The sequence below is a fragment of the Lissotriton helveticus genome, chromosome 2_1 (assembly GCF_964261635.1).
Source record: "Lissotriton helveticus chromosome 2_1, aLisHel1.1, whole genome shotgun sequence".
NCBI classification, from domain to species: Eukaryota; Metazoa; Chordata; class Amphibia; order Caudata; family Salamandridae; genus Lissotriton; species Lissotriton helveticus.
In genome coordinates this window covers 227,961,492-228,033,580 of record NC_136059.1, presented here as the reverse complement: position 1 = coordinate 228,033,580, position 72,089 = coordinate 227,961,492, and positions in this window count along the sequence as shown.

The following is a 72,089-nucleotide window of genomic DNA, read 5'->3' as shown; positions in this document are numbered from 1 at the left end:
TTATTCATACATACGTTATGAAAAAAAGGCAAACATCCGAAAACACCCCAAAGAGTCTTTCTCACAAAGGGTGTCGTGCAATTCTAAGGGATTAATGTGACATAGTGACAGGTTATCTAAGATAGGAAACACTCACCTGCAGTAGTCAGGCAAAGTGCCCCATCTATCCTTGAAAATATTGCCTATGGTGCAAACCCAACTCCAACCTGTCTAATAAAGGTTGTTACATTAGAAACAATTCTAGGATCATGGTTATAGCAACAAGCATAAAAAAGGCAAAGACCTATTCAACTTTATGTAAGGTAGAGACTTTATAAATGAGTGTGTCTGGATTTCACATACAATAACTTTATATTGAAGGGCAGTGAGGTATGCAACAGTTGTGTTATGATTCCAGTTATTAGAGAGAATCATATTGATTTATGTCAAATGAAAACAGAGGATTGAGTATATTACTTGCCCCCTATGTAGGAACATTTCCTCATAGCTGAAGGCTCCCTCAGTGTGCATAGCTGCTCAAGTCGTGTTAAAGAAATACTATGCAGGGGATGCTCTGAATGACAGAAAAGTGCTGATGCCTATAGAGAGCCACTGGCCACCATAAGTTAGAACTGGAATTCCATCCAACATGATTAGTAACATTGTAACCTTCCTCCAATTCAGTAAGGAGACGACCATATGACCTCGATGCGGAAGCATGTTCTGCATAGTTAAAATCACTGGAAATTTGTTGGAGGTGAACCATTAATACTCCACAAGCCCCTGTGTTTCCTTAGTTTCTCTGAACAGTTTACATATTAACATCTACAATTATCTGTAATTATCTCATTCGTGATTTATGTTAAATACTCTCTCCTGTGGCACACAATTTTGTTTTAAAGTGCTTGTAGAACATTGGGTGAAGCATTGGTTTAAAAATTATAATAGTAACGATGAACTTAATGTCAGAAAGGACCTTCTATTCTAAAAATACATACAGTAGCAGTATTCTGAGAGTGAAGAAGTTAGGGTTTTGACTCTTACATAATGACTAGAATGGGCCATAATCAGGACAACGTGGCCAAAAGATTGCTGCTATACAGAGACAAGATAAAAATACAATTTCTCAGTGGGATTACGAACCAGTGTTTTTTAATTCCGTTTCGCTGCATAATGACAATATAAATCCTCTATATACCCTAGTTTAATTTTGTAATAGAGGTTGCCTGGTTTGGACATAAACCATATTAACGGCAGGCATTTCCACCCTCTACTTTTAATTTTCAAAGACAGGCAAATAGTCCATTCTTAAAGGCCGACTGGATAGAATCTCTTCTTAAAAATTGTATCATCCCTCCCTTGCTAAAAGAAACACCAGACGATGACCCCTATAACATGTGTCATTATTACCCCTTCTCCAATATTCATTAACTAGATAAGTTGCGTGAGAGAGTCTTGATGGAACAGGTACAGATATATAAAAAATGTTCATCTAATTCAGGATGTGTTTTTGATCCCTTAGTGGAACCTATTAATGGTGATCTCACACTCAAACTGAACATGGGTTACATTGGGCTTTAAATCTCCTGGGTCTAAGTATTCTATTCAGTGCAGTGGACTGCTCAGCCTTGCTACCAGGATTGGACCAGCCTGCCATTTGTCACACATCATTAAAATGAGCAAGCCTTAGCAACAGTCTGCTTTATTCACCAATTGTTTTTAATACATATCTTTTTTCAATTTTCCGGCCTATTAAGTATATAAGACATATAGGGCCAGATGTACGACCATTCACTTTAGCGAATCCCAAATTGCGCCGAATTATGACTCGCAATTTGCCACACGCTAAAGTGAATGCACAACAGTGTCTCAGACACCATTTGCGATTCCCAATGGGGTCGCAAATTGCATGCCTCTTCAATATTCATGAGGCAAGCACAATTTGCGACTCCTTTGGGAATGGCTAGCACTCACAGGGATGGTGGCTTGCTGGGGTCAGCAGACCACCATGTCTGTGACTGCTATTTCAATAAAGCAGTTTTAAAACAAAAATGCACCTCCGTTTTCCTTCCTTAAAGGAAAATGGGAAGCATTTAAAAAAGAAAAATTAAACTTTTGAGTTTCGTTTTTTAAGGGCAGGATGTGGTCCCTGGGATCTCTGTCTGCTCTTAAAAAATATTTTTGCACTCACTCACAAAGCAGAAGGGGTCCCCTGGGGACCCCTCTCCGTTTGCAAGTGGTTTACCACCTACTTGAAGTAGGTGGTAAACTGCGTATGTATCGCGACCGCAAATCTTGTTGCAAAACAATAGTACATTGGGGTTAGAGTCGCTATTAGGAAAGGGATGCCCTCGGAGTGCCCCTTCCTAACAGCGAGTCGCAAACGGTATTTTGTGAGTCAGTGACTCTTAAAATACCATTTGTACATACCACCACCGATTTTTTGCAGTCGCAAATGGGTTGATTTCCCTTTTACGACCGCAAAAAACTATTGTACATCTGGGGCTTAATTGCTACTTGGAAGATACTCAGCTATTATTTAGGAATTGTCCAGCATCTGCTGATTTTAGGTCACATTCCCTCGATTATTTACCTGTTAAACAGAGTATTGGTACTCAATAGGCTGATAAACAAAAATGATGGTTGTAGCTGCAGACTGGGCTGTTAAAATCAGTCTCTTTTAATTTTTGGCCCAGGAGGAGTCCCTGTGCGCTTGGTTAAGAATTTATGGTCTGTACATAGACTCTGGAATCCTCTTGCTGACTCAAGATAATATTGTCACCATGGTGGACTTTGGCTATATCAGCGTGTTTCAGAAAATATTCTCTTTCTAACCATTGCTAACAAAATGTATGCAAAAATTACTCCTATGATCTTCAGATTATCAATGACAGCGTTTAAAAAGGCTACGAGTCGCTCTTGTATGTTTGAATCTACAACTTAACCAAGAAGTCTGTATTGTTTCAACATTAATGTTTCTTCATTGCCTGCAATAAAGCAGCAATCCATCTGTAAAGCTGTAGTTCAGAGATTGGTTAACATCGCGCAATTGCCTTTCATCTGCACTATGTTCCATCTCTGTATCCTACTTTATCTGCTTAAACCCATGATTTCTTTGATTTTCACTACTTCAGGATATTACAAACCAGGAACAGGTGTACTTTCTTTACCAGCTTTATCAGTTCATGCAGAGAAACATCAGAAATCAGACAGAGAAATGCAACAGACCACGTGAAATTTTCAGCATTCATTAAAATGGAGGAGCTGTTTCACAAATACATTTTTGAGAACAGGTAGTAACAGTACAGGAGAACTCATTTACATGCTAAATCATGCCTTTGTGATTTGACTACACAATGTTCAACTCCGCGATCATAAAAAGTGTAAAGTGGGCACTGTAGTGTCCCTCTGGACATGTTCTAGTGTTCAGCCTTGTGCTGTAACCCCACTCTACACCCACCCATCACCGGCGTCACAGGTCATGTGACCCTGCAAATAAAAGGGTCCGGGTGCATGTGCCCTGCGCCAGTTAACCACCCAAACATATGGTGTCTGTGTCATGACTCAACTGGCATGTGGGCCCAGGGCCCACAACACCACATTGGCAACAAGGGGGTCTGATCCAGTGTGTATAATGGCAGCAGGCTGGCTGTTTCCTGTGGGAAGAGGAGTAGCCCATGTCTAGGGCAACCCCTGCTGCCTGCGCAAAGACTACAGAGGCAAGGCTGGGCAAGAAGATGGTCTTCAAAAAACACACTCAACTCCCGAGGGGGAGAAACAGGGGGGTCACAGGGAAAATGTTTAAAGACCTAACCAGATTCAATCCCCAATTAAGAAGATGGACGCCCAATGAGTGCACCAGCACCCACAGGTAGGAATACTGAAGCTGCCCGCATACCAATACTTCTGCAGCCTTAGAGCGGTAACAAAGAGGTAAAGCGTCGCATTCAGTGCTGTGCATGAGGTGCTTTGATGCTGACGACCCAGATCACAAGTAGTGGATCTTCCCTCCTACACCTGCAACACAAGCGATGGACAAGAAGACTGCGCCCGTCCTCTGACATCCCAAGTACCCACAGGTGAGAGGAGCGGAGATCGCTGACTATTGGTTCCCCACAGGTAAGGGAAGTGGGGATCTGCCCACGGCCATGTCCCATGGGAGTGTCACTCCCCCTACAGCAACAAGAACAGTGCGAACATGATAAGGCATGGTCTACAGCTCTAAAGAGACTGCCAAGAGAATCCCCCGTAGCACCACAGGGTGGCCATCTACTGCACCACGCTGTGCCATTGTAAGTGACTCGAATGAAAGTTGACTGCTGCAGTCAACTGCAGAAATGAGCATGTAAGGGCCCACACAGTACAGTCAAGCACACCAACATGCATGAGTGCATTACCTCACCCGATATGAGTTAGCACTCCGCTAACCTTAGGACTTGGCCAATATCTGGATGAATGTAAGATGAACAAGCCAAATGCCCAGAGCGAAAGAGTGGAAAGGGTCCACAGCCTCAGGAATGCTGCTGCAGCCTGAGTGAAATGGTGGCTGTAGTGCCCAGCAAACCGTCAACTAGGTGATCTGCATGAGGCTTGTGTGGTGAGAAAGCATAAGCCCTGCTGCACAGAAATTGGAACCTCCCCCACACAGTACCTGTAGCACATTAGCGTGAGTGACATGACTACACTTACCCACCGAAGCAGCCCCAGCGCTTCATCAGATCGAGAGTAGTGTAGCTGGCCGGCTGCCAGGATTGAAACAGGGCACCTCGACCGAAGCTGAAAGGAGACATGTCCCGCCATGTGACCCTACTCCCTGCGAGACTGCCTCTGTCTCCTGCAGTGCCTGTGGGGTTGTGAGGAGTGGGCCCATTGTGCGGTGGCCAAGGAGACTGCAGGGAAGAAGGGCGCCGGCCTTCCCTGCTGGTTAAACACAGAGTAAGCTGCTGCGGTGCCCATACACGTGGCCACAGTGCCACATACTGATCATCGGGCGTACCGTGACTAGGTAGCAGCCCCAATATGCACATGCTGCTATAATGGCGCCAGCCCCAACATAAGAATGCCTGCTGGAGAGAAGTGTTCACAGCACCACCTAGCAACCGCACCAGCGCCGCTCCCAGAGCTGCAATCATCCGACATGTATCGCAATGGCAGTGTCTGTATTGGAGACATGTCCCGCAGAGACATTGAAACTGCGGTGGCACCAAGAAGCCATTGCAGCACCACCTAGAGGTCAACTACCCATGAACCGTGTCCAGGCCTTGAAGATTATAGTGGGACCGTGGATATTAAAAAGGACCCCTGGATGACTGGAGCAGCCTTTTGCTGCTACGTGCGTGTCAGAGTGTGGCAAACCCCTGATGAAGCATAACAGAGGATGCCACCTCTTTGAGTAGCAGAATCAGAGAGAAAAAGACTGAGAGGAAGCTGAGAGCATCACATGTGACTTCCTTGGGGCCACCTGCTGCCAATACAAAGAGAAACAGACACTGCTACTCTCCCTGGGCACTGTCCTATCTCCCCAAAGGCCCTGCTAAGAATCCAGCAGAGGCGAGAGTTAATACCCGGCCAACTTGAACTCCATTGACTGGCTAAGTGAGCACCATATGCCCCATGTTGGCTGCCCATCGATTAATGCAAGATAGGGAGAGACTGACAAACCCTGCAAAGAGTCCCATGAAGTACAAAGATACCTCAGCCAAGAAAAGCATCAAGTGGCCAAACAGGGTCCAGCAAAAGTAAGTAGAACAAAGGCAGCCAAACATGCCCCACGAAAGGTGCACAGAGAAAGTGCATTGTGCTCGCACCCCCGAGTAGATGTCTGGTGCCACTGCAAGCGATGCAAACACCCAGTGGTAAATGGCCACCACGATAACCAACGAACAGACATGCAAAGCTCCGGAAGGAAAGCACCAGTGAAGGCGAATCAAGAGCACAAACTCATAGGTGCGCAGAAGACCACACTAGTGAACTCAACAGCATGGATAGGAGCCCAGGAGACAGAGACCTCTCTGAAGAGAAGAAGCAATGCTGAAGACAGCAGCGAGAACCTTTACATCTCCACTGCACCAGCGAAGCCCCGCAGTTGGCCAAAGACAGCGCAGAGTATCCTCCCTCACACTGCCCCAAGATGGAGTCACCAGTGGCCCAAGACAGGCAGGAGGAGAGTTGCACACTCCATGTGGCAAGCTGCCACCACATCAGATACTCCAAAGACATGCAACATGTGGCAGGTCACCACATTGCACTGCAAGCAAGGAGCATGTCACACAAAAAGACAAACCCGGCCAAGCATGCCTGAACAGAGGCAGGAGCAAGTGCCAGGACGGCACCATGAAAGTGCAGGCTCGGGGCACAAGCACAACACCCTCAAGTGAAGAGGTAACCTGCCATCCTGGCAGAGGAGCACCGTGAATATCTCTGAGGAGGGGATTGGGCCATGGAAAGGTTCACTAGGAGAAAAAGCATGTCCTAGCTAGAGAACAGATGTGCAACAGATCCGCAGCACAGAGAGGATACAGTCCTAAGATCTAGACACAAGAAGTGAGATGTCCATGTGGCACAAACATGAGACATGTGGCCGGACACCACATCTGAGTGAGGAACCTGGTCGGAAGTAAGGAAGAACTGGGCAGGACGCCACATCAAGACAGAGGAGAAGAACGTAGCAGGTTGCCACTCCGCCACTCCACGAAGGAGTAGAAGAGAGTGGCACAATGCTACAGGGCTAACAACCACCACAGGTGTGCAAAAAAAAAAGGAGAAGAGCGATAGGACAGAGGATATGTGCCAGCACTAGCACAGGGGTTCATCAACACAAGCCAGCCACTGGGGTGCATAGACGTCATCAGACAGAGCTTCATGGAAGGACCAACCGTAAACTGCTAGCAAGCAGATCTGCACCCAGGCCCTACGCTTCACAGTGCGATCATCCAGTTACCTTGGCATCGATGGCATCCCAGCCGGCAACACCACCTACATCAAGAGAACCGCAACTGGTCACAAAGTTCCTCTAGTCCTCCTCACTACAAGATATCTACTCTTGCAAAAGATTGCCTCCTGTCTCCCAAGCGTAATAAGATAATCTTACTCATTACCCAGGTGCACCACCAAGAACATCTAAGGAGCATTGTACCACGAGAGTGGATCCAAACGCTCAAGACATCTGTAGTTCAATGAGACACTCCTGGTGCTGGAAACCTGAGGCCTAACGACAAAGTGCATACTCGACCATTAGACTATCCACCCTTGGGGTTGCAGGAGGCTTGGCCATGGCCCTGTTGCGAGTTCTGCAGCGACCAGTCAGCATGGCCTACGATAGGCCTGCAAAGCCATGCAGTCACATGGCAATTGAGGGGCAATGGCCTCAACGGAGTTCCAGTGATAGTGGAATCCCAACCTGAGAAATGCGTCTGCAGCAGCTCCACGACAGTCACCGGGAAGCATGGAGTTCGCAGATGGAGACTTGTCACCCAACGGCTATCTGAGGAAGGTCCTCACCCACCAAGGTCATCCTCAATCTTTGCTGGTTTGCAGTCCAATGGGGCCTGAGCGCTCTCAAGAAGATCTCCGAAATGGACTCCACCACCCCTCCAGGTGCACCCCTTTTGAACGGTGTAAATAGTCTTTAACACCGTAACACCAGGCTGGTCTGAACTACATTACCAAGGTGGACTAAAACCTTCTGCTGGCTGTACGGTCCAGAGATCCAGCACTACTAGGCAGATCGCCTGAAGAGGCTCAATGGTGCTGTGCATTTGGTGTTTGTTTCCCAAAAGTTGGACTTTTGTTTGTTTCATTTCCAATAAAGTTTGGGAGGGATGTAGTGCCTTGCTGGACACGGTCTAGTGTTCAGCCTTGTGTTGTAACCCCACTCTGCACCCATCCATCACCAGCATCACCATTCAGGTGACCATGCAAATAAAAGGGGCCAGGCGCACGTACCATGGGCCAGTTAACCACCCATACATATTGTGTTTCTGTCGTGACTCAACTAGCATGTGGGCCCAGGGCCCACAACACCACAGACACAGTCAATTCTATCTGCAGTAACTGTATGTGATTTTCCTATTTTATTTTCGATTTATTCTCATTTTAAATTCAGAAAGACCCCTATATTCTTTAAAACATTTAAAAAATATAATTTGCTCTCAGACTCCTATTGTGATGGCAAGCAATGTCTGGTGATTGAAAGCTTCTGTAGTACATGACAACATTGCTTTTCCAATAGTTTAATAGGATACCTTTGTTTGTGTTTCCATACTGAGAAGTTAATATCTGCCCTTACCTGCTGTTAAACTGTTAACAATTATGCCGATATTACTACATGCCTCTAGACAAGACCGTAATAAGTTAGCAATTACATGATTACAACATATTTATTGTATTTTTCAGGCACTCTAACAAGGCCCTTGTGGTGGTAGTAAACGTTGCTGAAGATTTAGGAGTGCAATGTGTAATGTTTGTTTGATTACTAGGATGCATATCTTAATGTTATTGCTATTGAGTGGGATTTTAATAAAATAATTTGCGCCAAAACGCATATAATAACTATATCCTTGAATTGGCCGGTAGCCGCGCACTTTCGTTTTTTTATCTCCTCTTCTATCAAAGTATGGCACCTGCCTTTGATGTTGGTTGTTGACTTTATTCTTAAGCCAAGCGGAGCTTTTTTGAACAGCATTCAAGCTGGCTGGGGACATCATTCATAACCAGCAGGAAGTTCACTCAGAAAGTCTACATAACTCATGGCGTTTAATTAGTGTCACAGGGACCAAGCATCCTTCACAGGCATGGCTGTCGGGAACTTCAACAAAAAGCTTAGCTTACAGGATTTCAGATGTACCTGCACACTTTGCTCTTTCCAGAATGTCGACAGGTGCTAAAAAAATAAGTGGCAAATAAATTAGTTTAGGCAGTGAACTTTGTTGTAAGGTAAGTGGATCTATTATATAAAGCAGAACTATACAAAGCCCTGTAAAACAATGAGTTATACTTTCTATCGTGCTTTGTTGTGCTTTTATTTCATGCTGGTATTTACCTAACTCCAGTTCAATACAAGTTGATTTCTCAACTCAATTAATAGCTACCCAGGAAATGCCACTGGTCTCTAATGTGGGTTACCACAGAGACATGCTCTGTGGTAACCCAAGACACAAGAGGAGCACAGTAAAGTGGCATAAGTGTGTCAGCCCGCAAACCCATTAATATATTTTTAACCTGGGCACACTGGTCTAGCGGTGTAGTCCCTTGACAGACTTTGGTGCTCCTGGATGGGCCAGTCTCCTAATCACCTATAGAGTCCTTAAAAACATCAGACCAGTGCTTGATTTGAGCTGGTGGTTTCCGGTGCTCGGCACTCCCACTTTATTGCTAACACGAGCACCTATGACAGCTGCCACATGGTGGCGCTGTTTGTGTTATTTAACCCCTTGCATGCTCCCATCGGCCATTGGGCGACGGGAGCACTACCTCCCTATTGCTGCCCTCTGCCAACGGCCGATGGAGCCCCGCCCACCCTTTAGAACACCCGCACCGCGGCGGAAAAAACCCCGCGGTTAAAGGCGTTAAAGACGAGCAGAACAACTCTTGTTTATTATTCAATATGCATTAAAAACAACTAATACCTGTCACCCAAACCATCCTTCTAGCTTTGAGGGCCTTGAACAGTCTGAATTATCATACATGTATGAGTGTGATGGGTAGTAGTTGTGTAAGCACTTGAAGTGCTGGCTGGGGCAATGCGTGTTGCAAGTTGCAGTGACCTCCTGACGAGGGCCCTGGTACTTATTGTTTTACACATTAAGAACTGCAACAGACACACATGTCTTACATTTTCAGTTTTACTTCAAAAGCATTTAAGGTACAAAGACACAAATTGTAGTTAATCAAATTGAAAGTCAGTCAATGTGCTATACCCAAAATACAGAGGGCCTCCTTTATGAAAAGTGATGCACCGCTGCGTGAAAACAGCGATGCGTCACTTTTTATTGCGTCCTCATTGCGACATGTTGAATGCGTCATATTCACAGTATGACACATCAAGTCACAAGGAGTTACAGATAACGCATGACGCATTGCTGGAGTGTGTCACGAAAGTGACGCAACTCCATCAATGGGTCATTTCACATGGGCAAGTCCCATTTCATATGTGCCTGCGTCAGTCTTACGCCTGCTGTGAGGCAGTCATAATATATTGACACATTTGAATCCTAGAAGAGACGCAGTGAAATCTCATAGATTTCACTGCGTCACTTCGGCGAGGTTTACTTGCATCACAACGCCCACCCTGCATACATTATACCTGGTGCAGGTTTTTGGTTTTTTTTCCCTCTTTTTTGTGTTCAATAAGTTTATTAGAATTTTAAAATGGTAAAAATAATTAAATACAATATAAAATGATACAACAGCTGGAGAAAAAGACAAATAAAGAAGTTCATTACAGTCCAATGTCATTAAAATATCTCATATAATACATAGATGAATGAATCAGAAAAGAAAATTGGAGGGGTCGCGTTCATGAACCATAAAAACCATTATCCAGGGTATCATTATTCAGAAAAGAAAGAGATACAAATGAAAAAGAAAGAAAAAGAGAGAGAGATAGAAAAAGAATAGAGGGTGAAACGAAACAGATTGACAGGAAAAAAGAAAAGGAAAGGAAGAGAAAAGGAAGGATCTACTGTAGTGCTACAAAGACACAACAAAAACAAAAAACAATTAGTCCGACAACCCAAAGGGATACTGGTCAACCAACCCCCTTGAGGCCAAATCCATATACGTGTCCAAACTTTCCAAACATTACTAGAAATAGCAGGGGTAAGATGAGCCACATCAACAGAAGTGTGTGCACTTTTTAAAAAAGAAACCCATGCCCACCATGTATGATACGATACGGAAGAAAAAGACTTCCATTACATGAGAATCACCTTAACAGCAACTGTTAATAAAAGATCCAACAATTGCATATCCACGGCGTCTAACGGCACAGGCTCTCGAGAAGCCAACGGCCCCAGCAAAATCATAGGAAAGGAAAGCTGGAACTTAATTTGAAAGATTAACATAAGATGTTTATGTATAAGATCCCAAAAGGGTTGCAAAAGTGAACAATGAAAAAACATGTGTGGATAATCACCAGCAGCCAGGCCACAACTCCAACAATGATCATCATCCTTTAAGGTTAGAGAATGCAGCCGCACCGGAGTCCAATGAAGAAGATTGAAAGAAAAAAATGTTCACACATCTAACCTGGGCATCGATTGAAATTCGAATCGCATATTATCAAGGCCATTATCGCAGCTCTATCGGCAGTTTCCTGCCGGTAAAGCGGCGATAAACTACCGCAGCTTCCTTGATAATATGGCCCATTATCCCTAGCAAGTCTACCTTTGACAAAACCTGTTTGAGAAGGATGAACCAGAGAAGGAATATAAGACTCCAGTCGCTTAGCAAGAATCTTGGCGAAGATTTTCGCCTCCATGTTAAGGAGGGAAATAGGACGAAAGTTCTTAGGATCAGAAATATCTTTCCCCTCCTTTGGGATTACCACAATAGTAGTATCCGCCGCTGTACCCGAAACCGCACGCTGTTGAATAAATATATCAAAAAGAGCCTTAAGGCGGGGAACCATAAAAGAGAGAAAAGTTTTATAAAACATAATGGGGAATCCATCAGGACCAGGAGCCTTGCCAGATCGAGTGGACTTAATTGCATGTATAATCACCTCAGTTGTAATCAGAGCACCTAACTTCTCCCCATCTGCCACTGACACAGAATGAAGAGGGATAGTTTTAAAAAATTCCTGACAGTCCTCAAAAGACGACTGATTAGTGGGGGTATATAGATTGCTGTAAAAACCGCGAAAAACCTCGAGAATCTTTTTAGTTTGAAATTTTTTAATACCAGAACTATCAGTGATAGAGGAAATTTGAGAGGATTTAAAACTAGATTCCTGAAATTTTAGTGTGGCCTCTAGAATTTTACCAGCACGATTCTTCAAGAGTAACCGTTTAGACTTCTGGGCCTGAACTCCAATATGAGCCCTTTTAGTGACGATAGTGTTGTATGAATATTTCAAAGCTTTAATGGATTGCAACAATTGTGTAACTCTATTCTGCCGAAAAAGAAGTTCCTTATGTTTAATACTATTTGATACATCAGCAAATTCCCTCTTAATGTCAGCATTTCTCTTCGCCATTACTTTAATAATATGACCACGAAGCGTACATTTAAATGCATCCCATAAGACTACTGGAGAGCAAACAGAATCTTCATTATCAGAAAAAAACTGCTCAATTTCAGTTTGCAAAGCTTGGACTTGAGAGTCATCATGCAGAATCTCCGTATTCAGTTTCCAAGAGGAAGGCTTTTTCTTAGGAGCAAGGTTTAAAAGAGAAAAAGAAACCGCTGCGTGATCTGAGACAAGAATAGGATGAATGTATGGAGAAGACGAGGATTGTACTAGAGACGAATGAACTAAAAGATAATCAATACGAGAAAAGCTAGAATGAGGAGAGGAGAAGAAAGAAAACTCACAACCTGTGGGATTATGAAGGCACCAGATATCTTGAAGATGAGCAGAGGAGCACATATTTAATAACTGCTTGTGAGCTCTAGGAGGACGGAAGGAAAAAGCAGAGTTCATATCCAGCAAAGGATCCAAGGGCAAATTAAAATCACCACCAACTATTAAATTGCCACTATGAGGCGTATGAGCAAGTAGTTTAATGATCTTTTGCCAAAAAGAAGGATCATCAAAATTTGGAGCATAAATATTTAACACATAAAGATCAGTAACCCCATCAGACAATTTAGATAGCAACCAACGACCCTCACAATCATGCTCAGTAGAAATCACTGATAGTCCAGACTTCTTAGATACAAGCGTTAGCACGCCATTATTTTTACCAAGAGCATCCGAACATACCACATCCAAAACCCACTCTTTCCTCAACCACAAAGCCTCCTTACGGGATATTTTTATCTCCTGTAAAAGGACCAGATCCGAAGATAAAGATTTACAGTAGTCCAGAATTTTATCCCTCTTGACCGGATGATTTAGTCCCTTAACAATAAGGGAGACCACATTCAAACCAGGCATAGTCTTACAACAACAACAATAAATCTGAGAAACAGCAATGATCGAGGAAACAAGACACAAACAGCCAACAACACAAAATAAGAGCACCACCAGTAGATCCCAGAAGAAAAAGAGAGAAAAATACAAGAGAAAGAAGAAGAAAAGGAAAGTAAAGGAGAAAGAAGCAGAGAGAGGAATACAAGGCGAGAGGAAAACAGACCCGCCAAAGGAGGTCTATATGAGACCAAATTCATACTAGAGGGGGCATGAAGGGGGAAACAGGGGGCCATCAAGGACAAAACAATTGATAAAACTATAAACCCCAAACTAGATGAAATATAACAACATAGAAATAAGAGCTCTAAAATTGATATAAATATGAGCCAATATATACTATACTTCATAGGGAAAAAGTAGAAAAACAAACCTAAGGAAAAAGGCAGATATCAAGCAAACCAGACCACAGGCTAAAAACAGCATTGTATAAATATGTATGTATGTATGTATGTATGTATGTATGTATGTATGTATGTATGTATGTATTTTAATGCTTGTTAAGCGCAACTGTCACCCCAAGGGTATCCTGGCGCTGAGATCAGTTCAGCCATCTGGTGTAAACTTATTCTGCTCTTGGGAAAAGATAAGTTTTGAGATCCCTTTTAAACGAAGTCAGGTCTTGTCTGCTCCTCAGTGTCAGAGGAAGAGTGTGCCACATTGTGGCAGCAGTGAAACTAAAAGCACGGCCGCCCATTCTCACTCTATTTATCCTCAGGATTCTCACTAAGAACGCCGAGGCGGATCTCAAAGGTCTGGCAGCCTGGTACCATAGAAAAAGATTTTGCAGAGGTATTGGTCCTTGACCATGCAAAGCTCCAAAGGTCAGGCATAAAGCCTTATAGGAGATCCTTTGCTGGACCGGCAGCCAGTGTAGAACTGCCAGAGCTCCGGAGGAAGAGGCCGATCGAGGAAGGGACAGAGCTAGTTTAGCCGCCATATTTTGGATCTTTTGTAGCTTAAGGATCAGGGTCTTTGGGGCTCCCAGAAGTAGTGCGTTGCAGTAGTCTAACCTACTGAGAATGGTACTACGCACTACTTCTGTTCTAGCTTTCCGAGGGAGAAGCGGCAGTATCTTCCGGAGGACATGGAGCAGACCCATACACGTCCCAACAGTCCTATTCACCGAGACATCCAGTTGTAAATTGGATTCGAATATGACTCCCAAGTTACGGGCCGATTCTGCCGCCTCCACCGAGCCTGGTATGGAAATAGGCCAAAAGTCTTCCGGCTTATAAAAAGGGGAAGAAAACATAGCATAGAATGGGATAACAGGAACTTGGATACAAACGACCAAAAAATAGCAATACATACAAATTCAGTACAGAATGCTTGAGAAAGGATGCACAAAGGTCTGAAGCATAAGAGAACCAAGACCTATCTAATATAGTAGTTAAAGGTAATGAATTCATAATATACACCTAAAATGAAGGTAAACATAGTCATTGGCTATCCAAATTGAAAGTAACAGGAATAAAAATGAACGAGCAATACAATTCATCAACAAGAGTAAAACCTGCAATTATATAAATAATACAAAAATACTAACAGTACATTCATTACCAACAGAAGACAAAAAAAAACGCCAGGAAGCGATAAGTAAGAACAGAAATATTACAAAATCTACAAGAAGAAACCTAAAGCAGCGAATACAAAGATAAAGATAAAGCATGACGGTAGCCGGAAAGAAAACCAAAAAGAAAACCAACAAATACGCAACAACAATCAGGAGAAGACCAAGCAACATCATTACATCAAACAGAACAGTGAGAATAATTTGGCCGACAAATAAGCTGAATAAACCGCACAATATGCACCGAAATAACGAGTAACAATAGAAACAAGACATGAACAGATACCGGAGACAATGATAACGAATAACCGTGAACCATATATACCAACATAGGGAAAAACAATTAAGAGAGCCGAAATAACAGACAAAAGTAGATGAAATACCATACCAATAACATAGAACAACCAAAAGGAAGAGGAAACAAAGAGACCACCAGGATAAACAACCACAGCAGACCAACAAAACAGTTGGAAAATTAGAGCTAAAACACTTGAAAAGGTGGTAGGAACCAGAGTCTAACATATGAAGCAGAACCAGTGACGCATGTCAGACAGAAATACGCAAAACTCCACATAGAAAACAGATATAAAATCAAGATCCAGAAGGACCAGGAGCAGGGGAAGAGTCCATCTGGGATTCGGATTGATTATCCAAAAAGGAAGAAAGATCAGAAGGTTCGTCAAAAATACGGGAACGACCCTTGAAGGTAATACGAAATTTGGAAGGACCAGCAAAGGAAAAGGGGACGTTCATGTCCTAAAGACGTTTCCGCAAATTGAGAAACCCTTTCCTTCGAATCACAGTGTCCCTGGCAAAATCCTGTGAAATAGAAATCCTATGACCTTCCCAAGTCACTGATTTAACCTTCCTCATATGAGCCAAAATTTGCTCCGAATGTTGATGACGCCGCGGCTTAAAAAAAATTACCGCCCTTGGATATGTGGCAGATTTGGGTCTGAACGTAGGAACTCGATGAGCCCTCTCAATTTCGAAGTCTCTCTGAAAGGAAATTTGCATAGTAGAAGGGAGCCATTGGGAAAGAAAATCAATCATCGAGGAAGCTGATTTCTCCGCATCTTCCAGGAGACCGAAAATACGTAGATTACTCCTCCAATTGCGATCCTCTTGCTCCGTGAGGTCTCTCCGCAAAGCTGCCATTGAATGTTCCATCTGCTGAAAAGTCCTTGAGTGCTGGTGTGCCTTATCTTCCACCACACTAATACGAGACTCCGCATTTGTAACCCTGACAGATAGAGCTTTAAAATCACTCCTGATAGCCGCCACCTCAACTTGCAGTAAGTCTGTATTAGTCTTAGTGGATTGTGCAATATCGTGTAAAGCATTGAGGTGCGCCAAAATAGTGTCCAAAGTGGAAGTAGTATCCTTCTGAGAGGACTCAGGAGTGGGAGATTGCTGTTTAGACCTTTTTAGAGTACCCTTAGAGTCTTTGTTATTGGAAGCAGTACCCATTTTGTCCGCCATAAGAGCAAACCCTAATGAAGGTACCAAAAATGCACTAGAACAGGTATGTGAAAAGGATAGAAGAAAAAGAGGTCAAAGATGACAAAAATGAGACCTCACCAGAACAGACTGATATTAGAAACTGCGTGGACCACGAGCTAAGGCTATGACCATGGCAGCATAACCCAAAATGGCAGACAAAAACAAGTGAGGAAAAAAGAACACCATGGAAGCTTCCATCAAAACGTCAAAAACAGGACGGCCCAATCGTAAAGCAACCTCTAGAGCAGGATACACAATGCGCCTAACTCCGGTTAAGAACAGTATTAGGAAAGAGACAGCAAAGGGAAATCCAAAATGTCAGTCATGAGTCCACATGGAGCCAAAAAAGCTCATAAACGTGCTTGTAAATAGTGAGCCACTGTCATGGAGCTAATAATGTAAAAGAAGTATGTTAAATGTTACCTCATGCCATCCTCAGAAGTAAATTGCGATACTCCTCCACTGCTCCCGACATAGAAAACGCGAGCGCCGCCACCACAGAAACAAAATGGCGGCCGCTCCCGAAAATGCAAGGAACGGAGCTTCCAGACCAGTTAAAGTAATGTTCCTGCCGTTTTCACAAGAAGTAGCGCACTCCAATTCACTCACGGCATATTCCGATTCAATATGCCAATTGTAGGGACTTCTAGCGGAGTCAAACGGGATCCCAAAATCGTCCCGACAGCCTCCGTCTCGCCAGAGCTCAAGCGCGGACCACCTTCACGAAGCGGCGCGCAAGCCACGCCCTCTACCTGGTGCAGGTTTAATGTGGCACAGGGCTTTACAAAGTGACACATTTACCTAGTTGTGTCACTTTGTATATATGACACAACATGGCAAATTTTTTACCCTGCTAGTGCGTCACAAAAAGTGTCGCACTGGCGGCGCAAAAGTGACGCAAGGGCTCATAAATAAGCCCCAGAGACTCATGAACTCAGGAGAGTTCAGAGGCAAAGCTGAAAGAGATACGCCTTCTAGAATGAAAGAACTTCTAGCATCTTAAAATCGCATACTTGTGTGGGATTTTAAACAAAAGGTTCATACATTTACTACATTAGTACAAGGTTCTCAAGTTTATACTTAATGGAAATCAAGCAAAGAGAATCATTTGCAACAGATTACTGAAAATTTGAAATGCGCAATCCCAAATAGAGAACCCTGCAAACATGCATGCAAATAAACTTAAACCATGGAGTAATAGAACTATCACATGCATGTCCATTGATATAATTGATGAATTGAAAGTATGCAAGTACATTGATAAATAAAATACATTGAGAATGTAGAGTAATTGAAATCTTGAGAGCATGTAATTTGAGTAATATGGTATTTGACAATTGAGAAGAACTTGAAATTTGATAGGACCTGAAGATGGCATGACTTCCAAAAGTACCTTTCAAGACAGCAAAACGTGGTCTTTGTAGTTGATTTCGAGTCAAGTCGTCCCTTTACTGAAAAAAATTTAAAAAACACCAAGAACTCCAACAAGGAGCATGTACATGAATTTAAAATGGAGTTCACAGTCTACCATACATTGAGAATATAATTCTAAAATGCGATTGGATTTGCTGCTATCCATTTAACCACCATCAGACGGATGAACTCCCTTTGGTGTTTCATTAATGTATCAGCCTGTTCAGATATACTTTTTCCGACATTTTGACAGTTACTAGAGGTGCGACAGAAGGTTTCATTATCCTCAATTAATTATTTCAAGACATTCGTTCTGCTTGCCTTTGGAAAGAAATCCATATTGAGAAATGGAAGCACTCAAAATACTACCAATATCCACCAAGTGTCGCTGTTAACAATAAATTAAGAGACTTTGTTTTGACTTGACTGTGCTTTCCTGTGAAGCTTTGACAACTGACAAGTCTCTGTGCTCAAAGATAATTATTTTCCTCAGCGTTTTGCAGAACGTCATTTATATAGCACTAGAAACAGTCTCAATAGAAAACACAAGAGGAGATCTTGAAGGGTCCCTAAGATAACTTAGCGTGTGGAAATTGAAAAGTACCTTTGAAATATTGAAGTAACGTTCGGGTAGATACGTGTCTTCACTGGGGAGCATCTACACTGGGGAATGACAGGTGATTCCCACACTACAATAATTGAAAGTGCGTACTTTGCATGTGATTGGTAAATAGAATGAAAACGGCAGAGGCACAAGAGGAGCACGTTGCCAATCACAAAGTGGCGAACGCATTGTACGTTGTGCCGGATGGCTCCTGGTGAAGGCGTGCTGCAATGCGTCCATTACAGAGCTCCGGGTTCCGTAGCAACGGAGCCTCGAGAACAGTGATTAGACTGGAATAGCTGAGCTTGAAAAAAGAATGCCGGTGAGTGTGCACATGCTGGGTGAGACTCGTGCTTGAATTCAAAAATATGCACAGCGGTTGACATGTACAATATTTCAAGTGCCTGAGACCGTAAAAGACAAAAATATGTCTCAACAAATCCGGATGCTACCGTAGATCAAATGTACTAGGTAGTTTGTAGAGACATCTTGAAGGTTGGGACTTTTACAAAAAAGATATTGCCATTTCTTCAGACTGTTTGAACTGCCCAAAAGTCGAGGAGAGGACTGGGCCACAATTGAGAAAAATAGACTTACCCCATAAGTTCATAACTGGATAACTGCATACCTGTTTGATTTGTAGTATCAACGTTGTAAATGTGCACAGCTCTGCTTCGTGCGATGTGTACTTCGTCGAATATGTTTACAGTTGACAGTATTTTGATAGGTCCTTTTATTGCAGGATCTTATGTAGAAATTTCTGTTCCTACTTTAGACGCAAGGAGCACTTGAAAATGTCATGTAGGCACTCCTTTGTAGCGCACACAGCTAGACGCCGTGGAAGCAGGAGCTGGTGATGGAGCGAGATAGAAAACAAAATTTTGTTTAAACTCGTGAAGTCACATTTCCATAACATGAATAATAATATTAATGATTTGTGATTTGTCGTGCTAATACAACTTAGATTAAACTTTACACATGGGGGGACTAACATGTGTGGTCATAAACGTGCATAATTGTTGCATCTTTTTGTTCGTGCAAAATAATAAAATAATTTATTGTTTTCGTTTTTTGTCATTACTAACTGCTGCAAACTTAAAAGAAGCATTTGCTTGTTTTGCTTTTCCTTGTCTGTGTGATGTCATTTCTACTATTCTAGGTGCATATAAGTCTCATGGAATAACGGAGACTGGTAGATATAAACGCTGCTTTATTTGTTTGCATTGGCTAGGTAACATTTTGATTAATCGGGTGGGTTAATTAATTAGTAAATCTTGGGGTGGATACAGAATCTACATTATTTCTTACATTAATACTTTTCTTGTGTTTGTTTTATACTAGAAAACATAAGTTGTCTACTTTTGGGCCTAGTCTGCCCGAGCTACAAAATACTAAATTTTACTTCTGCAAAAGTGCTGAGACGCCCATTCTGAAATAAATTGTTCGTCAAAAGCTGCGTTCACAAAGCAAAAACTGACGTGCTATCATCATTCTGTCGGACATGGCCAAGGTCGAAAAAGAACATTTTGTCAGTCCTTAACTTGGCATCCGCGGAAGTCAATTGGAAGTCAATGGACGCTGCGAGAATGACTTTATACAAATGTTGCAATCCTAGGAAGCTCCTGGTTGCACTCGGAAGGGACAATGGTCTCTAAGAAAAGTGACTTAATGGAAGTTTTGAAAAGTGGGTGACATGTCACTTGTCACTCTCAGCCAATGGGACGTCGAAGATTTCTGAAAACTTTCCTTTGCGTAGTTTAGTTAGCGTAGAAAGGTATAAAAAGTCATGCCTCTAGGGATGGGCTGGCTGCTGCTTTCTGACTTTCCGATGAGGGTGAAGTACTGTCGGACTTTGCGTGGAGCACGTAAGAATCCTCAAAGAACTTTACTTTAATTTCTATCTATTTAGCTCAGTTAGGGAATTAGGTTTTAGAAATGCTAAACTTTATATATTTACTTTAATTTTGATTCACTTGCTTAAATTGTATTTTACTTGCGTTTCTTTACAATCATGCTTGCTTTATTACAAATAAAATTCATTTATAAAACTATCAACTTATATACCATAATTTAGTAAATAAAATCTTACTTTTGACAAACAAGCTGGTCTTGATTATTCAGGAGTGTAGGTTACTATTAGCTAGATCACGTCGCCAATGGTGGTCGTTTAAATGGTTAGGTTTTATTCTAATGACAATATTCTTTCCGCAGATGTATAAAATTGTATATAGTTTGTAAATAATGTATATATAGATTTAATCTGACCACCTGATTCAGTAGGCCCAAAATATGTCAGGTTTATAAATGGGTCCAAATTTTAGTATAGAATTTTGATTATAAGTTATGAAGTTGGGTAGCGTTGTTTATGATATATTTTCTATAGGCCGCTGGATCAATTCTCTGGTAGCAGAAATTGATGGTTGCTAAGGGTAACCAAGGTAATATGTTGGTTGCTAAGGGTTACTAAAACGTTATGGTATGGAAATAGGATCGATGTTTTAACACATGTTAAGTTCGTTTTTCGTGCTATCTGTAAGCTATACCGGTATAGATTGTGTGGCGAGAAATTAGTCACGCAAGCCATCTGTTCTGTTTGTAGTGATATCGCCGAGTATCACAAGAGGTATTGCCGTGTACCATAGTGTTGTCGCCGAGCAACACAGTTTTAGGGCTAGGTGTGAATCTTGTATAGTGAGGGTTTTCTAAGAAATTAAAGCAGCATGAGAATAGGGACAAAGCGCCTTCCATAAAACTCACTGTGATAATAGTATTAGTTATATCCGAGCTTGAGTGAAGGGTAAATTAGCGTCGATACATGATTATCTATAAACAGGTTAGAGTCCTGTACGGGTACATGTTTCATATCTATAAACAGGTGAGAGCCCTGTACGGATAACGTCGTTATTTTGCTAACGGTGCATGATCTCTATAAACAGGTGAGAGTCCTGTACGGATTTCATGTATGTTTGAAATTAGGGAATTTTCAGTGTGAAAGTGCGAGTTTGAATTGTATTTTATGTTCAAGTGGAACTCTTAGAACTTTCACTTCGCGGTGGGTTCAGAGCAAAGCGAGTTCATAATTATACGTGTTAGAAGGGTGGGGTAAAGGTTACTCTACTGACAATTGGATATTATCCTTAGTGTGAATAGCGCCGTCTATTCCGAAGTGTGGATACTTGAATGTATGTAAACTATCCTAAATAGTGAAACGAACAGATGTTGTCCTTATAGTCATTGTTAAGAATTAATTTACACTGAAAAGTGTTCTTAAAATGGCGCTGTGAAAAGATTTTGTGAAGGAGGGGTAAGCGCCAGGAGTGAGAAACGAGAAACCGCAGCTGCTGTGTACGTCACAGAGCCGCGCTGGGATTGGGTGACCTACGTCACAAGCTATATTCTGATTGGCTCTTGAGTCTCTGACGACCTGTGAGCTGATTGGTCCTTCAGAAAAACTCCAAAATTATTGGTTGAGCAGAAAAGTGACGTAGCTCAACTGTCATTGGCTTGTTGGTGTGTTTCGCGCACGGATTGGTTGTTTTACGGAACATCCCGGAAATATTTTACGAACGATTTTGTGAATTAGATTTAACTCTTAAAAATGAGTTATCATTTTAAACATGTTGAGAAAAAGCCAACATTATTTCAGAAGTTTAAGAATTTATTTTCACCTGACAAGAAAATCGAAACGCGAGGTGGTAAACTACTTCATAAGTATAAAACACCCGCAGCGTATATGGAAGGTGAATATGGATATCATACTGTCTTATGGTTCGATAGTTGGAAACGCTATACTAAGAACGACGGTGTTTTAACTTGGCCTGATGATGGTTCATTTAATGTAAAAGTCTTGAGAAATTTACGAGAGAAAATGAATGCTCTTGTTCCGAAACCGAGACCAACTCAATTTGAAGCTTTAGTTGAGTGGGAAGACGAGATGTATCAGTTACAAAGAGAAGCTAGTGGAATTAAAAGACCTTCTAAAAATCCACCTTGGAGAAGAGAAACTCATGAAGATAGATTGCGAATGTGGAGACAGGGAAACATGAGTGAAGGATTGTATTTAATTCATGAAATGGTAATGGGTACTCCTACAGGGAAATCTATGGAAAGCGAATCTGAGGATGCAGTTATGGAAGAAATATATACAACTGCTAGAAAGAATCAGCCTTTGAGACCTCCTAGATCATGGTCTACTCCGGTGGTTTCTACTGAAACTTCACCGAGTGCACCTCCAATTAATGAAGCTCCTAAACTTTATCCAAATAATTGTGAAATCATTGAAACTCCTAGAAGACCAGAATTCGAGAATGCTCGAAATGAAGGTAGACATTTTACAATGGCTCCAAGAGCAAGAGAAGCTCCAAAAGATTATACAAGAGAGGCAAGAAATGTTGAAGATGTTGATTATAATGAATATTTAAGATCTAAAGAAGAACTAATAAAAAGAATGACAAAAGGCATGGAAGCTGTGACAGTTCCAGTAACGATTGGTCCTGTTCAGCCTGTATTTGACCAAAAGGAAACAAACAAAACTGGATTAACTATTCCTTTAAATACAGAAATTCAAAAGGCTGCTGAAAAATTTTATTCAGACTTATCTGAAATAAACTCTTCTAAATCGAGAATGCCTGATTTAACCTTTAATGAGGATTTATCTCCAAAAACACCAATGGGTGCTATATCAGATATAGGGAGTCCTGAAGTCAGGGTAACCACACCAAAACTTGATGTGGCCAAATTAAAAGCGAATATCGAAGAATTAATAATTGGAACAATTGGTCCAGATAGTTTAAATTACTATCGAGATGATGAACTACTGTTCATTTGCAAAAGCATACAATGGAAAACAAAAAATAAATATGATCAACTAGAGGATCTAGCAGCTGAACTTGAAATTGATGTGAGCAAACAAAAGAATTTTGCAAAGCATTACAGATTAGACTTTTCAGAAAGTGACATTGAGAGTTTGAACTCAATGGGAAGAATAGTTCATATTAAAGATTTGATTGTCTATATCAAAAAGCTAGGAGAACTGAATAAATGGAGAGTAAAATGGACGAAAAAGAAGGAAGATGAAAGATTGGAAAAATTGTCAAAACAATTTCCAATGAGAGAAATTGCAGGTGGAGGATATGTTCATGTCCCTTGGTCGAGACAAGACATCCTGTTATTTACAAATGACTTTCCGAAATTGAGGGAGAAACCAGTTGAGTGGTACAGGCAAGTTGATAGATTTATCAAAGTGTCAAAAGTTCTGTGGATTGATTTGGATGGATTTTTTGATATTGTCGTTCCATCTGATCTTTGGACAGAATGTAAAATATCGATTAGTTGGCCAAAAACAGAACCTGAGCGAATTAAAGAAACAGGTGCTCCAAATCCACTTGTAATGGATTTTTATGAAAAAGTGATTGTTTGGATGAAAAACAAAATTCCACCCAAAGAAGTCGATTGGGTTAAAATAGAAAGGACAGAACAGGAAACAAAAGAATCAGTTCATTCTTTTTATGAAAGACTACTGTTAATCTTTAAACAATACAGTGGTTATGAAAAACTAGACGAAAAAGACATGAGCCATTTTGTCTATAGATTTGTTTATGGATTAAAACCTGAAATTGGAGAAATGATCAGAAATAGTATTGTCGGATGGCAATCACTATCTGTAGATGATATTCTAAGAAAAGCTAAGTATTGCAGTGATGAAATAGAAGTAAAACAGAAGAAGCTCAAGGAGAAAGCCATGTGGGCTCAGGTAAAGGTGGCTGAGCAACAGATTGCCAGCATGGGTAATAAGAACACTAATTTTGTTCAAACTGGAAATACAAACCAGATACAAGGAAAGTTTAAAAATAATAATTTCCCAAAGAAATTTAGCCCAAAGATTGAGGAGTTGAAACAAAGATTACCTTGTTTTAATTGTGGCGAAATTGGACATTGGAGAGACGAGTGTCCTCATCCTCCTAAAAACTTAAAGAATCCCTTATTAAATCCACAGATGCAGAATGGTGTTGACCTGCAGCGACAGCTACAGATGCAACAGGGGTTAAACGAATTTAATATTCAGCGACAGTTACAGCAACATCAACAACAACAGGTGAATAATCGTCAAGACCAATTGCCACAACCACCTTTTCCGAATTGTGGGGGAGTTCAAAAATATAATCCAAACGTGGGATTTCAGGGAAGTGAACAGGTAATAAAACCACAAAAACAGCAAAAGCAACAAAGGGTTCAAATGCAAAATGCTTCACAACAATTTTTATTAGCAGAAAGTCAAGACAGCGATTCTGATGATTATTTCTGACGGTGCCCGAGAGAGGAGGAAGAGTGTGTTGTTGGAACCACTCTTGAGGTTGACCAGTCAGGTCCTTTTGTAAACGGGAAAGTTAATGATGTAGACATCACTTTTCTAGTGGACACTGGTGCTACCCGTTCTACTGTTAGATCAGTGGAAATTGAAAACCTACCTCTCTCTGGGGATACCATCCAAGTTGTCGGAGTAAGTAATCAACAAATTAAAACTGACTTAACTGATCCAGTACCAGTTGAAATTGGAAATTACAGAGACAAACACAGATTTGTGGTTTGTAATAGTAGTCCAGTGAATCTATTGGGCAGAGACATCCTATGTAAAATGAATTGTAGAATATATTGTTCTCCTGATGGAGTTGAGTTACAAACAATGGAGGAAGATGGTTTGTACAGAATGACAATGATGATGATGGAAGCAGAAGAAACAAAATTGTTTCCTGCATTTGAAGAAAAGGATTTACCTGAAGAACTCAAGGGAACAGTGAAATCTGAAATATGGGATTTTACTGGAAATGAGATGGGTCTGATGAAAAACGTAGATCCAGTAAAAATTACATTGAAACAGGGAATAGAATTTCCAAACACTCCACAATATAAAATGAAAACAGAAACAATTGAAGGTATTACACCAATAATTGAAAAATTAATCAAGCAAGGTGTGTTGAAAGAAATGGAGAGTAGTTCTTGTAATTCACCAATTATGGGGGTTAAAAAGTCTAACGGAACATTTAGAATCGTACAAGATTTGAGAAAGGTTAATCAAATTGTCGTTCCATGTTGTCCTGTGGTTCCAAATCCAGCAGTAATTCTATTCCAGATTCCACATGATGCTGAATGGTATACAGTCATTGACCTTTGCAATGCATTCTTTACTGTTCCATTACATCCAGACAGTTATGAAATCTTTGCTTTCAGATTCCAAGGTAAGACCCTCGGATGGTCAAGAATCCCTCAGGGCTATACAGAAAGTCCTTCAATCTTTAATGAATTGTTAAAAAGATCATTAGAAGACCTAGACTTACCTGGTAGGTCTACGCTAGTGCAATATATTGATGATTTGTTAATAGCTGCAAAGACAAGAGAAAATTGTGTGACAGACACAATAATTCTGTTAAATCGCCTTGCAAAAGAAGGACATAAAGTGTCCCCAGCAAAACTACAGTTTTGCAAACAAGAAGTAAAATATCTTGGTCACAGAATTGCAAAGGGAAAAAGACAAGTAACAATAGAGAGAATTAAAATGATTCAAGCAATGTTACCACCAAGAACACAAAGACAGGTCAGAATGTTCTTGGGAATGGTTGGTTACTGTCGACAATGGATAAGTGGATTTTCAGTAATTGCAAAACCACTACAAAGACTGACAAAGTCAGATGTAAAAGATCCAATTATTCTTAATGATGCTGAGATGGATTCTTTTGAGAACCTGAAAAAGAGCTTATGCCAAGCTCCTGCTTTAGGTATGCCAAATTATGAGAAAGATTTCGAACTGTATTGCAGTGAGAGAGAAGGATGTGCATTATCTGTGTTAATTCAGAGACATGGAAATTTAAAGAAACCTATTGCATACTTCTCTGCAGTTCTTGATCCAATTGCAAAAGCATTACCAGGTTGTTTGAAAGCAGTTGCAGCTACAAGTATCAGCCTCGAACAAAGTGAGGGGATCATTATGGGATTTCCTGTGAAAGTTTTTGTGCCTCATTCAGTTGAAATATTGCTGACAAGAGGTAAGACTCAACATTTAACAAGTAGCAGATTGACAAAGTATGAGAAAATCATACTAGGAGCAGATAATGTTTCGATTTCAAGATGTTTAAATCTGAATCCTTCTACATTACTGCCTGATTCTGAAATTGTTGATGACATTGAAACAGAACATGAATGTTTAGATGTCATGGAATTCTGCACTAAACCAAGAAAAGACATCAAAGACAGACCTTTGTCTGAATCGGATTTTGTCTACTTTGTAGATGGCTCATGCTTAAGATCCGAAGGAGGTGTCTTAAAAGCTTCATATTCAGTTTGTACAGTCGTAGATGTTGAAGAAGCATCATGTCTTGAAGGAATTCGTTCAGCACAAGTGGCTGAATTGATTGCTTTAATTCGTGCATGTGAAATATCAAAGGATATAAGAGTTACCATCATTACTGATAGTCAGTATGGGTACGGAGTTGTGCATGATTATGGACAACTCTGGTCACAGAGAGGATACATGACATCAGCAGGATCACCAATTAAAAATGCAGTTTTCATTAGGAGATTAATTGAAGCAATACAATTGCCAAAAGAAATCGCCATTGTTAAGTGTGCAGCGCACACTAGAGGAACTGATTATATTTCCAAGGGAAATGCCTTCGCAGATGAAACAGCTAAATACTGCGCAAGGAAAAATTATTCTTACAATCGGGAGAGGAGTAAAGAAACTGATTCAAATTCATTAATGCTAACAACTGTTGTAGAAACATGGCATGAGATTAGAGATTTACAAAATGAAGCAGAAGATGAGGAAAAAGACTTGTGGTTAAGATCAGATTGTAGACCACGTGAAGAAGATGGAGTATGGGTTTACAAAGATGGCAGAGTAGTTTTACCAAATTGTTTGATTGCTGACATGGCCAGATTATATCATGGTCCAGCACATCTGGGAAGAGATTCTATGGTTAGACTTTTCAGAGAAACATGGTTCAATACCAAGTTTAGAACTATTGCAGAATCTTTTTGTCAAAGGTGTTTGTCATGCCAACAAATGAATCCAAACAGAAAATCAGTGGTGGGGACAGGAATAATTGGTCGAGAGGGTGGTCCCTTTACCAGGTTACAAATGGATTTCATTGAAATGCCCTTACACAATTGTTTGAAATATGTGCTTGTAATTGTATGCTTATTTTCAAGATGGGTAGAGGCTTTCCCTACACGACATTGTGATTCAATTACAGTGGCAAAACTAATGCTCAGAGAAATCATCCCAAGGTACGGTTTTCCAGTCACTATTGAGAGTGATGGAGGAAGCCATTTTGATAACAAACTGATGAAGTTAATTTGCGAAGCTTTGAGCATTGAGCAGAAAATACACTGTGCATACAGACCAGAGGCATCAGGAGTGGTTGAACAAATAAATGGAACAATTAAAAACAGAATTGGAAAAATGTGTCTTGAAACAGGTGTAAAGTGGACTGATGCTCTTCCACTTGTTTTGATGTCATTAAGAAGTACACCAGATAAAAAGACAGGTTTGAGTCCTCATGAAATTTTAATGGGAAGAGTTATGAGACAAGCTTTTGTACCTGTAGGTAAACTGTTGAGCATAAATGACAGTGCTATTTTGAATTACTGTAAAAGGTTATCTGATATGGTAACTTCTGTGTCTAATCAGGTGGGAACTGAAGCTCAATCAGATGAAAAGGTTTTGACACATGATCTGAGACCTGGCGATTGGGTCAGAACGAAAGTACATCGGAGAAGGAATTGTCTAGCTCCTAGATGGCAGAAACCTAGGCAGATAATTTTGATTACTACTAATGCTGTAAAGTGCAGAGGATTGAAACGTTGGATTCATCCTAGTCATACTATTCCAGTACCAACTCCTGAGAGTTCTGATGTTGAAAGTGATACCACAGATGATTCTGATTCTGAAGCAGAAGGCGAAACAGAAGGTGAAATAATTCCAGATTCTGAAGATCGACAAGAAAGTCGACATCTGGAAACTGTGCCAGTGAATGGAAATTTGACAAGAAAAGACTTGGAAATAATTGAAATAGATTCTGAAGGTGAAGAGAATCTGTTAAAAGGAAAGATAACTGAGGATTCGGTTGTCTCCATTGAAGACAAAGAAGCAGAACAAAAAGAAGTTTCAGACCAGGAGAGTATCGAAAGGCAGAGAACAAACTCTGAAGTAAGGAACAGAAATCCGAAATCTGGGAAGTTGGGGGTAATTGAGGAAGAGGAGGAAGACGAATTACCAAGTACCAGTGATGGAAGACTAAGTGAAGTTCCTGAAGGAGTGAAATTGCCAAATAGAGAAGTTCCTGAGTCAATTGAAATTTCAGACTACGAAACTGAAGAAAGTGACGTGGAAGGTGAAAGTGAAAACAGAAAGAAAAGAACTTGGAAGTCAGAATCAAATAATTCTGAACCAAAGAAGAAGTACGTGAGAAAAGCAGACTACTGGCCTGGTGGAAGATTGAGAGTCAGATTGATCAAGAAGCCAAAAGAACAAGTTGAAGAAATCAGTAGTCAAAAGAGTCCTGGAAAAGAAGTTGGAGTTGGAAGAAAAATTGAAGTGATATCGAGAAAAGGGAAGAGAATAATAAGACCAAACCAAAAATACAAGTCTCCTGAGTGGACTTACTTAGTAATTCCACCTGTTATTGACATATATGATAGTAGTGAAGAAGAAAACGAAATCCAAGAAATTAGTGACAATGATTGAAGTACAGAAATATTAAATTGGCAAAAGGCTGAAGAAAATTTGTTAGTTGACACAAGGTCGAAGAAAAACTGTTTAGTTGAAGAAAACTTATGTATGACATAAGGTCGAAGAAATCTTGTTTAGGGTTTTAAAAAAACCAAAAAAAAAAAAAAAAAAAAATATTTTAAAAGGGGGGTGTAAATATAAATTTAGAAGAATTTAAAAAATTTTTTTTTTTTGAGGCTAAAATTAACCAAAAATGCCTTATGTTAAGGAGAGCACTTCAAAGTGTTCTGTTTTTAAAAGATGCTGTAAGATGACTCTGGTGTGTCTGCTCATTTTAATTCTGCTCTGGTTGGTTCTAGCTGTGATTATCCCTTTGGAAATGAATAGAGAATTACACAAAGTTAACATAACAAGCAAAGCTCTGGTTAGCCAAACTAAACATAGTGCATCTGCAAAAGTTATTGATCATCAGCCTAACATTCATCAAGATAAATCAATTGGTGATTTTTCAAGTAATACATTCACAAAGCTATTGAGTGAATATGTTAAGGTAATGGATGCAAAAGACTGCTACGTCTGCGTTAAGTTACCTGCTTCTGTTTCTGAGGGAGTAACATATAATATGCTTCCTCTCACTTATGCTGTAACATGTAGTGTATTAACTAGTTTATTTTATCAAACTGGACGTTTAGAATATTACTATTCAAATTATGATGAAATTTTTGCAAATATTAAGATTGATAATGCTTTAAATAAGCATAAGAAAGCAAAACAAATGAGAGAATTTTTCCTTGTTACTAACGAACTTACTTATGAGTATGCTTATAAAAATAATTTAACTTGCAAATTAAGTGCTGAAGGAAAGAAATTTTTGAACATGGTTGAAGAGAGAAGAGCAATTTATAAGAGGAATGAATTAGTCAAGCAGACTAAGTCAAGTTTCTGGCAGAAAGAGGATGAGAAGTTAAATGGCAAAATGCTTGAAAATATTGCAATTCACATAGACAAACCAGTTAGTGGAAAGCTTTGCATTAGAAGAGATAATACACTTTTTGATAATTATTTTGTAGGTGCAAGTAACTGTGAAGATACTTATCAGATTTTGGGAGGTTGGGGATTCAAAGGTGGAAAAGATCCTATCTTTCCTGGGATTTATTTTGTTTGTGGTGACAAAGCCTACTACAACCTTCCAGACCACTGGTATGGAACTTGTTATGTGGGAATTGTTTTTCCTAAAGTGTTTCATGTTGACAGAGATTCAGAAGGATTGTTTAAAATTCATAATTATGTAAATAGAGTAAAAAGAGAAACTTTTACTGAAGTTCTGGGAGATATTTTTCAAGCTGTAATACCTTTTGTTGGTATAACCCTAAATGCAGGGAGAATCAGAAAATTGTCCACTATAGTTGATAGATTATCAACTGATACAGCTGACGGGTTTCAATTAGTAAATGTTGAAGTTATTGCAATTAGATCCATGGTAATTCCAGACCGCCTTGCTTTAGACATACTCCTAGCAAAAGAGGGAGGAGTCTGTGGCATTTTACATGTACAACATTGTTGTACATATATACCTGACGAAAGTAAGAATATTGAAATGTACATTAAGAATATTACACAAATGCATTCAGAGATAATTCCTTTAGAAGAAGATGATTTTACAGGGAAACTTTCAAAAAGGTTTCAAGCAATTAAAAACTGGTTTCATGATATCGGAAGTTCAATTCTTGGCAAGATTTTGGCACCTTTGTTTATAATAGTATTCATTTTTATTTTGACCAAAATAAGTTGTTTGTTACATAAAAGAAAGAAACAGTTGAAAGAAAAGAAAAGAATCTATAAACTTAGAAAAGAAGAAGAAAGGGAGATCGAATTACAGGAGTTACATAGAGAGCGTTATGCTAATTCCAAAGATTATGCAGAAACAGACTTTTAGGTTTACTGATACAAATGAATTTGAATCGATTTCTTAGAAATTTAAATAATCAAAATTTTGAGTGCTGGTGTGGTGATTTGTTAATCACCAGATGAGGGAGTTGATGGAGCGAGATAGAAAACAAAATTTTGTTTAAACTCGTGAAGTCACATTTCCATAACATGAATAATAATATTAATGATTTGTGATTTGTCGTGCTAATACAACTTAGATTAAACTTTACACATGGGGGGACTAACATGTGTGCTCATAAACGTGCATAATTGTTGCATCTTTTTGTTCGTGCAAAATAATAAAATAATTTATTGTTTTCGTTTTTTGTCATTACTAACTGCTGCAAACTTAAAAGAAGCATGTGCTTGTTTTGCTTTTCCTTGTCTGTGTGATGTCATTTCTACTATTCTAGGTGCATATAAGTCTCATGGAATAACGGAGACTGGTAGATATAAATGCTGCTTTATTTGTTTGCATTGGCTAGGTAACATTTTGATTAATCGGGTGGGTTAATTAATTAGTAAATCTTGGGGTGGATACAGAATCTACATTATTTCTTACATTAATACTTTTCTTGTGTTTGTTTTATACTAGAAAACATAAGTTGTCTACTTTTGGGCCTAGTCTGCCCGAGCTACAAAATACTAAATTTTACTTCTGCAAAAGTGCTGAGACGCCCATTCTGAAATAAATTGTTCGTCAAAAGCTGCGTTCACAAAGCAAAAACTGACGTGCTATCATCATTCTGTCGGACATGGCCAAGGTCGAAAAAGAACATTTTGTCAGTCCTTAACTTGGCATCCGCGGAAGTCAATTGGAAGTCAATGGACGCTGCGAGAATGACTTTATACAAATGTTGCAATCCTAGGAAGCTCCTGGTTGCACTCGGAAGGGACAATGGTCTCTAAGAAAAGTGACTTAATGGAAGTTTTGAAAAGTGGGTGACATGTCACTTGTCACTCTCAGCCAATGGGACGTCGAAGATTTCTGAAAACTTTCCTTTGCGTAGTTTAGTTAGCGTAGAAAGGTATAAAAAGTCATGCCTCTAGGGATGGGCTGGCTGCTGCTTTCTGACTTTCCGATGAGGGTGAAGTACTGTCGGACTTTGCGTGGAGCACGTAAGAATCCTCAAAGAACTTTACTTTAATTTCTATCTATTTAGCTCAGTTAGGGAATTAGGTTTTAGAAATGCTAAACTTTATATATTTACTTTAATTTTGATTCACTTGCTTAAATTGTATTTTACTTGCGTTTCTTTACAATCATGCTTGCTTTATTACAAATAAAATTCATTTATAAAACTATCAACTTATATACCATAATTTAGTAAATAAAATCTTACTTTTGACAAACAAGCTGGTCTTGATTATTCAGGAGTGTAGGTTACTATTAGCTAGATCACGTCGCCAATGGTGGTCGTTTAAATGGTTAGGTTTTATTCTAATGACAATATTCTTTCCGCAGATGTATAAAATTGTATATAGTTTGTAAATAATGTATATATAGATTTAATCTGACCACCTGATTCAGTAGGCCCAAAATATGTCAGGTTTATAAATGGGTCCAAATTTTAGTATAGAATTTTGATTATAAGTTATGAAGTTGGGTAGCGTTGTTTATGATATATTTTCTATAGGCCGCTGGATCACTGGCAACTCTTGATTCTTGAGGGAGTTTAACATCATAGTTGAGGTACTGTGAGTGCAGCAGGAGGTGGCAGGAAATGGCAAGAAGTATGAGATTCAATAACAGGGATGTCAGCTAAGTTTGAAGAGATGTATGGTGTGACTGAACCATCGATTATCACCAGGCTTGTGAAACGTCTTAAATTACTTGAAGGCATAACAACTGGATGAAATCTTTTACAATCTTGAGATACTGTGGAAACACCGCCACTCCAGCACTGCACTTAAATCTTGATTACACTTGTTCCAAACAACATGGCACGTAGAAAGTAGCAGCAGTTTAAATGTTGAAAACATCCACAGCAGTTTTGAAAATACACCGTAGGTTGTAGAAATTAATCCCTGCCTTTACTATCCCTCTGGAGATATTGCATGAGTAGTAGGTACTAGGAGGCAGCAGGAATTGTAAAGTCTGCGTCTCAATTAAACACCAAACCATTAGGGCCTTATTGATGGATGGGGTTTTGACATAAACAGGTGTCCTTGCGCAACATCACTTAGCTGGCAGTGCGAGGTAGAAGGGAGATGTAAGCAGGATGAACTCCCATTTTTGGATTTGTTTGAGATTGAAAGGAACAGAGCTTGAATATTATACAACATATGGCAGGCACACTCAACAGCTAATCCATAGAGTCAAACTGGTTATGTGATATGGTTGAAAAGTCCAATTATTGAGACATGTGAACAGGAATCTGGCACGAAGAAGTTGGGGGCGACCGGTGAAATGGTCACTGGTGGGGCTTGGTGTCAGAGTCTTTGTTTGAAGTCTTTGTTTGAAGTTGGAAGATAGATAAAGATTTTCAAAGACTTGCCTTCTTGAAGCTTGATTTCTTGAGTTGAACACGTAGGTAAGATCAAATCGTCGCCATCAAAATGTAGTAATTGACTCCAGGCTGGTTGAGGTATTTTATGAAGATTTATTATAAGATGTTAAGTATCCTGGAATAAGCCCCACCAGGAGCAGCCAGCAGTCAGCTCAGCCCCATCATAACTGTGCTTATTTTCAACCAGCACCCAACATTCCGTAGTGCATCACAGTGTAAAGACATTCCACAAGAAGGGCATTAAGTGGATTAAGGCATACATGGGAATATGCAATAGGTAGAATACAACAATTACGTTCCAGGAATTTTTCATCTTTACACTGCATGGGATTACGGGCTCACACCGCTCTGTACATGGAGACCCAACTGTTACACAGTATGTTAATCCCTCTTGGGAAAAATATATTTATTTTGGAACATAGAGTGAAGTTTTTATCTTGCTTCATGGAGCCTAGTTTGTATTTTTCTGGCAGAGAATGAAACAGCAAAGGTAATCACAGAGAGTAGTTCAACGTAATGTTAAATATGGACGACAGAGACTGGTTCACCTAATGCATGATTTCTGAGGTTACCGGCATTAAATCTCTACTGATAACATCTCACCTGCACGCTACTGCTCCACTTATATAAAAAGGGTATTTATGCTCCTGCCTTGGTCTAAATGTGTTAGTCTGGATCAATCAAGAAACCACAGACACTCGACTGATCACGTTCATTTTATTTTGGGCTTGTGCAAAATTTTATTACGCTTGTAAAATTCACAAAATCTATACATTTTGCTGACTCAAAATGTACAAAATTCACATTTCTCATTACACAATTTTGTCATTGTCAATTCGCAAGTATTGTTCAGACAGAAAATATCTTACCAGCACAGTTACAAAAGGAAACAAGATAGATACTTACAATGACAGTCTTTTCCAATCCAAAAGTGATGCTATCTTCTTGTAAGATAAACACATTTGCCTGACTTCACTGACCAAGGAGAGCAAGGCGTCAATTGGGAAGCCAGAAAACTACAAATTGGCGTACAGGACAGCAATTTGATCTTCACACTTGAAAATACGAAATCTAATGTAAGGACTTTGAAAAAACTCCACAACTAGTAAAACGCATGTGATGAAAAATGAAGAAGGAAGAACATGGGTGAGTGAAACCATTTATAACATTTATAATGAACAAAGGACGTAAGCATGCAATACTGGACTCAAATGAACATTGTTAACAAGGACATGCACAAATGAAGGGAAAAATACTTCCCAAAAGCTTTAGCAGACAAGCATTGGCAAGGCTTGTGGTCTTATCTGCCAGCTTTTAGTATTCTTCATTTTTTTGTTTTACTATTGTAGTTTGTAAATATTAATTGAGGGAAACGATGGAAGGTTTTCATCTAAAAAATAAAAATGGCTTAATGCACAAAATATGATTTTGCTCTCAAAAAGCTCACATTGTCTTAGTAGTCCCTGGCACTAAAATGAACTACTTTATGTATGGATGTGCTCCTTGGCAAAAGAGCTGCAAATTGTCACTCACAATGAGGTTAGTCAGTGGCTGAGTGGGCTGACCCATTGCTCAATGGTGCATGCTCTATAGGGTGGAAGAAAAATGTGAACCATACAAGAGCAGGCAAATGAATGAAGAGGGCTGGCTGAAAGCTCTCATACGTATATTAGACATGTAGTTTTAGTAAATCCAAAAAGTCTTCTTTAATGGCAGACCTGAACATTAAGGGTCTGCGTTGCAAAGCTGAAATGTACACTGTAGTCTGACGAGTCTTCTTTATTGCATCTAAACACCATCACAGGTTCCAGTCAGCTGGCGTTGATTGTTCACACATTCTTGCCTGGCACATACCACTGGGGTGGAGGGCAAGGGGGAGGCGGGGCATACCAAGTGTGGATTACAACACACGTCCTTACATAGGGAAAGAAGAGAGAAAAAAGGGGGAAATGGTGAGAGGGATTACAAGGCAGTGGCAGAGCTGACTAAAACTTTGCAAAAGAGAATTCAGGCAGTAGTGTCACCGGGACCACGTAAGGTAGCCCGAAGAACACATAACGTTTTAATGAACTCTAAAACTTTACATGATATCATGTGAAACAATAATCCTTTGCCCACTTAGACGCGGCCCTTGGCCTTGATGATCTCCTTTGAGCAACGTATGCATTCTCACCACTGGGAGCATCGAGTTGAAGGACCAAACCCCTTTTTCAGAAACGATTCTGTCCATGCTCCAAGTTTTCCCATTTGCAAGCTGGACTACGTCTCTTCCCACCTTGATTACCTTCATGGGTTCTGAGAATCTCGTGGCCACCCTTCTGCGTGGTTTAGGGAGGTACATGCAGACCCAATACCCTTCTCTGACCATGCGATACTTCATATGTTTAGTTGCATCATACCTGACTTTATACTTGGCTTGGTGACCAGCAACTCTTTCCCTAATCCCGTCATGATTCACAGTACAGGTGTTCTGTCGTTTTAAGGGAGGAGAGAGTCTGGTTTTGGCAACCCTACCCTTCAGTGAACTAAATGGGGTCACCCCTGTGACCAAGTTGGGGGTGGTGTGATAGGCCCAAAGTGTGTCTTGCAAAGTGGCTTCCGCCGAGATACTTAAGATCTCTGCATGCTGTAAGCATTCTTTTACCAGGTGATTCATACGTTCTACTGACCCGTTGGCCCGGGGAAAATACAGGGCCATTTTGTGGTGGCTAGTTTGGAGCATGAATTATCTGGCACATTGACAGGGTATAGGGGGGGTTTCTTGTCTGTTGTATTTTGTCTGATCAGCTGCACTCTATGCTGTGTACTCAGCCATGGTAATCATCCCCGGACACCAGTAATCCAATCTTATTTTGTTTTTTGTGAGGCTACACCCCCGGTACCCAATATGAGCTGGGTCCACAAATTCTTGTCTGAGTGCTACAGGTGTAACAATATTCTCTCCCCTACAAACCATCCCCTCTTGTATGTTTAATTCCAGTTTTACATCCCAGAACCCAACCAATGGAGTGGCAACCTTGCATTATTTCTCATGTGGCCACCCCTTGACAATAAGGCTTTTAAGGACCTTCATTTCCTCATCATTACATAGGCACTCCCCCCATTCTTCTTTGTTTAAGCAAGACAATTTAGGAATCACATCATCAGTTTCAACTTGGGTTGCATTATCATCAGTACTCGTAGGCGAACGAGAGAGGAAATCCGCTACCACATTTTTTTAACCTGGCATATACTTTATATTGAAATTGTACCCTTCCAGCCCTAAAATCCATCTTGCTATCCTAGGTGTGGTTTTCACAGACCCCTTAGTTGTAAATGCACACATGAGGGGTTTGTGGTCAGTCTTCACAGTGAAGGGAATACCCCACAGAAAGAAGCAGAAGTGTTTGATGGCCAATGCACTTGCCAGCGCTTCTTTTTCGACTACCGAGTAGTTTGCTTCTGCTCCTTTAAGGGCGCTAGAAGCGAAAGCCACCACTTGTTCCTTGCAGTTGACAACCTGAGTGAGACTGGCACCAAACCCTTTATTACTTGCGTCAGTGTACAGGGCAGTAGGTTTTGGGGGATCGAACCTGGCCAACGATGGGGCAGAGGCAATGCTCTCCTACACTGTGAAGAACGTCGCTTGACAATCTTAGTTCCATACAAAAGGAGTTCTTGCTTTAAGTAATGCCCTCAACAGTTCCACAATACTTGCATAATTTCTGACAAACTTTGCGTAGTATTCAAATAACCCCAAGAAAGACTTTAAGTCTTCAACCCACTCAAAAACTAGCGGCTGTCCCCTGAATGGCTTGTACTAGGTCAACTTTTGGTTTTATTCCATCCTGAGAAATAGTATGGCCTAGGTACTCAACAGATCCTATCCCTATGCAACACTTGTCCTTTTGTAATGTCAGGCCTGCTGCCTTCAGTTTGGTCAACACACTCCTCAGAATGGTGTTATGTTCTTCCAGATCTTTCCCATAGATGAGTATATCATCCTGGAAGCACATGGTACACAGGGGGTTCTTCAATACATGTTGCATAATCCTCAGGAAGGCGGCGGCAGCTGAGGCCAACCCAAAGGGCATGCCCATGTACTTGAACGCTCCAAGTGGGGTTATGAAGGAAGTTAAGTGGCGGGAGTCAGGGTGTAGCTCTACCTGCGGGTAGGCGGACGAGAAGTCTAGTACACTGAAGCAGCTTGCATCTTTGATTAGGGTGAGGACCTCATGTTTACGTGGCAAGGGATGCCTATCCACCCATATATTACTGTTAAGGTCCCTCAGATCTACACATAACCCGATCTATTTGCTGGAAGCCTTAGTCGCAAGGACAATGGGGGACTACCACTGCAAGCTCTCTATGGGTTCAGTGACCCCTTGAGACAGGAGTTTGTCTAATTCTACTTAGAGGGGTGCTTGCATCATATGTGGTATGGGCCTAAACTTTAAACTTAATGGAGTGTTGATAGTTTTTTAGTAGTCCTGGTTTGTCTGTAAAGACTTCAGGATAGTCATTGCAAACCTCTGTGCCCCCCACAGACGGGTCCACTAGGAAAACTTGGTCAGGAGTATTAGGGTCTAATTTGATGCCCAGTTCCCTCTGGTGTTTCCACCCCAACAAGTTGGAACCCTTCTGTGTGATGTAGATTTTGCCCACAGTACTCCTCCCTTTAAACCCTATGTTCATGGTTTTCATGCCTATCAACAGTATGGGGTCCCCATTGTAACCACCCGGATAGATGTCAGGAAGCCGCATGCCATGTTGCTATGAGGGGAACAACTTGATAAATGCCTCAGCTTCCACCAAGGTATAGGGTGAGCATGAATCAGCAAAAACCGTCACCTCTCTTTTGTCCAAGGTGATAGTACAAGCTGGTAAATCATTTGTCTTGTCGCCACTTTGTAATTGGAACACCAGTTTGGCTTCTTGGGGAGGTTCTTGCTCTGTGGCCAATACGGTTTTAGATTGGTGATCTCTACATACTCTGGCCAAATGACCCCTCCTTCCGCACTTATGACAGGTAACTGATCTGGCTTGACAACCTGTATAGTTGTCCAGATGAGTAGGGCTACCGCACCTATAAAATTTTAGTTTGGTGCCAGTAGGGAGAATACCTGGACCTTTACCTAGGCTGTCCATGGTGAATTCTTGTTTGCTTATAGCATTTACCGCTGCGTTTTTATCTCCATCCCCTTTCATCGCTACCATACAATCTGGAGTGTGCTCAATCCCTACAGCTATGTCTATAGCTTGCTTAAGATCAGGGTTGGCAACTAACAGCCTTTCTTGTATCTTGGTGTTGTTGCTGCATCTTACCAACTGATCTCTAATGAGGGAATCTTGCAATGCTTCGAATTCACATGTCTTATCCAGGCCTTTAAGAGCCACAATGTACGTTTTGACCTTCCCATTCTTCCCCAGTTCCCTTGAAAAGAATGTGTACCTTTCCAACACCACATTGATAGTTTTACCAAAATGCTTTTCAAGTAGATTGACTGCCGCTACGTACACGTTCTCATCCTCGTCACTATCCATTCCTTATCTGCTTCTGCTGAAATATTGCCTTATGTCTTACGCCCTTCAACCCCTAGGTTGTGGGGCAGGGTATGTAGTTTCCAAATGGCTGAGAATGTTTCCCCCCAATTGCTATGAGATAGGACCCCAGGAGCCCAAACCCTTACTTCCATGGTAACTGTGGCTCCCCCACTTCGTTGAGGAACGGGGTGGTTGTGATATGTTTGTACTGGCCATGTTGTTCAGAATGAGCTCACTGGATGTTGTTACCTTCTGGCTAGGCACCTGCCTATAGATGGGCACACAGCTGCCAGTTGGTTTTTAACAAGTCAGGTCCGAACAGGTGAGCCTGAGAGCCCTGCTGTGCCTGTCTGCGTGAGATAAAGGTAACAGGTGTGTAGAACTTATGTGCCCCTCGGAAAAGAAGGCAAAACACTACCCCAACTTCATTGTAAGCTGTGTCTGTCAGCGTATTTGAGCGAGACAGGCTGGTAGTGATGCAGGAGGAGGAAAGGGTTAACTTGCAGAGAGGTAGCAGGCGTGTAAATTATGTACCCATTAAAAGAAAGCAATGCCCTACCTCAACCTTCATGGAACGCTGTGCCTGTCAGCGTGGGAGAGCAAAACAGACTGGTAGGAATACGGGAGGGAGGAAGTGTTAAATTGCAGATCTCCTCGCTGATGATTACCACGTTGAAGGAATTCTCCTCAAGAAGATCGCTCCGCCTCACAACTGCAGCGCGCAGACGCGGAAGCAATGGGGATGTGACTTAACCTGAGGCAACGATTTTCACAGCGGTTCCTCACAATGGCTGCCCACCGCTCCGCCTCACAAAAGCAACACGCCAAGCAGGAACATCAAAGAAGCAGTGGTGCGCTCCTCTGTGAACTCCCCGAGCCAGCACACACCTCACTCTGCCCTTTTCCGCCGGCACCGCCACAACACATGTCGATCCTCTTACAGCTGAAGCACGTGACTTGGACAATGCTCACCTCCACATGGACTCTCTAAGCTCCCCTTCTTGTGGCCGTCACCACACACTGTCACCAGACGCTGACCTACTAGGCTGTGGCATCCAGTAGGAGTCCCCATCAGTCCCTGGCCCGTATCACTCCCGGCAATGAAATGGCGATGCCACACCTCGATACCACACACCGGTCCACAGCTTCGCTCTGTCCTCGACAGCCACAGCCCTCCTACGTTGGCAGTGTTCCACACACATCAGACGAGATCGACAGCTTTCCAACACATCAAATGAGGTTAGACAGTATTTATGAGATTTTATCATGCGTCGCTCCTAAGGCGCGGTGGTCCTTTCTCAAATAGAACATTCCACATATAAGCGGCCCACATAGACTCTTTGCATGCAGCTCATCAGTAATTCATGATGGTAATATGATTACTTACTTCATTTCTACATGAATCACTACAGGCTGTCCTGGAGTACATATTGGGGTTGATGGTGGACCGTTCCCACACGGTTGTTCATAGCCAGTGTTGCAAAGATGAAACGTACACTGTAGTCTGAAGAGTCTTCTTTATTGCATCTAAACACCATCACAGGTTCCAGTCAGCAGGCGTCAGCTGTGGAATGTTCACACATTCTTGCCTGGCACATACCACTGGGGTGGAGGGCAAGGGGGAGGCCGGGCATACCAAGTGTGGGTTACAACAGTATTATTATAACTATGATGGCCAATTGGACTGCCGTAGTCCTGGTGGCAGTCCGTGGAACACCAGACTGGCGCTCAGCCTGCCATATTTTGACTTTTGCGGTCAGACCACACCAGAACCATTGCTACAGCCAATGGATACCAAATTCCTGCCACCCTCTGGCAGCGGTGTTAGTCTGGTAATATGCTGGTGGTGCTGCTGCAACACCGCCAAGCATATTACTAGTTTCCACGCTGTCACAGTTTTCATAGCAGTGCGACTGCCATACAAAGTGTGGCAATGAAGAAACTAAGGTGTCCCTACACAGCCCCCTGTTGCCTCTGTGCCAGGGGATGCATGCGGGGGGGAACATGGTGTGCCCTACCTTTCTGCATGCACCCCCAGTTCTTGCAGGACAGCCCTGAAGGAACATGCAATGGTGTTCCCAGTGCTGTGCCTTGCTAAGCCTAACATATGAGCCTTATTACAGCACTGCCATGGGCCAGCTGCCCAAGGACTGCTTGACCTGGATTCTAGACGAAATCCGGTGAGCTGTCATAATATGTGTTTGGTAGTCTTGGAGCGGTGCAGTGGCATGGTGGTTCCACTCCGAGACCACCTAACTTATAATATGGCCCCAAGCTACAATCTCATGCCCCTTTCATACAAGCACCACCAGAACCAAAAAAATTACAGGCACCACTACAACCACTTTTTAGGAGGAGCAATTACTCATAAGAGTTGGAAAACTATGACTGAGTGGCACTAATTATTGATTGTGATTGCCTTCTACATTTGCCTTGTCTATGTTTATTGTGAATCAAGGTCTTTATAGATGGTTTTGAGCCTTTTATGTGAAGCCATTTTAGTTACAGGTTCCAACTTTATGGAGTGTAAATTTGCTCTTTTGAAGAGATATTCTTGTACCAGCAAGGGCTAAAGCTCTTAATTCTCTACCTTATCCTTAAGATAAGACTAAATGTAACCCATTCTGACATGCATTGTTATAAAGCAGCAGTAGTGCTTCAGTGAGAATAATAGAATGCAGAATGCTTGCTGACACCCCAGAGGACATCTCAACCCAGATGGCTGTCAAACCTTGATACAGTAACTCAGTAATTTGCAAGGTGGGAGTGAACCTTGGTTTGCTCAATTAAGAGTCTGTTGAAATAAAACTGTTCAACTGGAATTTGCTGCATTCAGAAAACACATTTACACTCAAATAAACATACTCTAGCCACCATGAACCAAGCATCTTACATTCTCTAGTTGCACATCTAAACAGGACACCACAATCTCCACATTTACAATGGACATAAAAAAGTACTACCTTATAGTCCTTTTGTAATTTGTACCTTGTTCCCTAGAGCCTTACAATAACAATATCACCATCTGCCTTTTATGTGGTCTATCTTTCCTTGTTAATTGCTATTTTGTAAAGTGTTCTACCACCATGTGCCTAGAATCTTAGGGCCATATTGATCAAACTTCAGATCATTCCTGCTCTCCTCTTGCTCTGGTACACTCATTGCAGTCTAGCGCCAAAGCAGGAACCCTTGTGTCATGGTACAAGGGTACCTGTGTTGCAGGCAGGATTGTTGTTGTGCAGGGTAGAATACCTCCTGCACAAAAACAAACCTTCAAGGCGTTTTCCTCTTTTTAAGTGTGCTGCTGAGTGCAACACACTTAGAAATAGGTAAAAACGAGGAGAAATAAAGATATTTCTCCTCTCTGCGCCTCTAATGGGAAGGTATGGCATGTTGACGCATTCCCAGGGTCACATACAAAATCCATGAGTGGATGCTTGGGAACACCCACGTCCCACCCATGGAATGCCTTCCAGGGCATAGCAATCCAATGATAATTCTGGCCCTTAGTGCACTATATAAACAAACAACATACGTCATTAAAGAAAAGCCTAGCACACATTTTCTGTAGTAACTGCAAACAAGAACTATGATGTTTTGTAATTACTCTAACTAATTCAATATTGGCCAACAATGAAATACTTCTAATTTAGCTGGGTTAGTTGCAACTCTATATGTTAAAACAAAGTTTTATATATAGTTGGCTACCCTATCTGTCGCACATGAGTAGGAGTATCCAGACCCCCTTTTCCAAGTGGAAACATCTGTGTTTTTATACTAACCTAACTCTTTGTCTAATCTTCTATCTTCCAGAGAAAGTTGAAACCCAAGATTTCAGCTTCTCAGAATCAAAAGGCAGAAGTACTGTATGATTTGTAAATACTTGGGCCACTATGAATATCATGAGGATTTGTGAATTATTGATTCTTATTACAGCTTAAATAAACATCTTCTGATTGGCTGCAGCTATGTTGGGTGTTAGATGACTTAGCATAATAATATAGTGCTGCAAGGCAAATATAGAGTTCTAGACTAAGGCCTGATTTTAACTTTGTCTGATTGTTTAAGTACCGTTGGCATGGCAGAGTACTTTACTACTCAGCCTACACAATTAAACTATCATCTTGTAGCCACTCACTGTAGGGGCATCATCTTTATACAAGTTACCATGTCACACTATGAAATAATAAACTCTCAGCTGTACTAACACTTCGAGGGGTTAAAGCACAAATGTGAGGCAAACCAGTACAACGTTTAGAATTGGAATTTAACCTGGGAACTTGTTCTAAATTAATGGAAAGTAGTGCCATTCTCTACTGTACTCTACTTTTCATCAGGTAAACATGGCTTTGCACCTCAAATGTATGCATCCTCAGGCAGGTGTGGAATTGGAGAAACGTTTTCTTTTCTCCAAACCTTTCCATATTTAAATGTGTGATGTACTTTACAGCACACATACAAACTTGGAAACGTTTTAAAGTATTTATAGGAATAGTATTTTGTACAGGAAGTGTAGCATTCTAGTACAAAACCTGTAATAGACATCATGCACACACACTTGCACTATCATGGAAGAGTTTGCTATTGGTCCAAGGCTGCCTGAAGTGTGCCTGAGCAGGGGGAGAGAGAAACAGTAATGCTATATCTTAATAGATATGGTGCTGTTCTGCTCTTTTCCTTTGACGCAATACAGCACAGCAACTTTGGTTGCTGGACTGTGTTAATGGCAAATGTAAGTAGATCTGGCCCCTATATGGGAGGGTGTAAATCTTCACTTACACCCACTTGGGATATTGAACATTTAACCCATTGGTGTATTTCCTGCACCAGCTTACTGTGGTTTTACTTAAAAGTTAAATATGTAAATTAGGCTTAGCCAATGTTATACTATATGTATTTAGGAGTTAGAGTACACAGATTCGTAGGCTAAATGGCAGTCTCAGCCAAAGACAATATGCTAGCAAATTCTGTCTTGATAAATGTGGAAACTTCAGGTTGACCACACTAAGGCAGATTTACTACAAGAACCGTTACGGAATTTCTATTTTGTTGCAGCATTCAACTTACTCTGCCTCTACTGGTCAGTATATCTGTAGTCATACGAAGCGTGGTTTATCGAACCTACTGGATCATTTGGACGGAATATACCTGCAGCCTCTTCATTATTGTTTTTATTTCTTTATCTATGTCTTTCCTTTAACTCACAGTCAGAGACACTCAAACTGCCCATGCCTAATATTCATCTTCTTCTCTGTAAACAGGTATTCTTTAAAAGAGATGAATTGATTGAACAATAATAAAAGGTATAAATACTAGAAGGCCACTGCTGAAAAAATGAAATGTATGCAAGTATGCACAACTAAATTGCTAATGATTTAATGCAAACAAACACAGTATCCCACTACATTTAGTGAAAAGTCTTTACATTTAAGGAAATGTAATGCCCTAACACTCGCACACTGTCACAACGTCCCTATGCAGCAAATTCAACCTTCCACTTGTGAACAAGTTTTGTGCACTGGATAAGGTAGCTGTGATGCACTAGGCTGAACGTTTTGAAGGCAGTTTGTACCTAATATTGAGACAGAAAGAAACATTTTTACATATATACAAACTCAATTTGAGAGCATCACCCATTCAGCTCTGGTGCATGGGTGATGTATTAAAAATCTAGTGAGACACTGAAACTAATTATCGATGGTGTGCATGTATATTGTCTCAAATTAGGCTCGCGACATACCATCTTTAGCTCACGTGATATAATATTTTGGTACTCTTAAGTTCTTGTGTTGAGTTTGTTCTTCTCAGGCATTCATCGGGTCTACGTTAAAGGAGAAAGAGAGAAGGAAGAATTGGTTTCTATTAGATGTATCTTCCTTTGTGAAAATAGTTCACTATTGAGCATGCAATGTTAACTGTCCCTGTGTTTAGTACTAACTAATGACAGAACCGCTTATCATGTTGGCACCTCTATTTTGGGGAGACTCAATGTGGCAGTGATAGTTAAAGTCATTTGTGATCCAACTACCCGGTATTCTTGTGCATATTGGGCGCGTTGTGCGCATAACACGGTGCTCACAGTGCAAAATGTGCTTTGAAACCAGAATAAATGGCGTAGCCCATATCGATGTCCCCAGTACCTGTTTTAAGTATCATAGGCGCTTGCATCTCTTTTCAATTTTGCCTTTTGGTCTGCAAAGCCAGCAGATGTGTACACACTCAGTTTTTTGGGCTGGATTGGCTCTGACTATAAACTTCTGCTGTTCCGCGTGCCGCCTGATCCATGACCGGATGTGCTTGTCCTTATTTGGTGCTGCCTGACTTCCTGTATCGACATCATGGCAATGTGTAGTAACTTGATAACTGGGCTCTGTTCTCATCAGCTGTTTAGCTTTCATATGTATTGTCTTGTTTTATTCCATAGTTTTCTGTAAAGCTGGTCTGCAATAACAAATCACCATGATGGTTTATGTGAAGAAAGGGACACCTTCCTGCACATAGACAATCATTCCCTGCAAAGCAGGCACCCTTGTACAAGCCCCTGTTTACCCACTCTAACGCTATACGGAGACTCTACTCTTACACCTAATCCCAGCCACTTCTTGTCACTGGACACTCAAGACCCTGACAACTACTGACCTGTAGCAAACAAACCATTTCTAGGCAAACGTATACAGCCTTCAACCAGATGTCCCAATTCATTGAAGACAATTGCCTACTTTCCTACTTACATACTGGCTTCAATCCATGAAAGGGCATTGAATACGCCCTGATCTCAATCAGAGATGATCAGAATGAGGTTGTTGCCCAGTAGACAAGAATGGGGTTGCTGCCCTTCTTCACTTGGACCTTTCGGCCACCTTTGGCACAGTTAATCATGACACTGTAATCTAAAGATTCAAGGAAGCTAGAATAGAGGGCACAGCTCTCCATTGGATCACATCATACCTACAGAACAAATATCATCCCTATTCCTCCATTTTTATTTATTTATTTTACAGAGTTTTATATAGCGCAAACTTGACCCGAATCGGGTATCAGAGCGCTTTACATAGCACCAGTTGCATTAAATGAGGACACATTAATTTTTTTTGTTAGGCATGAGGAGATTAAGTGATTTGCCCATAATCACAGGATGTTCTGCATCATTGCGGAGACCTGAACCCAGTTCCCCAGATTGGAGGTCGACCGCTGTAGCCGTTAGGCCAACTCATCTCCCCGTACCCATTCTCATCAAAACAACACAGCAATAAAGCAGGAATCCCTTAGGGCTCAATTATCGCACCCATGGTTTGTAACATCTATATGAAATGATTACGGGAATGGTTTTCACTTCATTTCCTATAACTACTCAGACAGCAGGCAGATACTTCTAATATTGGGAAGTCACAGCCCAAACTGCTGAATGGAATTACAGCAAATTTGGCAAAAAGGTAGCGCTTGGTTCAGAAAGCGACCTTTTTTTTTAAATGGTGTAAATCCGTTCAGTAGTTGCTGAGAAATTCAAAAAATAAAAGCTTCAAAATAATTTTTTCATAGGGATTTTAAGCCAAGACTACAGCCCGAACTGCTGAACGGAATAACACCAAAATTGGTGGAAAGGTAGCTCTTTTAAACATGGTGTAAATCTGTTCAGTAGTTGCTGAGAAAATCAAAAATAGAAATATCGATATATATGACCGCAGTGGGTTTGCGACCCGTCCCGACCACGAGTTTCATTCTAATTGGCTGCCAACACTCAAAACCAGGAAGTGTTGGCAGCCATCTTGTGACTCTGTAGAACCGAGTCACAAGAAAACAGTAAAAGAAATAAAAAAATGAAGAAAAGGGGGCAGGGTAGAAACACCCTAACCCCCTGGGCCTGCACAAGGACCCCCCAAATGTTTAATTTAAAAAAAAAAAAAACGTCCAAATGAGCGCTGGGTTTAAAAAATGAAGCAGGGACTCCCCCACTTCATTTGAATGAGCCCCCATAGGCCAGGTCCCGGGGGCAATCATATAATTATACCGCCACCTCCACTGGGCTATGTAAATTAGCTGCGGGAGGGCGCACGGCCCTCCGGCAGCCTCGGGGACCACCACCACCCCTTGGTTTTGAAAATAGAAGGAGTGGGGCTGCTAGGCCCCCCTCCTGGAGCGCTTGATGGCCCTGGGGACCACCCGCTTTCTATAGGTGTATGAGTGCATATGATAGTGCTGTATTGATGAGTGACTGCATGTATGAGTGACTGAATGGGTGAATGAATGGATGTGTGTATATACCTAGGAATCAGTCAGCGAGTATGTAGTAACTGCTATTGGTTTGTCTATGGTTTCAAAATTGGTAGTCTTTATTTTAGAGTGGGTGCATCAAAGCTTATATTAGGTTGTGAGGAGGTGCACAAAATTATCACATGGATGATGCCATGATGTCATCAGTGATGTCACTGACCATGTCATGAGTGATGTATTATGTGACATCATCAGCAGTGCATTGCGGGGGCGTGAGTTATAGGTAGCTCTACTAACTATAACAACCAAATTTCTCTGGTTTTGTACGAGTGAAATGTCCAACTAACTATACTGTCCCTAAAACCTATGGTTTTTTCAGTGAATTTCCAAGGTTTTTTAAATGTTAATTTCTAACTATAACGTCCATGAAACTGATGTTTTTTTTCAATGAATGCTTAAGGTTTTTGAAATGGTAATTTCTAAATATAACGTCCCTGAAACCTATTGTTTTTTTGTGAAAAAAACAAATAAATATATATTTAATATACGTATATATATATATTCCGCAGCGACCAATCTTGTAACTTGGCATAATAAAAACGCACTCAATATATATATGCTTACAGGGTTACCCCACAAGGTGGAGGCACGCCCAGGATCGCTCAGGTCCCCACCTGACATCCCCTCTGCATTTATCTGCTGCAACGCGTTTCAAGCATCAAGCCGTTCTTCTTCGACAGCCATGATGAAAATAAATAGCAAGTAACCACCAGCTTATCCCCTTATTTATGTTTATTACTCCTTGATTTCCAATCCCAATAAATTCTGGGGCTGGTAGTTATCAAACAATCATCCAGATGGAATGCCATAACGATTTTCAACAATAAAAACAATCAAAGTCGAGGAAACAAAGTCAAATGGAGAATATATAATTATCACCAGGCATCTCCCGTTCCGCAATGCCAATCGGTGTTCCGGTGGCCACAGACCCTCAATTTTCCTGTGGTGATGCCATCCGTGACCGGGGGTCAGTCACTAGTATGCTTACAGGGTTACCCCACAAGGTGGAGGCACGCCCAGGATCACTCAGGTCCCCACCTGACAGCCTCTGCATTTATCTGCTGCGACGCGTTTCAAGCATTGTGCCCTTCTTCTTCGGCAGCCATGATGAAAATAAATGGCTAATACCCACCAGCGTATCCCCTTATTTATGTTTATTACTCCTTGATTTCCAATCCCAATGAATTCTGGGGCTGGTAGTTATCAAACAATCATCCAGATGGAATGCCATAACGATTTTCAACAATAAAAACAATGAAAGTCGAGGAAACAAAGTCCATTGGGCCTCTTTTTATTTAAAAAAAACTGTGTGGGGGGGGTTTCAAGCCCACCACACAGGCCCCGGGGACTGCTACCTCCCCGGGGCTCTAATACAGAAAATAGGGGGGACGGACCACCCAGCCCCGGGGACTACCACCCTTCGGGGCTTTTGAATGTTGGGAGGGGGGCCACGCGGTCCCCTTCCTGGAGCCTTTGATGGCCCTGGGGACCACCACCTTTCAGGGACGGTTTCTGCAGTGTCCCGAGGTGCCTACAGTGCCGCCTTCTGCAGTGCCCTGTGTAACAAAAAGCAATGCCGGCTCCCGAAGGACGCGGGGACCCGGCTGGGACCGTAGGAGCTTTGGGGCTCATAAAAAACAGTTCTTTCAAAACTAACTTTACTCGTCAAAGAAAAAGCTATATTTCTATGATAGTATGTAAAACTTTCCGGGTTTTTTTCTGCACCAGTTGTACTCTCTACTCATGCGCAGCCTCGTTTCCAAGCCCACGCTTCTTTGTCACCAAGCAAACCTCTCCTCATTTCAGGTATTACATTTTCCGCTTTCTACTGCCGGGTCGTGTGCCTCATCCGCTGCTATACTTTTGTAATATATTAATAATCATATTCTATCTATATTTATTTGAAACGTATTGCCGAGGCGCCAAACGTTAATTACATACTCCGTCCACCGCCATTTTACTAGTTCTCCTCCATTATTTTTATTATACCTGCTACTTTCAATTTACCCCCCGCCTATCTTCATTGTGATCCAAGAGATTTCCTGCCACAGATACCATGGGGTTTGTCGTTGGCCTCTGTCCTTATCAGACTTGGTCACACGCATACCTAAAAACTAATTTGAAGCACGTAAGGCACAGCCACTACAACGCGTGACCGTCACCACAAAGCCATTACCGTACTTATGCCTTTATCATGCGTGGTAAATTTACAGTAGTTGTAAAAGCATGCGTGGTAATGGCATTCGTGGTAAAGCCAAATGCGTGCTAATGAATTTGTGGTGACGGTCACGCGTGGTTATGACCACATTGTAATGGCTGTTTCCCCCAGGACACTGCAGGAATCGGGTCTGGGTGTGGCGGACTCCAGGGCATCAGGTGGTGGGCCACGCAGCCTCCCTCACACAATATAGAAATCTCCGGGAGGTGGTCGTTTTCGTGATTGGAGGGGCGTCATTGTGGCCCACACAGATAATTTTGTAGGAGGGTAGGTTTGCACGCGAAAATGTCGCAAGAGGTTTGTAAATGTGGTACACATTGTTTTGTTTTACTTTTATTTCCTTTCTATGTTGTAGTCCATCCAGAGAAAATGTAACTTGTTGTACGGCCAGTACTTTTCAACCCTACTGTCAAACATCTTACTATAGTACTTCAAATTATAAATATTATTTTTGTTGTGGACCATCCCCCGCCCCCCCAAAAAAACCAAGTATATAGTTTTTTTATTAACTTTTATTAAAACAACAATAACTGTAAACGTAACTTAAAGATCCATACTAATATTATAAAGAGAGAGCCTAAACCTTTGAGGCGGGTAATCTCAGTAACCACAGCACCAATCACAACACCTGTTGAACCTGGCCCTCTTGGCAGGGTCACCCCTGAACTTTTTGCCTTCCTCCAATATTTTCTCTGACCTGTTTTTGTTGGTTTAATGACTCTGGGCACTTTACCACTGCTGACCAGTGCTAAAGTGCATATGCTCACCCTATGTAAAGTTTAACTGTGATTGATGTCCATGATTGGTTCATTGGATTTACTGTCAGTCCCCAGTAAAGTGTACCAGGAGTGCCAGGGCTTGTAGGCCTGCAGCGCTGGTTGAGCCACCCACAGAAGCAGCCTTTTAAAATGTGTCTAGGGTCTGCCATTGCAGAACCTGCATGCAGTCTGGTACTGTCACGCTGGCTGGGCAAGTGCACACACTTGCCAGCCCCTAAACCTTCCCTTAACTTCATATTAGTCACCCCTATGGTAGGCCCAAGGGCAGGGTGCATTGTAAGTGTAAGATAGGACATGCTCTGATGAGTGTGGCATGTCCTAATAGTGATTTACTGCCAAATTCGATTTTTCACTATTGTATGGCTACCTGTTCCCTTTAGGCCAGATGGGCTGCTGGAATTATTACACTCTATAATCCCGGCAGGCTCAGGGAACATGGTAGAAAATAATGTTTAGTATGCCTGAACTCAGAATAATAAAATACTTCTTTTAGTAAAGTTTATTTTAATATCCTGTGTTTGCAAATGCTACTTTTAGAAAGTTAGCATTTGCTTGCCTAACCATTTCAGCCCGCCTCTGCAGTATGTGTATCTGACTGTCTGGGTTGTGTGAGTGACAGGGCTGGGGGATGACAGGTGGTGAATGCAAGGATTACACCTTAGTGGGAGGTAGGAGTGGCCCTGGACTCTTAATCAGGCTGTGCTCTGCCACCACAATGCTGGCTCCGCCCCCCTGGGGAGCGACTGATGACTCAGCCTGCACCTGGCCCAGGAAGGGCGAAGCACTGTCATCAAGGTACTCCTGGCTGCCCCTGTCCACACAATGCTGGCTCCGCCTCCCTGTGGAGCGTCTGATGTGCCTGCCCTCACACTGAAAGCAGAAGCCAGAAGTACCCCCAACAAGTGCTCAGAGACTGAAAGCAGTTATGCAAAGGCCCCCCTGGCCTAAGAAGACAAAAGAAATGCTGTATAAAAGTAGGAGCCCTGCTCCTTGTAAATCAGAATCCTGTTTCCCACAAAGAACCTCTACCCGACTAGAAGGAGAAGAAGACGCTGGAAGGACTGGCCTGCTGCTTGCCTTGCTGAGAAAGGAGAGGAGAAGACTTTTGAAAAGACTTTGCTGACTTGTGCTTTGAAACATTCTCCAAGGGCTTGATTGAGCTTGCCCCCTGATCTGAACCCCAGGACTAGTGGGTTCTTGGTGCTTCTGCTCATCCTGACATTCGAGCTGTGTGGGCATCCCGCTGGAACCAGCCCCTCATCGCCCCTCCTAGGGCTGTGGCACTGGGGAGCTTGCCTGCCTTTGTCACCGTGAGAGTCTCGCTCCGATCGGAGTCACTCTCTGCCCCCGGGCTAGGCTTCCTGCTCCTCTGCCCCTTGCCTGCTACTGGAGCGCGCTGAAGCGCTCTCACCCATCCCGCCGGAATTCCTCTGACGATCGCGATCCACACCGGGTCGACAGCTGCACGGGCCGTGCCCTGTGACCCCGCTTCGCTATCCCAGAGACTCATCAGGCCGCGCCGCCCCCGCTGAGGAGACCCCCGCACCGCCGTGCTAAGGGTCGCGGGCCGCGCCTGCCTGAATGCACACGCCGCTGACGTCAGGATCCAGAACTGCCCCCCATCGTCTGAGTCACGCTAACTCGTGCCAACTCGCCTAAAGAACTCGCAACGTTCATCCAAGGTTCCTGTAACGGGCTCGGGGCCCGCAACGTGTTATTTCCCCGTCATCCAGGCTTCGCGCATCCAAGTGCCAAAGGGGGAAGTCTGCGCTCCCACGAGAGTCCTTGAGGGTGAGTGAGAACCACGCGCAACCCTTCCGCCCTCCCCTCTTGGACCCCTAGCCCCCCTGACAGGCGCCCCGCTCACCAGAATCCTCCCGCAGTACGAGCCACTCCATCAAGCCCGGCTTGCACCCGGCTCTGTCCTCGTCACGGGCCGTGCTGCTGGGAAGGGCCATCCGCGGCGCAGGCTTGCTCACGCCTGATGCGTGAGCCGCGGTAGGGCCCGGGTCTATTTCACCGAGAGGAGCGGGGGAAGCGCTGCGAAGCGCACCGTATTTGATATTGATATTTGATATTTATGTGTATTTGTAAAGCGCAAACGTTCGCTCCCGAGGGAGCATCATGGCGCTGGGCAAGCTGCAGGGGATAAATGAAGAGGTGGAGTATGATGAACAGAAAGAAATTAAACGAAAGGAAATTAAATGGCAGCCAAAACAGAGGGGTCAGATTGTTGATAGACCCATGTCTTGAGAAGTCTCCTGAAACTGTTCTCGTTTTCGACAAGTCTAAGATTGACAGGCAGGTTGTTCCAGGCCCTGGCTGCCAGAACAGTAAAGGATTTCCCACCTTTAGTCTTGTATTTGTACTTGGGGATAATGACAAGATTTGTCCCGGAGGATCTCAAGCAGCGCGGGGGATTGTAGCGCGCGAAGCGATTTACGAAGTAGTGGGGCCCTGTATTTTGAATGGTTTTAAAAACGGTGAGAAGCAATTTAAAGAGGATTCTTTTATGCAGCGGCAGCCAATGCAGCAAATTTAGTGCTGCAGACGCAGATGACCTTCTAGGGAGTTGTAGAACCAGCCTAGCTGCTGCGTGTTGTATGCTCTGCAACTTTCTGAGGGTAGATTTTTTCACTCCGGCCATAAGACCATTGCAGTAGTCAAGTCGGGAAAGAATGAGGGCTACCACGACTGACTTTCTGGCTGCAATTGGAAGAAAATCAAAGAATTTCTTTAGTGATTTTATTTGTCCAAAGCAACGACCGGCAGTGATCCTGACGTGGTCATCGAAGGAAAGAGATGAATCGAATTGTATGCCTAAGTTCCGGGCTGATGAAACTGAGCTGGGAGGGGCTTCCGATCCTGAGGGCCACCAGTCTTTCGGGCAAAAAGGAAGATTTTTACCCAGTGGGATAATTTCTGTCTTGGCGCTGTTGCATTTTAGGTGGTTGGTATTTAGCCATTTGAAAACATCAGAGAGACAATTTTTGAACTGAAGGTCTGCGTCAGTGCACTGTTTGTCAATGGTGACGACCAATTGAGTGTCGTCAGCATAGGACGTGACAAGGATCCCATGTGACTCTATCACAGCTAAGAGGGGCGCCATGTAGATGTTAAAAAATAGAGGACTTAAAATAGACCCCTGGGGTACTCCAGATGAAATGGGTTTTTTGTCGGATAGAAAGGGACCAAGGGACACGGTCTGGGACCTATTAACTAGAAAAGATGAAATCCAGGCTAAGGCTGTGTCTGTCACACCAATCTCTCGCATTCTGTTTTTTAAGATGGCATGCGAGATGGTGTCGAACGCCGCTGTGAGGTCTAGCAGGATGAGGACAGCTTGCTTACCCTCATCCTGCAGGAATCTGATGGAATCAGTGAGTTCGATCAGAGCTGTTTCGGTGGAATGACCAGAGCGAAAACCCGATTGTTGAGGGTGCAAGATGTTGTGGGCCTCTACAAATGTTTTAAGCTCCTCATGAACTAAATGCTCCGTGATTTTGCCAAGGACAGGAAGTAAGGAGATGGGGCGCATGTTAGTCAAGTCTGTTGGCGATTTGTTCTGCTTTTTCAGCAAGGGTTTTACAGTGGCCTTCTTCCAGTCATCAGGGACGAGTCCGGAATCAAAGGATTCATTAATGATGGCATTAATGTGTGGGTTAACTGCCTCTATCAGGTGATGTAAAATGATAGGGGGACAGGAGTCGGTGGGCGCTCCTGATTTACAGGCCCGAATTGCCTTGCTAGTTTGTTGCATGGAAACAGATTTAAAACGGGAAAGAGGAGGATAGTTAACTGTTACCTCTGGGGGATTTGTCGGGGGGGGGAAATCTTTTTGAATGTTGACAATTTTGTCGACAAAGAAGTCTGCAATTTGGTTGCATAAGTTCTCTGAGGGAGGTATTTCAGTGGTGAGGGCTTTAGGATGGGTGAAGGACTTAACTATGGTGAAGATAGTTTTTTGGTTTTGATGGGCTTCAGCTATGAGCTTGGTGAAATATTCCTTTTTTGCTGTTTTTATGTCAGCAAGGTATAATTTCCTCTGTTGTACATAACCTGCTCTGGAGACTGTGTCATATGTTTGTCTCCAGTGTCTTTCTGATTTCCGACATCGCAGGTGACTATCGGCTAGGGTCTGGGTGAACCAGGGGGCATTGGGTTTTTTCTTCTTTGGACCTTTTCCCTGGTGATTTTTGGGCTCGGTATTGGCCGAGACAATTTGGTTCATCCAGATGTGAAAGTTGCAGGAGTCAATTTCAACATTTCCAGAAATTATAGGGGGTAAGGGTAGTGGATTGGACTCCATTTTTATGCGTTCAGTCACCTTCTTCCAGTTAACTGTGAATGGGGCCGGGGTACAGCTAGTGCTAGGTAGGGTAGGAAGGGGTATCGTGATATTAAACGGGATAAAATGGTGGTCCGTCCAGATTTGAGGTAGTGGGGAGGACGTGGAGAGGGTTGTGAGGTTGGAACAAATGCCATCAAGAGTGTGTCCTGCACTATGAGTGGCAGTAGTGATATGCTGGGAGAGTCCGAAGACGTTTAAGGAGTGTAGGAAGGAAGTGGTATGGGGGTCAGTGAGCGATTCCATATGTAGGTTTATATCACCTATAAGGGTGAAATTGGGGTACTGTAGCAGGAGCGCTCCCAGGGCCTCGTCTAAAGAATTAAGGAAAGAAGTGGGATTTCCGGGAGGACGATATAAGAGTCCCCCCGAGAAGGAGGAGGAGGCATTGATTCTAATTGAAAAACCCAAGCCTTCGGTATCCTTAAGGTGGTATAGATCAAATGTGTGACAGGAAAAAGTTTCCTTAATGATTAGAGCAACCCCGCCGCCGCGACCGGAAGGTCTGTCCCGCCTGACGATTGTAAAGTCAGGTGGGAGGGCAGTGGCCAGATCGGGATTAGAGGAGTCATTGAGCCAGCTTTCGGTAATGAACAGGGCATCCAGTTCGTGGCTTAGTATTAAGTCATGCACGTCTTGGCAATGACAGGCTAGGGACCTGGCATTAACAAGACCTCCCTTGAAGTAGGTGAGACAGTTATTCAAGGGGGGGTGCACGTCGATGACATCATTTGTTGGCACAGGAGGAGTCCACTTACAGCGGGAACATGCAAGGGGGCTGGTCAGAAGATCAATAGGGGGACAATCGGAACATTGGGAAACGAGTGGAGGACGTAGTGACAATAAATAGTTATTATCATACCTAATGGGCAAAAGACTGGTCTGGAGTTCCCCCAACTGGCCCTAAAAGTACTTTGGAAATATCCGGAATCTGAGAGAACTGTTGTGGAGCTGAATCGAAACGAAAACCCTTATTTTGGAACTGTAACTAAGAGAAGCTTGCCCAATTACAACCTGTGGCCAAAATCTAAAAACTTTATATTGGTCTTGTAATAAGTCTGAACTGCTCATACATATTTTTACATAAAGAAGCGTATCTTTATATATTCACAGCCTTGTGTCCATTTGTGGGGGGATTGGTACATTTTACTGTGTGTGTTATTACAAATGCTTAACTGAATAACGCCTGAAGAATAGCCTTGGCTGCTCACGCCACGCACCTAGAGGGTGAGCAAGGGTAATTCTAAGGGGTCATCCTTCGCCCTGACTTAGAGGAGAGGGTCCCTGCTTGTCACAAGTGCATACTTGCGCCAACCAGAGACCCCCAATTTTAACAACACCCAATACAGCATTGGAAAGGGCAGTTGCAGCAGAAGGACATAGGCTATGTAGACGACCACCATATATATACATAGTTTTATATAGCGCAAACTTGACCCGAACTGAATCAGGTATCAGAGCGCTTTACATAGCACCAGTTATGTTACATGAGGACACACATTCATTTTTGTTAGGCACGGGGAGATTAAGTGATTTGCCCAGAATCCCAGGATGTTTGGCGTCGTTACCAAGACTCAAACCCAGATCCCCAGGCCGAGGTCGAGCGCCTTAGCCGTTAGGCCAACACCTCTATACATTTAAAAGGTAAAAGAACCGTGCCAGCAAAGTAGTCCCTTGTAGGCGTGTCTGCGTTGTGCTGTGGGCGTGGGCTGCGGGCGTGACTAACACTGGGGGCGTGTGGTACGGCCATCACATCGTGGGCTGTGGGCATGTGCTGGGGGCGTGACAAATGCTGGGGGCATGTGTCCGCCATTCATGCCATGTGAGTCGTACGTACAAGCGCCAATTACGTTGCTGCGCAGCATCAAGGGGCACGCTGGAGGCGTGATAAACGCTGGGGGCGTGTGTCCAGCCTTCATGCCATGTGAATGCAATTGCGCCGCATCAAGGGGCACGCTGGGGGTGTGAGAAACGCTGGGGGCGTGTGCTACGTTCCGCCCTTCATGCCATGTGGGTGGTACATTAATCAGAAGATCATCTGCTGTGGCCGTGTGCTGGGGGCGTGATAAATGCGTTCACCTGGAGGCCTGGTAAGTAACGTTACTGCAGTCTCTCCTGCGCGCCGTTACTGAACTCTCTCATCAAACGAAATTACACGCGCTTGCTACCATCAACCAGGGCTCTAGCCGGGCTCAGGAGGCGGATCAGTACACTAATTGCACGCGCCTGATAACATCAACCAGGGCTGCAGCTGGGCCTCAAGCGGGGGAACACGCCCCTGCTAACATGAAACAGGCCTGCATCTGGGCCTCAAGCGGGGAACACGCAAATGAGCGTGTCTGCGGGGACAATTACTGCAGCCTCTCCTACTCGCTGTCACTCAACTCTCTCATTAAACGGATTTACATGCGGCTGATAACTCTCTCATTCAACAACATTACACGCGCCTGCTAACATCAACCAGGGCTGCATCTGGGCCTTCTCCGTCCCTATCCTAATGAAACAAAAAATGTTGTCTCCTGTGAGATTTTAAAATAAATTGCCTTTGCCAAATACACACATTACACACATTATATTTCATACCCGGACAACGTCGGGACGGGCTGCTAGTAATATAATAAACAACTAGAAAAAACACTTTAATAAAACAGTATTATAAACAAATTGTGATGTGGACTCGAAAAGACGTTGGGTAGGTAATTGTTAGATGGTTCCAAGAAGAAAGAATCAAATCAATTTCGTAGTGATTTCTACTTCTTTAATGACAGATGTTCACAGCATCGTTTGTACACGCCAGCCTAAGTCAGAAGCTCGACAGCAACTGCCTCACTTCGAACCCACTGACATAATCTTCCCAAACAATCCAAATTCCCCCAAAGAATCAAAACAGAATAAACCTTCCAAATAAACACAACATAGAATATAACAGTAATCTGCAAAACAAAAAAGAAAACAAGAGTTTAAAGTTATGTAGATGTGACTAAATAAGGTGAAGCATTATAAGTGAAGGTAACACTATGATTTTACGTGTGCAGTGTGCCTAGTACATTTCACTTCTGTTATAGACCCGCGTTCAAGTGGTGTCTATATGGAAGTGCCTACTGCGTTACTGACACATAAGTGGCACAACGGGATTGTAAATACGCCAACTTATTTCTAATGCATTGCAATGGAGGCTTTGTATATCTAGGCCGCTGTGCTTACCTTGTATAAACACTGCGGCCACCAAAGTTCTCAACTTCATTTCAACTCTGCTTCTACACGTCAAAGTATATTCAATACGTTGCAGACAATTCCATTTCTGTTGCTCGATATGTAGTGATTGCTTCTCAAGAATGTTTGGTGAAGGCAAAGAAAATAACATTTGATTAATCACAGTAAACTGAGTTGCGAAACTTCTGACAAAAGTGAATTTTAATGTGAGTTTTTAATATTGCGTACCTACACTATTGCACCCCATTAACTCGCAGAGTCTGGAGTTGAGAGTTTTTCTTAAAAAGTCAGACGCAGATTTAAAAGCTTCTTGTGCCAGTTTTCACATGTTAAAAGTGTCACTTAAGTGGCGCAATAGGCTTATAGATATGTTCCTCAGACTGTTGTAACCTATCTGTTGTCACTGTTCAGAGGTACGCACTCTCTCCTTTCACAGATAACTTGTTGTTCTTTTGGAAACAAGCTTCTTTGCTCACCTTGTGCCGTTGCCATCATTTAAAGAGGGTGCACCACGTGTGGAAGCAGGCTTCTCAGTCGTTGTTGCAATGGCCACGCATCATCGCAAAATACACGAACGTAGAGCTGTGTAGGTTTCTTTATACGGGGGTTTCGTCAATTTGTAAAAAACAACCTATAAGATAAAAAGGTAGTTAACATTGTGTGTAATTTTTTTATGAAACGAGAGAAGAAAAAAGAGAGTGACTGAAAACAATACTCGCAGCTCACCTTTCTGTCACTGGTGTTTTTTACCACGTGCCGGACATAATGTACCCTGAAGCGCTACATTTTACACCAATTTAATTTGGAGTTAGATAACATTGCGCTTTTATACACGTTCCTTCTCACATTTCTACAAACTATTTGTATTGGTAATATTCTGGACATTTCAGCGATTATAAAAACGTTCCTGCTATTGGTAAAAAAATGTATACATGTAAATTAATACACTAAATTAATACACTATATAGGAGTGCGTTCGTATAAAACGGTAAGTCGCGTTTTTGTATGTAGTCTGCTACAACCGTGACTCCTTCCGATGCGTACTCAAGCCTCACTGCTCACCTTTTCATGGAAAAGATACCTTCTGCATGATGTAGTCCCGATCTCCAACAAAGAAGTCTCATATATGGTGCAGAGTCTTGATATCTCTATGGCTAACGACATACTCCTGCTCCCATCATCATCATCGGAGGTTCTTCACCCGCTAAGTGCTTCGGGCACCACTAACTCAGTGAGCAAAGACTCCACGCGTGTAGTAGTGGGCCCCCTTGTTCGGTACTTTGGGAGCAACTCTAAAATGGCGTACAACACGTGCGCTCTGTCTTTTTTATACATAGGGTCACATGTGTAGTGACGGATGCGCTGAATGGGTGTGCTGTGGGTGTATACCAGCCATGAGGGAGTGTCTGTGTCGATCTGACAACTAGACCTGCAACTAAGGAAATCACTACCATGGACATTTGGGCCTTATAATGTTGTGGTGTTTTCCTGGTAGTGTAAGAGTGGCGTGTACTAACGTATTCAGTATTAATTTACCATCTCACCCCGGGGCTTTTAGATGTTGGGAGAGGGGCCGTGCGGATCCAAGACACTGCAGGAGCTGTCTGTGGGGCGTGGAAGTCTCTAGAACCTTCGAGGGCTCTGGGCATAGGGTCACGCACTCTACTTCATACAATCCACTAAAAAAGAAGACAAAGTGATGAGAGATGATTTGTGACGTGTTTAAGTTGAGAGCCTGGATAATCATTAAATGGGGTCTGGCAGTGAAGTGCGTACTTTTTGTGGAACAAGCCTTTTGGGGTCTTGCGAAAGCAAGTCTTCTTTAATAATTCCCTCTCGCTTCATGTACATGCCAAAATATCTGATTTACTCGTATGTTAAAAACAAAAGAATTTTACACCTGTTTTTGATTGGTTGTGAAGGATTATAAGAAAACATATTAGCGACCAATTCCTTTCCTTCCGCAGATTTTGAAAAAAAATTGATTGGCTGTTGTCTACTTCCGTCTATGTTCTTCATGCTAATTTTGATTGGCTTTCTTTTTTCTATGTGACGTTACGATACAGTCACCATGTATGTAGCCTATTTTGTGATGCATTTTATTGTACAATGCGTTTCAAAAACGAGTTGTGGTAGGGTGCTTTTAACTTAAACTGTGCACTCTGCTTACGAGTTTGTTGAGTGTAGAAGTATTTTTTTTCTATATCTTATTCTATCATAATTGTGCTGACTTTTCTCCTTTAGCATGCAGTACTATATTATTTTATAAAATGTATAACTCTTGAAATCATCTTTGAGAGAAAAATGTAAGCATGTAAGCTGCTCTCTGTGACGAAAAGCAATGCCGGCTCCCGTAGGAAGTGGGGAGCCGGCTGGGAGTGTATGTAGTGTATGTGTGGATGTTGGGTGGCTCTAAAAAGAGCCCTTGTGTTTATTGGGAGATTTTAGTACCTACAAGTAAGTACCTATTCAGATTCTAAAGTTCAAAAGGTAGACTCTGTTTTCCTCATCTGTAAAATGTATACCGTCTCTCCTATATATGTCATGCATATTGAAACACAGATTGTTGTGGTAGATGGACCCCATTCTATAGTCTCGGAGAAAGGCAGAAAAAACTGATTTATTCACATGTTTCCTAGATTTTTCAATCTGTGGACACTAGGGGTTGGACCAGTTCCATGTCTGCCTTTAGCATATGTTAGAATAGACAAAGGCAGTTTGGGGGAAAAATGTCATCAATTGTCCAAAGATGTCCTTCATTAGCATTTCCAGACCTACCCCTGTCAAAGTGCCTAGGTCATTGCCACCACAGTGCACAATTATGAGGTCAAGGTGTTGGAGATTTCCAATCCATTTAATGTCTACATTTGGTAAATCTAGGTCTTTGTGAATTTCTTTCTGTTCTGCGTACCTTTAGCTCCAGAAAATATAGCTGTGTTCCACAATCCACACAGTAAACATCTTGAAGAGAGGTCTGGTTGCCCTCAGATTGTTTCTGTAAATGAAATGGCAGTTTAAAAAGTAAGATTGTTCTAAAATGGTGGACAACATGCAGTTTTGAAAAAAGAAAAGAAATGATTGGTTGTTTGACAACATTCTACACAAAACTAGGATGCATGTTTCTGTTTTTTAAAAGTCTGATTTTTATTGGTTAAGAAAAACTGATAGAAAAGACCATTACATAAGATAAGCTGGTATATTTTCAAGTCAAGCACACTTGCTGTTTTAATTTGCAACAATGTATGATTAACTTTTCACCTGTGTGCTCAGTTAGGTGTTCCTTGAAGTGTTTCTATGGTAACTGGAAGAATGTGGAATGGCGGAAGGGTTGAAAGTTTTGTCAGTTGGAAAGGGTTCAAAAGTTCAAGCAATATAAAAGTGTGTTTCGTTTTGATTTAATGTGGGAATAAATGTGATTTTTTATTTAATTGTATATGTGTGTAAATTGAGTATGTAGATTGACAGGAACAGTTTGCTATTTGCTATAGGACTTCCTGACCCCCTAGGACTGCTGAGGGGTTTTTAAAATGATCCCCACGGTCAAAATCTTTGATGGCCTTTGTTGAGCCTTTGATGGCCCTGGGGACCACCACCTCCCAGGGCCGGCTCCTGTAGTGTTACGGGGTGCCTATCCCCGTTACACTGGTGTTTGCTATGGTAGGGTGAGAGCTCTCTTTCAAGTAGGAAAGCAGATTGCTTTTCGTCAGAGAGAGCAGCATGTAAGCTGCTCTCTCTGACAAAAAGCAATGCCGGCTCCCAAAGGACGCAGGGAGCTTGCTGGGTTCGTGGGGGTTTTGGGGCTCCCCCCACGGTCCTGAACGTTATATTTGGGATTGTAAAAAATTATTGATAGTGGCTATTTTTCTTTAATGTTAGATTTACCGTACGTGTATCATGCACGTACCGACGGTGTACAATGTGAATTCTGTAAGTTGTTCCATAAGATTACGTAAGCAATAAAAAATCAATAAAAAATATATATTTTACAGATATCTATCAAGTTTATGTGTTGGTTGGTTCTAATGAGACCTTTTCTCTTTATTGGAACTCATAAGCAAATGCTTATGCATAGTATAAATTTGTTGAGGAGCAGTGTTTTATACAGTGCTGAACTTTTGACCTTTGTTGATAGTTGACTTTTGCATGATCTGTTGGGGGTAGGGTGGAAAGTTATGTCAGTTGGAAAGGTTTGAAATGTTGAACCAATAGAAATGTGTGTTTCGTTTTGAATTAATGTGCGAAGGATTTTAATTTGTTATTTACATGTATATATGTGTAAATTGAGAGGGAAAATGTGCCATTTCTTGGTTCTGCTGCAAACACTGTACTAAGAATATCTACTGTGTGAGTGGCATTCTTCTTAATCTAGCAATCAATTTCAAAGGTAAGTTGATAAGTTGTATTGGAAGGTATGTGGTTCATTTTGTTTTTAGTTGGAGTAATGTATTCTCTGCATTTGGATAACTATTGTGATAAAATCATTTGGTAAGTTAATTTGTTTAGTGAGTCACCTTTGTGCAATAAAGTGCAGTACTAAAAAAATGTAGAACGTGTTCAGCCACTTTTTCAGTTGTAGAGTAGCTAATAGTGTTGCTTATTTAGAATTAGGCTTGTGTTCTAAATCTAAAATATTGCAGTCAGTATACATACACTGCTGCATACACTTTTGGCAGATTTATAAGCCCCTTTTGACTTTTTGTTGTTGTATTCTTCTGTGTCTCCTCATATTCCTTCTATCTCCTCATTTTCCCACCTCTCTGTTCATACTTCATCTTTCCCTTCATACTCCCTGATCTGTCCTCTTACTCTTCACTTTCACTCTTCATATACTTTGGGGCAGATTTACAAGCCCATTGTGCATTTTGGTTGTTTTATTGTGTCACTTTTTTTGATGTAATGTTGGCAAAAATAATGTTGTAAATTGCATATGTATTTGCAAAATGAGTCAGGGTTGTTCACTGAAATGTAGTAGTTATATACATGTATTGTGTATAGTTACTTAAATGTTTTACATTCGTAAATGTGTTTTGGTATAATGCATGGTCTCATTTTTTTTGTTTAATATCACACTGTGCGTCTGTGTACATTAAGGAATCATATTTGCCCCTTTTTCCATATTTTCTAACCTCTCTTGTCATACTTCCCCCTCTCTACTCTTACTCCTTCCTCTCTCTGGTACTACCCTCTTTTTCTTATATTCTCCTCTGTTCTCTTACTGTCCTTCTTTGTGTTTATATTTCCCTGTCTCTCCTCATATTCCAGCTGTCTGCTCATTTTCTCCCCTCTCTGTTTATACCTAATTTGAATGTTCATTCTCTCTGTTCTTTCCTCTTTCTCCTTTCTCTCTCTCTGTATACATTCTTGGGAGATTTACGAGCCCCTTGTGTGTTTTTGTTGTTTTATTGTGTCACTTTTTTTTATGTAATGTTGGCAAAAATAATGTAAATTGCAAATGTATTTTCAAAATGAGTCAAGGTTGTTCACTGAAATGTAGTAATTATATATGTGTAATTTGTACAGTCACTTAACCGTTTTACAGTTGTAAATGTGTTTTGGTAAAATGCATGGTCTCATATTTTTTTGTCTAATATAACACTGTGCATCTGTGTACATTAAGGAATTATATTCGTCCCTTTTTAAACGTTTTATAGTAGTAAATGTGTTTTGGCATAATGCATGGTGTTATATTTTTTTGTTTAATATCACATTGTGCGTCTGTGTACATTAAGGAATTATATTTGTCCCTTTTTCCATAATTTCTACCCTCTCTTGTTATACTCCCCTCTCTCTCCTCTTACTCCTTCCTCTCTCCTAGTACTACCCTCTTTTTCTTATATTGTCCTCTGTGCTCATATTGCCCTTCTTTGTCTTTATATTTCCCTGTCTCTCCTCTTATTCCTTCTGTATCCCCGTTTTCTTCCCTCTCTGTTCATATTTCATTTTTTCTGTCCTCTTTCTCCTTTCTCTCCCTCGGTATAACTCTAGGCAGATTTACAAGCCCCTTGTGCGTCTTTGTTGTTTTATTCTGTCAGTTTTTTTGATGTAATATTGGCAGAATAATGTAGTAAATTGCATATGTATTTGGAAAATGAGTCAGGGCTGTGCACTGAAATGTAGTAATTATTTACATGGAATATGTACAATCACTTAAACGTTTTTCAGTAGTAAATAGTAAAATGCATGGTCTCATATTTTTTTGTCTAATATCACACTGTGCATGTGTGTACATTAAGGAATTATTTTCGCCCCTTTTAAAACGTTTTACAGTAGTACATGTGTTTTGGTAAAATGCATGGTCTTATATTGTTTTGTCTAATATCACACTGTGCATCCGTGTACATTAAGGAATTATATTTGCCCCTTTTTCCATATTTTCTACACTCTCTTGTCATACTCCCTCCTCTCTCGTCTTACTCCTTCCTCTCTCATTATACTATCTTCTTTTTCTTATATTCTCCTCTCTTTTTATACTTTTTTTTTCTTCATACTTGCTCCTCTTTTTGCATATTTCTCCTACTCTTTATATTCTCCCTTGTCTTTATATTCACCACTGTCCTCATAGTTCTTACTGTCTCCTCATAGTACTCCCTCTCTACTTATACACTCAGTCTTCCCTTATATTTGTCTTTTCTCAATATTTTTGTCTCTGTCTCTCTTTATATTCCTTCCTCTTTCTTCATATATACTCTTCTCATATTCTCTCTTTCTTCTTATTCTCGCTATTCTTTGCACATATTCCCTATTCTTTTCTCATGGTATTCTTTTTCTTCTCATACTCCCCTCCCTCTGCTCACACTTCTCCTCTCTTTTCTTATACTCCACACTCTCTACTGATATTGCCCTGTTTTCTTATTGTCACATCAGAGCGCTTTACATAGCACCAGTTACGTTACGTGAGGACGGACAAACATTCATTTTAGGCACGGGGAGATTAAGTGATTTGCCCAGAATCACAGGAGGTTTTGGCGTCGTTACCGAGACTCGAACCCAGATCCCCAGGTCCGAGGTCGAACGCCCTAGCCGTTAGGCCAACTCCTCTCCCCTATTGTTTTAATTTCTTCATCTATGTCTTTCCTTTAACTCACAGTCAGAGACACTCAAACTGCCCATACCTAATATTCATCTTCTTCTCAGTAAACAGGTATTCTTTAAAAGAGATGAATTGATTGAACAATAACAAAAGGTATAAATACTAGAAGGCCACTGCTGAAAAAAATGAAATGTATGCAAGTATGCACAACTAAATTGCTAATGATTTAATGCAAACAAACACAGTATCCCACTACATTTAGTGAAAAGTCTTTACATTTAAGGAAATGTAATGCCCTAACACTCGCACACTGTCACAACGTCCCTATGCAGCAAATTCAACCTTCCACTTGTGAACAAGTTTTGTGCACTGGATAAGGTAGCTGTGATGCACTAGGCTGAACGTTTTGAAGGCAGTTTGTACCTAATATTGAGACAGAAAGAAACATTGAATGTATTCTGTGCTTTTGTTATGGGCATGCAAGTGGCATCCTGCTGAGTATCCAGTAATGCCAGAATAAACAGGCACACTTGATACAATAGCAGACAATTTCTTAGTTTTCAACGACAGTGGCACCTAAGAGCTTAGAACAAGGTACATTGTGACAGAAAAACCAGACAGTTTCAATGCATTCTGTGTTTTTTAAGCTAAAGCAATATCTCAAATTATTATTATTAGACCTCTTGCGACACACCGACAGGTAACAGGATGAACTTTACTTCTTTTCTTAATCTCACCTTAATCCATGTTTGACTGTTTGCAGAATTTGTATAAGGTAATACTTTTGTACTTGCTGAAATCTGTAAAGGCTCCTTTCTCTTTCTCTTTACAGTCTCTGGGGTATAGTCACAAGGGGATTGTGCCCCCGTAATGCCACTTTTACACAGGTATCTGCATGAAAGGGGCATGCAATGGGCGTTTTTGATGCTGCCCCAGATTTACAAGGATCTGTAAATCTGTGGCAGTGCCAAAAACTAATGCCATGCAAGAGCAGGCGTTAGAATGGTGACACCAGGAGAAACAAAATTATCATCAACAAAAACACAATACCTCTGACACCATCAATCCGGTTTTACTCATGCCTCAATGGTTTTTTCAATTAACCTTGGGCTACCATTTATTTGTGGATTCATTCATAATTTTTCTATAAGCAAAAAAGAGGTAACCATCACGTTACACTTTAAGACATACAACCCTCTTTTCTGTTTCTTTGGTGCATGAAAAACTTTAAACACAAATACAAAAAACATGTACACTATTTACATCACAAACGGGAATGTGTCCTAAAACCATGAAACATTAATACATACAAATAACATTGATCCTAATTGTGAAAGTGTTTTACAAACTTATAATTTCCAACATAAATAAGTCCTACTATTTTACAGTGTAATTAGGACTTTGTCTTATTCAGCCCTCAAAAACGTTAATTGTACCTGACCTGGAGAGGTCAGAGAATTATTTACAAACTCAAGTTGAGAGAGTCACCCATTTAGCTCTGGTGCACCAGAGCAAAGTGGTTTAATTTGGTTGCTCTGAACCCCTCTATCGGGAGAGCCAACGCATTTCGACCTTCAATGAGTAGGACCCAGCGCAATATGTCTAACGAAGGTCTTCATCAGGGCAGGGCTTCAGCAAGTAGGACTTTGGGTGCCTGCATGGGAAATATGTTTATTAAAAAACTAGTGAGACGCTGAAACTAATTATCGACGGTGTGCATGTATATTGTCTCAAATTAGGCTCGCGACATACCATCTTTAGCTCACGTGATATAATATTTTGGTACTCTTAAGTTCTTGTGTTGAGTTTGTTCTTCTCAGGCATTCATCGGGTCTACGTTAAAGGAGAAAGAGAGAAGGAAGAATTGGTTTCTATTAGATGTATCTTCCTTTGTGAAAATAGTTCACTATTGAGCATGCAATGTTAACTGTCCCTGTGTTTAGTACTAACTAATGACAGAACCGCTTATCATGTTGGCACCTCTATTTTGGGGAGACTCAATGTGGCAGTGATAGTTAAAGTCATTTGTGATCCAACTACCCGGTATTCTTGTGCATATTGGGCGCGTTGTGCGCATAACACGGTGCTCACAGTGCAAAATGTGCTTTGAAACCAGAATAAATGGCGTAGCCCATATCGATGTCCCCAGTACCTGTTTTAAGTGTCATAGGCGCTTGCATCTCTTTTCAATTTTGCCTTTTGGTCTGCAAAGCCAGCAGATGTGTACACACTCAGTTTTTTGGGCTGGATTGGCTCTGACTATAAACTTCTGCTGTTCCGCGTGCCGCCTGATCCATGACCGGTGTGCTTGTCCATATTTGGGGGTGCCTGAATTCCTATATCCACGTTGTCATGGCAATGTGCAGTAACTTGATAACTGGGATCTGTTCTCGTCAGCTGTTTAGCTTTCATATGTATCGTCTTGTTTTATTCCATAGTTTTCTGTAAAGCTGCTCTGCAATAACAAATCACCATGATGGTTTATGTGAAGAAAGGGACACCTTCCTGCACATAGACAATCGTTCCCTGCAAAGCAGGCACCCTTACACAAGCCCCTGTTTACCCACTCTAACGCTATACGGAGACCCTACTCTTACACCTAATCCCAGCCACTTCCTGTCACTGGACACTCAAGAGACTGACAACTACTGACCTGTAGCAAACAAATCATTTCTAGGCAAACGTATACAGCCTTCACCCAGATGTCACAATTCATTGAAGACAATTGCCTCCTTTCCTACTTAGATACTGGCTTCAATCCATGAAAGGGCATTGAATGCGCCCTGATCTCAATCAGAGATGATCAGAATGAGGTTGTTGCTCTGGCTTGTGGTACCTGGGGCCAAGAACCCCTCCTGTTACCACCAGTATGTTCCACACAGCAGGATTGCTGGGATTTTGTCAGAGGTCCTGCCCCCGTTGTTCAGCATTCTCAAGCAAGCCTCCTGGCACCTGGGATGCTGAGAATCGTTGGGGCCAAAGAACGCCTCCTGTTAGCACCAGTAAATACACCACTCTGCAAATGCCCCTCCTATAGCACTACTGGTTGGGTGATAAAGTACACTTGGATGCCAAGAACCCTTCATGTTACCACCAGTAAGTGCCACACAGCAGAATTGCTGAGAGGTCGGAGGAGGCCCGTCCCCTCTATTCAGCAGTCTATAAACATGCTTCCTGGTATACTACTAGTTGGGGATGCCGTCCCGTTGGATTCAGAGGATCGTTGGGCCCAGCAAACCATCCTCCTACCACCAGTCAGTCCCACTCAGTGGCATGGCTATGTGGGACTTACTGGTGACCCCTTTATTCACTCATTGTATAGACCCTTAATGAGGAATGCTGTGCCCTTAGACTTGCAGAAAGAGTGTGGAGACAGACCCCATCTCTTTCAAACCTTAAACTGTTGCGTAAAAAAAGAAGGAACTACTATTGGTGCATCAGAAGTGCCAAATCATCATTTTTTGTATCAGCAACTGGACACAGCCTTCAACCATTCCAAAAAACTCTTTGAACTTGTGAAACAACAAACGAATGGGAAACGTATATCCTCCACATCAGACACTATAACCCTACCTAATTGTCAAACATTTTCCTTTTTCTTTTCTGAGGAAACTAAGTTAATTGCCACTGAGCTCCTCATTGCTGTGAATTGTTGACCACCTGAAACCCAATCACAATGCACCTTCACTTCGCAGGAAATTTATCCTAGCAATCTTCTCTCATGGTCCATCTTTCGGGCATTTGAGGACGCTAACATCTCAAAACTACTGTCTTCCACTAAACTTTCCAACCACTTCAATGACCCTCTGCCCTCCAAATTCCTCAAGGAAACTTCACACCTCCTGATACCCCTATGGACCTGAATGATCAATGCCTCTCTTATGCAATGGCACAACGCCAGACTGTCTAAAAAGTGGACAAGTCACACCTATCCTAAAAAAGACAGACACAAACCTCTCTGATCCCAACAATTTTCACACCATTTCAAGCATCCCAACCTTAGCCAAGCGCCTGGAAAAATGAGTTCATCAATAGCTCTGCAATCACATTGACCAGCAATAACTCCTCGACCACTGCCAATCTGGTTTCAGACCAGGTCACAGTACTGAAACCACCTTAGTCCATATTGTCGAAGATGCTTTACGCTTTCTCGAACATAATGAATCCTGTCTTTTAGTCCTTCTTGACCTATCAGCAGCATTTGACACATCCTCTTAGAACTTAGGATGGGTCTATTTGATACTGTCTTAAAATGGTTCTGCTCATTCCTAAAAAAAATATCTCAATGAGTCCTAATCAATCATGACTTATCCGATCAGACACCGTTCACTATCGGCGTTCCCCAAGGTTCTTCACTTTTGCCCACCCTCTTTAATCTTTACATGGGACCCCTGACTGAAATACTCAAACATTCCATCTCCTACCATATGTAGGCTGACAAGACGCAATCATACATGAAGATTACTACCCCTAACTAGGTCAGCACTCTCAATAACATCTTGAACAAAACTCAACAATGGTTAACACTTAACCACCTCAAACTTAACACCTTCAAAACCAAATTCCTATTAATCTCGCCTCCCAATTCCACCTCTAACATCAAAGACTGACTCCCACTTCTCACCGCCTTGTACTGTACCCCACATATCGTTGATTCAGCAAAATCCCTAGGAATAACACTAGACAACAACCTCTCCATGATGAATCACTTCTGCTCCACAACCAGAGAGGCCAATTTCCATCTCTATGTCTTAAGAAAACTAAAGCCTTTCCTGCCCACTGCAGATCTCAAGATGCCGGTTCAGACTCTCGTGATCTCCAAACTTGACTATGGGAATGCTACCCTTGTTGGCCTACCGAAAATAAAACTAGCACCGCTGCGTGCTACCCTCCATGCGGCTGAACGTCTCATGTCAGGTGTAAAAAAAAACGATCACATAACCCAGTCCTCCCCTCTCAGAACTGCTACCTAATGAATCTAGGAACCACGTAAAAATTGCATCCATGACATACAAAGCCATCCACCGCAACACTCCTTTCTACCTTGCTCTGAAACTGGTTCTATTTGGAAGTAATAGAGCGTCTAGTAGTACATGCTTCCTACTGCTGAAACCACAAAAATTTCACAAAAAGAAAACCTGTAAGAGATCTTTCTCTGGAATTGCCCCAATATTTTGGAACTCTCTTCCCCCAGAGATTAGTACCATCCCTACATTTGTTCTTTTAAAAAACAAAGTAACAATTAGACTACTGAATAATCTCCTTCCTATCTGTGGTGATTATCCATGCCTATTTGATTTCTTTGCTGGTGTTTTCACTATGTCTCTTTGTATCAGCTTTTCATGCTGTATATTCTATATTTTGTTCCTTGTATATTTGATACTATTTATTAGGTTGTACAGCACTCTGACACCAAAATGTTGGTCATGTTCGACCTTTATAAAACTTTATAAATAAAATACAGCTACGCACACATCCTCCCACACCACCCACACACATACAAAGCCACACATGTACCCATTCAGATACCCACATAACAACTCACATACCCAGTCACAGACCCTTAAAGCCACTCACACACTCACTGACCTAAACAGCCAGTCATTCACCAACTCTAAAAAGTTAGAGGTTTCATTGGGGAAATAAAATTAAAAAACCTTAGAAATACACTTTAAACTCCAGAGGTTGCAGGGACATTATAGTTTGACTCAGATTTCACTCTTCGAAAATGAGTGACATTTAGCAGTTATAGTTACCCGAGCTAACTATAACTTATGCCTCAGCAATGCACTGCTATGACTTCACATATTACATCACTCATGACATGGTCAGTGCCATCACTGATGACATCACTGATTATATCTCAAATGACATCACCAATGATATCACTGATGACATCATCCAGTGAGTGTGAATGTTTTCTAAATGTTTATGAGTGTTAAACATATATACCAAAGTACTAAAAAACATAGTAAACTTTGTATACTACTAATTAGTGATACTATTTATAACATATATTATGTGAGTGGCTGTGTGACTGTGTATTTTTTTGTGAGCAGGTGTCTGAGTGTATGTATGGATGTGTGAGTGGCTATATGGATGTGTGAGTAGGTGGGTAAGTAGCTGTGTGAGTGACTATATCAGTGAGTAAGTGGGTGTGTCAGTCACTGTATGGGTGAGTGAGTGCTGTGTGAGTGGTTGTATGGGTGAGTGGGTGGCTGAATGTCTGTATGAGTGAGTGACAGGCTGTTTAATTGACTGTATGGGTGAGTGAGTGGATGTTTGGTTAAGTGAGTTGGTGTGTGAGTGGCTGTACTGAAGAGTGCATGTGTGAATGGATGTATGGGTGAGTGAGCAGATGTGTGAGTGATTGTATCAATGTTGTGTGTGAGTGACTTTATGGGTAAGTGAGTGGCTGTGTTGAGAGGCTGTATGGGTGTGTGAGTGGGTGCATAGGTGAATCAATGGTGTGTGAGTAGCTCTATGGGTGGTATATGGCTGTGTGAGTGGCTGTATGGGTAAGTGACTGGTTGTATGAGTAGATGTGGGGTGAGTGAGTGGTTGTGTGAGTGCGTGTATGAGTGAGTGAGTGAGTGAGTGGGTAAGTGAGTGGCTCTAGGGATCAGTGACTGGGTGTGTGAATAATTGCATGGGTCTGTGAATGGGTATGTGAGTGGTTGTGTGGGTGTATGAAAAGGTGTATGAGAAGTTGTTTAGGGGTATGAGTGTCTGTGTGAGGGCTTCTGTGGATGATGTCATCAGTGATGTCATCAGGGAGGTAATTTGATATGCCATTTGAGATTCATCAGTGATGTCACAAGTGAAGTCACTGACCGGATCACTGACATAATATCGATAACACAAATATCGATGTAGCAAAAAATCGAGTAAAAAATATGGAATACAAACATATCGAACTCCTATCTCCAAACAGGTAAGTGCAAAAATATCCAATCAAAAATATCGTTGTAAAAAATATAGATAGTCAAAATATCGAATTTTTTAAATGTCTTAAAAGTAATTGTAAAATAATAAAATATTAAATATATTTAACTTAAACATACTTAAAATACTTAAATAACCTTAAATATAATAAATAGTTAATTTAAGTTAATAATAAATACACATACAATTACATTTTTAAATACATACATATATATCAACATATTATTAATAAAAAATATACAATATTTTTACCGTAGGTTAGCGGGACAGTAAAATTTACTATTACCACTCCACTGAGTGCAACAGTAGAGAAAGCGTTGGATAGCGTAGGGGTAAAATTACTATTCCCACTCCAGTGAGTGCAAAAGTAGGGAAAGCGTTGGATAGCGGGAG